General features: G+C 44.2%; 2 protein-coding genes across 5 annotated transcripts; one reads left to right on the top strand and one right to left on the bottom strand.

The window, feature by feature from the left end:
* Window positions 1-17,798: 17,798 nt before the first annotated feature.
* Window positions 17,799-44,002, top strand: vrk2 (VRK serine/threonine kinase 2; the record flags this gene model as incomplete). Of its 3 annotated transcripts, XM_084153395.1 has the most annotated exons (16): window positions 17,799-17,879; window positions 18,297-18,448; window positions 18,768-18,823; window positions 19,152-19,221; window positions 20,544-20,631; window positions 20,804-20,912; window positions 21,193-21,285; window positions 21,470-21,602; window positions 25,606-25,726; window positions 34,419-34,477; window positions 35,031-35,230; window positions 41,475-41,648; window positions 41,871-42,044; window positions 42,161-42,310; window positions 42,628-42,862; window positions 43,153-44,002. In XM_084153395.1, the coding sequence occupies exons 2-16, from the start codon at window positions 18,319-18,321 to the stop codon at window positions 43,197-43,199; spliced, it is 1,839 nt and encodes a 612-aa protein (XP_084009521.1). In that variant the 5' UTR covers window positions 17,799-17,879; window positions 18,297-18,318. The 3 variants fall into 3 exon arrangements, with proteins under 3 accessions (XP_084009521.1, XP_084009520.1, XP_084009519.1); XM_084153394.1 differs by lacking the exon at window positions 43,153-44,002 and having other exon boundaries at window positions 41,475-41,642; window positions 42,628-43,092; XM_084153393.1 differs by lacking the exon at window positions 43,153-44,002 and having other exon boundaries at window positions 42,628-43,092.
* On the bottom strand, window positions 40,583-58,863 carry fancl (FA complementation group L). Of its 2 annotated transcripts, XM_084153402.1 has the most exons (15): window positions 58,732-58,863; window positions 58,533-58,654; window positions 58,217-58,275; window positions 57,832-57,892; window positions 57,313-57,369; window positions 57,082-57,179; window positions 53,132-53,228; window positions 52,042-52,110; window positions 47,811-47,961; window positions 46,004-46,087; window positions 45,071-45,116; window positions 44,715-44,796; window positions 44,083-44,199; window positions 43,736-43,807; window positions 40,583-43,341 (listed from the first exon to the last, which is right to left on the bottom strand). In XM_084153402.1, exons 1-15 carry the CDS (start codon window positions 58,748-58,750, stop codon window positions 43,306-43,308), a joined length of 1,170 nt encoding a protein of 389 aa, XP_084009528.1. In that variant the 5' UTR covers window positions 58,751-58,863; the 3' UTR covers window positions 40,583-43,305. The 2 variants fall into 2 exon arrangements, with proteins under 2 accessions (XP_084009528.1, XP_084009527.1); XM_084153401.1 differs by having other exon boundaries at window positions 58,533-58,863.
* Between the last annotated feature and the right edge of the window lie 13,226 nt (window positions 58,864-72,089).

Below are 72,089 nucleotides of genomic sequence, written 5' to 3'. Positions count from 1 at the left end.
GAGAGTGCTCTGAAATGGGAGTAGATAGCCAGAGTTAATTTACAAACACACCCTTGGTATTTTAAGACTTCAAAAAAGTTTATTTTTCTTCCTCTCTTTCTGTTCCTCTTCTTTCCGTAGGGCCAGAGCCTGAATTGGCCAAGCTCTCTGTGTGTGTTGTGGGTATGTTGTTTGTGTGTGTGGAGAGTCAGAGATACTTGAGAAAAGAGACAAACCAATGCTAACCCATGACCATTATCTGCATCGCTGATTAGACAATTGATTTTCTCTTTGTCAAACTTCTCGAAAATATGTATTTCTTATGCTCTGTGCAACTTCTCAGTCTTGAATTTCCTCCTTGCTCGTGCTGTTTGATTGAAAATATAATAAGTTATTATATTGATCAGTATTTGACAAAGGAAACTGACATTGAATGGTAGTTACTAAATTCATACAGTGGGGAAAAAAAGTATTTAGTCAGCCACCAATTGTGCAAGTTCTCCCACTTAAAAAGATGAGAGAGGCCTGTAATTTTCATCATAGGTACACATCAACTATGAAAGACAAATTGAGAAAATAAAATCCAGAAAATCACATTGTAGGATTTTTAATGAATTTATTTGCAAATTATGGTGGAAAATAAGTATTTGGTCACCTACAAACAAGCAAGATTTCTGGCTCTCACAGACCTGTAACTTCTTCTTTAAGAGGCTCCTCTGTCCTCCACTCGTTACCTGTATTAATGGCACCTGTTTGAACTTGAAGTATAAAAGACACCTGTCCACAACCTCAAACAGTCACACTCCAAACTCCACTATGGCCAAGACCAAAGAGCTGTCAAAGGACACCAGAAACAAAATTGTAGACCTGCACCAGGCTGGGAAGACTGAATCTGCAATTGGTAAGCAGCTTGGTTTGAAGAAATCAACTGTGGGAGCAATTATTAGGAAATGGAAGACATACAAGACCACTGATAATCTCCCTCGATCTGGGGCTCCACGCAAGATCTCACCCCGTGGGGTCAAAATGATCACAAGAACGGTGAGCAAAAATCCCAGAACCACACCTAGTGAATGACCTGCAGAGAGCTGGGACCAAAGTAACAAAGCCTACCATCAGTAACACACTACGCCACCAGGGACTCAAATCCTGCAGTGCCAGACGTGTCCCCCTGCTTAAGCCAGTACATGTCCAGGCCCGTCTGAAGTTTGCTAGAGTGCATTTGGATGATCCAGAAGAGGATTGGGAGAATGTCATATGGTCAGATGAAACCAAAATATAACTTTTTGGTAAAAACTCAACTTGTCGTGTTTGGAGGACAAAGAATGCTGAGTTGCATCCAAAGAACACCATACCTACTGTGAAGCATGGAGGTGGAAACATCATGCTTTGGGGCTGTTTTTCTGCAAAGGGACCAGGACGACTGATCCGTGTAAAGGAAAGAATGAATGGGGCCATGTATTGTGAGATTTTGAGTGAAAACCTCCTTCCATCAGCAAGGGCATTGAAGATGAAACGTGGCTGGGTCTTTCAGCATGACAATGATCCCAAACACACCGCCCGGGCAACGAAGGAGTGGCTTCGTAAGAAGCATTTCAAGGTCCTGGAGTGGCCTAGCCAGTCTCCAGATCTCAACCCCATAGAAAATCTTTGGAGGGAGTTGAAAGTCTGTGTTGCCCAGCGACAGCCCCAAAACATCACTGCTCTAGAGGAGATCTGCATGGAGGAATGGGCCAAAATACCAGCAACAGTGTGTGAAAACCTTGTGAAGACTTACAGAAAACGTTTGACCTGTGTCATTGCCAACAAAGGGTACAGTGGGGGAAAAAAGTATTTAGTCAGCCACCAATTGTGCAAGTTCTCCCACTTAAAAAGATGAGAGAGGCCTGTAATTTTCATCATAGGTACACGTCAACTATGACAGACAAATTGAGAAAAAAAAATCCAGAAAATCACATTGTATGATTTTTAATGAATTTATTTGCAAATTATGGTGGAAAATAAGTATTTGGTCACCTACAAACAAGCAAGATTTCTGGCTCTCACAGACCTGTAACTTCTTATTTAAGAGGCTCCTCTGTCCTCCACTCGTTACCTGTATTAATGGCACCTGTTTGAACTTGTTATCAGTATAAAAGACACCTGTCCACAACCTCAAACAGTCACACTCCAAACTCCACTATGGCCAAGACCAAAGAGCTGTCAAAGGACACCAGAAACAGAATTGTAGACCTGCACCAGGCTGGGAAGACTGAATCTGCAATAGGTAAGCAGCTTGGTTTGAAGAAATCAACTGTGGGAGCAATTATTAGGAAATGGAAGACATACAAGACCACTGATAATCTCCCTCGATCTGGGGCTCCACGCAAGATCTCACCCCGTGGGGTCAAAATGATCACAAGAACGGTGAGCAAAAATCCCAGAACCACACGGGGGGACCTAGTGAATGACCTGCAGAGAGCTGGGATCAAAGTAACAAAGCCTACCATCAGTAACACACTACGCCGCCAGGGACTCAAATCCTGCAGTGGAAGACGTGTCCCCCTGCTTAAGCCAGTACATGTCCAGGCCCGTCTGAAGTTTGCTAGAGTGCATTTGGATGATCCAGAAGAGGATTGGGAGAATGTCATATGGTCAGATGAAACCAAAATAGAACGTTTTGGTAAAAACTCAACTCGTCGTGTTTGGAGGACAAAGAATGCTGAGTTCCATCCAAAGAACACCATACCTACTGTGAAGCATGGGGGTGGAAACATCATGCTTTGGGGCTGTTTTTCTGCAAAGGGACCAGGACGACTGATCCGTGTAAAGGAAAGAATGAATGGGGCCATGTTTTGTGAGATTTTGAGTGAAAACCTCCTTCCATCAGCAAGGGCATTGATGATGAAACGTGGCTGGGTCTTTCAGCATGACAATGATCCCAAATACACCGCCTGGGCAACGAAGGAGTGGCTTAGTAAGAAGCATTTCAAGGTCCTGGAGTGGCCTAGCCAGTCTCCAGATCTCAACCCCATAGAAAATCTTTGGAGGGAGTTGAAAGTCCGTGTTGCCCAGCGACAGCCCCAAAACATCACTGCTCTAGAGGAGATCTGCATGAAAGAATGGGCCAAAATACCAGCAACAGTGTGTGAAAACCTTGTGAAGAGTTACAGAAAATGTTTGACCTATGTCATTGCCAACAAAGGGTATATAACAAAGTATTGAGAAACTTTTGTTATTGACCAAATACTTATTTTCCACCATAATTTGCAAATAAATTCATTAAAAATCCTACAATGTGATTTTTTGGAAAAAAAAATCTCATTTTGTCTGTCATAGTTGACGTGTACCTATGATGAAAATTACAGGCCTCTCTCATCTTTTTAAGTGGGAGAACTTGCACAATTGGTGGCTGACTAAATACTTTTTTTCCCCACTGTATATAACAAAGTATTTAGAAACGTTTGTTATTGACCAAATACTTATTTTCCACCATAATTTGCAAATAAATTCATAAAAAATCCTACAATGTGATTTTCTGTATTTCTTTCCTCATTTTGTCTGTCATAGTTGACGTGTACCTATGATGAAAATTACAGGCCTCTCTCATCTTTTTAAGTGGGAGAACTTACACAATTGGTGGCTGACTAAATACTTTTTTCCCCCACTGTATAGAGGTACTTTATTTGATTTTATACACCATGGCCTGACAGTTAGCAGCACTCCTTTTGTCCTCTCTTTCATTCTTAAGAAAAAGTCTATGCAATCATTAACAATACAGTAATGGAAGTGTGCACAATCATTCGTGTCAAAATATATGGCATCACCTGAACATACATTCACATAGGCCTAACTAACTAATTTCATTCTCATAGTTCTCCAGGAGATAACCAATGAGTTGAGTGGCTCTTTAGAACAAAGTCAATTACAGTCCAACAAATTAGTCCAACAACTCCAACAGCGTCGCCAATATCCACATGCAGGGCCACAACAACAGGGCAGACGAATACGGCTAAATTATGTTTGGTTTGGGGTTTTACATTTTAATTTAGCCCCAGGCCTAAGAGCCATTATGGCCTAATCTGAATCCTGGTCAGTGCCTGCACCCTGGAGCAGAACGCAGGCTATATTAGCCTCACATCAAACACATAGACCTGCACGCCCACAGGGCCACTGTCCATAATGGAGAAACTGCTTCACATTACTGGCCATTAGATTTATATGTTCATTTGAAATGGCAATACATCTCATATTCAGAAAACAGAGAGAGCCACAAAGCAGAAAAGTTACATCTGATGCATGATGGAATTACAAGGAAAAAGAAAAATGCACATGCACACACACAGTCTCAGAAACATATGAATGTTGATTAAATATTGTGAGACTTCTAGAGAGTTGAAGAGTTATAGGTAGATGACTACAATTCAAACCTCACCGTCACATGGTGGCAGCGATGCTCACTCTAAAGTACAAACTCATACCACAACAGACGAAGAAAAGGAACAGAAAACTCTCCAGCCAGACTGATGGCCGGGGTTCCATATTGAGTATCTCTTCCTGATGGACACAGCACATTAACTGGCTCATTATCTATTTCCCACCATATGGACTTGGGCTGGGGTGGGTCACCACAGCGCCACACTGCTCTGCTCTGCCTAATTATAACAATTATGCCATCTCCATCACGAGGGCCAGTTACACAAAATGGTGTCATGGCCTTCCCGAGATTGGTGTCACTGTGCCCAGACTATGAGAGCCGGGGAGAGGTGCCCGGTGGCACTCGGAAGGCCCCTTGGAGCTCACAGAGCAATTACCCTGGGTGAGGGGAGAGGAGACAGAGAGAGGGCAGAGGAGGGAGACAGCTACACCAGGCTAGCCAGAGATTAGGGGATCCTCTGTGTTAATGTAGGTGACTTTTTGAGATGAATCGCCTTTTCTACATCTCTACAAAGTCAGAACCAAAGTGATGTTACTGTGAACTCCACTGTTCCGCATGAATAAGGTGACCTAGATAGAATAACATTATAGAAATGGCAGGCCATCAGAGATGAGAGTGCAGATGCGTAGGCTGTGGATGTTTTCTGTAGTTTCACATTAGAGAATATAGTAAAAACGTAACTTCCTTTGCAATAACACAACAGAGACTTACTTGGAATTGAAGATGGGTGAATGCAAAATATGTGAGAGATTATGCAACACCAAGGGCTATGTGCCAGTTATATAGAACCTAATCATTAGCTGGTCATTCATATACAGTAGGCCTACACGCAATTAGGCCAATTCATTATGTTCTCGTTGGATATAAACCCACTTTTATCCATTGATCTTTCATATGCAGCAGCACATGCATTGGTTAGACTTCCCTTTTTTCTCTAAATTAACATTCTTCCTCTTTTTTCCTTCCCCTCTCTTTGTGCTCAGCCCTTAATGTACTTTAGCAGAGTCCTTGAGTCTTAAATTAGGCCCTACGGGTGCCCACCGATCAATAGCCTCGCTGCAGGTGCGTGCCGACGGGAAAAAACAGCAGTTTTGCTCTGCTCTAAATAAAACAACCTAGGCTGAGAGCAGAGAGCGTGTTTGCCATCAGTTGGAGTGCTCCGTTCGTTAAACCACTCTGGGTACATTATGGAAGCATAATATTGACCAATACATGCTGTAAAGCAACACTAGGATCAAACTGTGCTACATCTCAGAGACCACCAGACTGCTGTCCAAAAATCAACTGCCTATTGATCTGTGTGTGAACTAAACTAGCAAGACCTGGGGGTCGTTATTCTGGTAAATAATTGTTGTTTGTGTCTCTCTGCTGTGGTTTCTTCAATCTCTTTATAAATAGACTGAAATGGAAGTTTCACTGTATCAATAACTGCTATAATAAAAAAGTGTTGTGTTGGCTGTTACACAAACCATGCTGGAGCAACATCAAGGTCTCTAAGATAAAGCCTGGGGCATTATGGGGGCTGACAGGTTTGGAGCAAGGTTAGAGCCAGTGTCATGACAGAAAGGTTTTAGCTGATAAAAACTGATTGAGCTTATTTTTCTTCCAATGGGTCATCTTGACTAGGACAGAGACAACTGGCAGCTCTACGTTTTACACATCTTTGTGCATCTTTTACGTGTCAAAAGTTGAGCTTGTGTTCATGGTCTCTGCCCTCCTGCAGCAAAGCACCCCCACAGCATGATGATGCCACCCCCGTGCTTCAAGGTTGGGATGGTGTTCTTCGGCTTGCAAGCTACCCCTTTTTTCCTCCAAAAATAACGATGGTCATTATGGCCAAACAGTTCTATTTTTGTTTAATCAGACCAGAGGACATTTCTCCAAAAAGTACGATCTTTGTCCCCATGTGCAGTTGCAAACTGTAGTCTGGCTTTTTTATGGCAGTTTTGGAGCCTTATTCCTTGCTGTGCGGCCTTTCAGGTTATGTCGATATAGGACTCGTTTTACTGTGGATATAGATACATTTACATTTACGTCATTTAGCAGACGCTCTTATCCAGAGCGACTTACAAATTGGTGCATTCACCTAACCACTTTACAATGTATTTATGATGATTATAATTTTTTTTTTGGGGGGGGTGGGGTGGGGTAAGGGGGGGGGTAGAAGGATTACTTTATACTATTCCAGGTATTCCTTAAAGAGGTGGGGTTTCAAGTGTCTCCGGAAGGTGGTGAGTGACTCCGCTGTCCTGGCGTCGTGAGGGAGCTTGTTCCACCATTGGGGTGCCAGAGCAGCGAACAGTTTTGACTGGGCTGAGCGGGAACTGTGCTTCCGCAGAGGTAGGGGGGCCAGCAGGCCAGAGGTGGATGAACGCAATGCCCTCGTTTGGGTGTAGGGACTGATCAGAGCCTGAAGGTATGGAGGTGCCGTTCCCCTCACAGCTCCGTAGGCAAGCACCATGGTCTTGCAGCAGATGCGAGCTTCAACTGGAAGCCAGTGGAGTGTGCGGAGGAGCGGGGTGACGTGAGAGAACTTGGGAAGGTTGAACACCAGACGGGCTGCGACATTCTGGATGAGTTGTAGGGGTTTAATGGCCCAGCCAACAGCGAGTTGCAGTAATCCAGACGGGAAATGACAAGTGCCTGGATTAGGACCTGTGCCGCTTCCTGTGTAAGGCAGGGTCGTACTCTCCGAATGTTGTAGAGCATGAACCTACAGGATCGGGTCACCGCCTTGATGTTAGCGGAGAACGACAGGGTGTTGTCCAGGGTCACGCCAAGGCTCTTCGCACTCTGGGAGGAGGACACAACGGAGTTGTCAACCGTGATGGCGAGATCATGGAACGGGCAGTCCTTCCCCGGGAGGAAGAGCAGCTCCGTCTTGCCGAGGTTCAGCTTGAGGTGGTGATCCGTCATCCACACTGATATGTCTGCCAGACATGCAGAGATGCGATTCGCCACCTGGTTATCAGAAGGGGGAAAGGAGAAGATTAGTTGTGTGTCATCTGCGTAGCAATGATAGGAGAGGCCATGTGAGGATATGACAGAGCCAAGTGAATTGGTGTATAGCGAGAATAGGAGAGGGCCTAGAACTGAGCCCTGGGGGACACCAGTGGTGAGAGCACGTGGTGCGGAGACAGCTTCTCGCCACGCCACTTGGTAGGAGCGACCGGTCAGGTAGGACGCAATCCAAGAGTGTGCCGCGCCGGAGATGCCCAGCTCGGAGAGGGTGGAGAGGAGGATCTGACGGTTCACAGTATCAAAGGCAGCAGACAGGTCTAGAAGGACAAGAGCAGAGGAGAGAGAGTTAGCTTTAGCAGTGCGGAGAGCCTACGTGACACAGAGAAGAGCAGTCTCAGTTGAATGACCAGTCTTGAAACCTGACTGGTTTGGATCAAGAAGGTCATTCTGAGAGAGATAGCAGGAGAGTTGGCTAGAGACGGCACGCTCAAGAGTTTTGGAGAGAAAAGAAAGAAAGGATACTGGTCTGTAGTTGTTGACATCGGAAGGATCGAGTGTAGGTTTTTTGAGGAGGGGTGCAACTCTCGCTCTCTTGAAGACGGAAGGGACATGGCCAGCGGTCAAGGATGAGTTGATGAGCGAGGTGAGGTAAGGGAGAAGGTCTCCGGAAATGGTCTGGAGAAGAGAGGAGGGGATAGGGTCAAGCGGGCAGGTTGTTGGGCGGCCGACCGTCACAAGTCGCAAGATTTCATCTGGAGAGAGAGGGGAGAAAGAAGTCAAAGCATAGGGTAGGGCAGTGTGAGCAGGACCAGCGGTGTCATTTGACTTAATAAATGAGGATCGGATGTCGTCAACCTTCTTTTCAAAATGGTTGATGAAGTCATCAACAGAGAGGGAGGAGGGAGGGGGAGGAGGAGTAGGATTCAGCAGGGAGGAGAAGGTGACAAAGAGCTTCCTAGGGTTAGAGGCAGAGGCTTGAAATTTAGTGGTAGAAAGTGGCTTTAGCAGTGGAAACAGAGGAAGAGAATGTAGAGAGGAGGGAGTGAAAAGATGACAGGTCCGCAGGGAGTCTAGTTTTCTTCCATTTCCGCTCGGCTGCCCGGAGCCCTCTTCTGTGAGCTCGCAATGAGTCGTCAAGCCACGGAGCAGGAGGGGAGGACCGAGCCGGCCGGGAGGATAGGGGACATAGAGAGTCAAAAGATGCAGAAAGGGAGGAGAGGAGGGTTGAGGAGGCAGAATCAGGAGATCGGAGGGAGAAAGATTTAGCAGAGGGAAGAGATGATAGGATGGAAGAGGAGAGAGTAGCGGGAGAGAGAGAGCGAAGGTTGCGACGGCACATTACCATCTGAGTAGGGATAGAGTGAGTAGTGTTGGAGGAGAGCGAGAGAGAAAAGGATACAAAGTAGTGGTCGGAGACTTGGAGGGGAGTTGCAGTGAGATTAGTAGAAGAACAGCATCTAGTAAAGATGAGGTCAAGCGTATTGCCTGCCTTGTGAGTAGGGGGGGACGGTGAGAGGGTGAGGTCAAAAGAGGAAAGGAGTGGAAAGAAGGAGGCAGAGAGAAATGAGTCAAAGGCAGACGTAGGGAAGTTAAAGTCACCCAGAACTGTGAGGGGTGAGCCATCCTCAGGAAAGGAACTTATCAAGGCGTCAAGCTCATTGATGAACTCTCCATGGGAACCTGGAGGGCGATAAATGACAAGGATGTTAAGCTTGAATGGGCTAGTGACTGTGACAGCATGGAATTCAAATGAGGAGATAGACAGATGGGTCAGGGGAAAAAGAGAGAATGTCCACTTTGGAGAGATGAGGATTCCTGTGCCACCGCCGTGCTGACCAGATACTCTCGGGGTATGCGAGAACACATGGTTAGACGAGGAAAGAGCAGTAGGAGTAGCAGTGTTTTCTGTGGTAATCCATGTTTCCGTCAGCGCCAAGAAGTCGAGGGACTGGAGGGTAGCATAGGCTGAGATGAACTCTGCCTTGTTGGCCGCAGAACGGCAGTTCCAGAGGCTGCCAGAGACCTGGAACTCCACGTGGGTCGTGCACGCAGGGACCACCAGATTAGAGTGGCAACAGCCACGTGTTGTGAAGCGTTTGTATGGCCTGTGCAGAGAGGAGAGAACAGGGATAGACACATAGTTGACAGGCTACAGAGAAAGGCTACAATAATGCAAAGGAGATCGGAATGAAATGAACTAAACATCTGGGAAAGCGAGAGAGCGGGGCCTCCCTCACTTACGTTTCACTGAAACACTCAAATATAACTCTCCCAACTTCACTTCAGAAATTATAATTGTTGTAAACTACAGCGGTTCAATGTTTCTAGGAATAGACTCTAACTTAGTTTATTCAGCTAGCTAACTTGGTACACCGAATCATATGACACCAAAGCCAACTAGCATGCCAGCCTCCAATAACACGGTTTAGCACCAATACTCGGTTACAACAAACCACCAGTGTGTTAACATGCCAAGCAGATCATTCGTGTCCATGTCTAACGTTGTGTAAAGTTTTGGGGTAGTTTTGACAGTTTGAGTGAGTACGTCGTCAATTTATTCAGCCAGTTAGTTAGCTAGAATAGTTAGCATACTAGCTAGCCATTGCTCTCTGCCAACGAACTAACCCCTCCTCCCACAGCACGAACACACAGAGAGCCAAGCTAACGTTAGCTAGTCACCCATGTCCCGAATTCCCTTGAACGACTCTGGATACCAGTATGTAAAAACAAAACAAAAATAAATGTAGGTTATAGCTTACCCTTAGTAGTTACTGTTAGCCAGTTAAGTGCAAAGCTAGCCACTGAATCGATTCAGCCAGTTCGCGTCTGTCCCAACGGAGAGAAAGCATCTCCAAATATTAACGCTAGGTCGTTCCAGCTATTGTTTAGTTAGCTATCCAGGTAGCTACATTTCAAGTACAGTAGCTACTAACTACCTAACGTTAACGCTTCAGATAATGAGGTTAGAAAAACAGCTGAATGGTAGGTAGCTAGCATAATTACAGGTACTCTTAAGCGTGGAATAACATTGGAAACAACTATCCACAGTTGCCAATAGTTACCAGTAGCTAGCTTTATTGGTCCAGGTAGTGAGTTAGCTAGCCTCGTGCTTCACCGGGCTCAGCCGAATACAATACTTACCTACAATAATTACCTACAATAACCTACAATAACTACCTAGATAAACTACCTACAATACCCACCTACAATACCTAACTACAATACCTAACTACAATACCTAACTACAATACCTACCTACCTACAATCTATGATGTCAAGCAAAGAGGCACTGAGTTTGAAGGTAGGCCTTGAAATTAGGGGTGTAACGATCCATCTACTACATCGATGTATCGATTTATATTCCTATGATCCAACTACATCGATCTGTGCTCGGCGAGTTGTGTCACACTCTGGTTCTAGGACTTTTTGTGTTTAGTCAGGGTGTGTAGATTTCCGTGTGTTGTGTACTGTGGGTAGTGTCTAGGTGTTCGCGTTCTATGTTTGGTCAGTGACTCCCAATCGGAGGTAACGAGTGTCAGCTGTCGGCTCGTTATCTCTGATTGGGAGCCATATTTAAATGTCTGTGTTCACCTTGTGGTTGTGGGTTTTTGTTCTTTATTCAGTCGGTGTAACTGAGGACGTCACGGATCGTGTTTTGTTTTGTCGTGTGTTTCAAAATTAAAATCATCATGTTCACTCCCAACGCTGCGCTTTGGTCATACTTCATGGGCGATCGTGACAAGTTGGCCTTTTGGACAACATATATCAATCTAACATCGTTTTAAAATGTAATAAATCGATTGTATCGATACTAGGAAATAACCCATTGGATTTAAGCACGTCAGACTTTATATGGATGTTTTTTCTTAGCACTTTTAATGATAAAGGCTTTAAACATTACTCGATTCAGTCTGCCTATCCGCCAGCAGCAGCGCAAAGGCGCAAAGACAACAAAACATAGCATGGCGGACGACAGAGGAGAAGCCGACGAGCGAGAAATTATCAAGCCACCATTGCGGTCCTTACAAGAAACAGGAATCTAGGAAACTTCACCTGCACTGTCCAGTATCCAGGTATTTATTTCAGTCACACTGGTTGAATTTTTGGCTAAAAGGTTACTGAATCGATTTCAAGTCACTGAATCGTTTCGGATCGTATCGTTCTAAATGAACCAATATCGTCCTTGAATCGTATCGACAACCACGAATCGTGATACAAATCGAATCGTTGTTAAAACGAATCGTTACACCCCTACTTGAAATACATCCACAGGTACACCTCCAACTGATTCAAATTATGTCAATTAGCCTATCAGAAGCTTCTAAAGCCATGACATCATTTTCTGGAATTTCCCAAGCTGTTTAAAGGCACAGTCAACTTAGTGTATGTAAACTTCTGACCCACTGGAATTGTGATACAGTGAATTATAAGTGAAATAATCTGTCTGTAAACAATTGTTGGAAAAATTACTTGTGTCATGCACAAAGTAGATGTCCTAACCGACTTGCCAAAACTATAGTTTGTTAACAAGAAATGTGTGGAGTGGTTGAAAAACAAGTTTTAATGACTCCAACCTAAGTGTATGTAAACTTCCGACTTCAACTGTACATGCACATGATACATGCATTGTAACCGAAGTCTTGCAGGTGTTTTATTTACATGGTTTTGCGCATGTGCCAGGTGATAGAATCTTCAATGACAGTACTGACACTCCAAAAAGTTGGGTAAACAATACTTTCCTATGGGTATTTTGTCTCAAAATACATTTTGGCTTGTAAGGAAACTTTCTGGTATCATAGTCTGATTCATCAGCCTACCTGTATAGCTGCTTCATATAGCCTATTCTTCAGGCAAAATATATTAATAGTATTGTGGAGAAAAGCGCTAATTCCACTGACTCTACACATTTCACGTTTGATTGTTCCATTAGCACTAGCCGCTAATTCCACTGACTCTACACATTTCACGTTTGATTGTTCGATTAGCACTAGCTGCTAATTCCACTGACTCTACACATTTCACGTTTGATTGTTCCATTACCACTAGCCGCTAATTCCACTGACTCTACACATTTCACGTTTGATTGTTCCATTAGCACTAGCCGCTAATTCCACTGACTTTACACATTTCACATTTGATTGTTCCATTAGCACTAGCCGCTAATTCCACTGACTCTACACATTTCACATTGGATTGTTCCATTAGCACTAGCCACTGATTCCACTGACTCTACACATTTCACATTTGATTGTTCCATTAGCACTAGCCGTGGTATAGGCCAGTGAACTCCATGCAGCAATGTTTAGTTTATTTGGTCAAAAGTTGAAAACATCATATCAGTAAATGAAATACACAGAGCTTGATCATCTCTTGTCTAACATTAGCATTAACTTGTATCTTGTCTTTGTTATTTTAGTTTCTCTCTCCAGGACAGAGTGGTGGGGAGTAGCGAGCTGCAGGTAGTGTGCCCAAGAAAGATTGTGCGCACGCTGATCGAGCGTTCAAAAGCACTTGAACACAATCATGTCAGACTTCCCAGTTGACCATTTCCCATGAGCATGTGAAGCCACATTTACGGCCCGTGCTAATATAGTGCGGCATTGTACGATGAAACATCCGAAGCCATTCAAATTCAAGTGGAGTGGGCGGGGACCGTTGAGTGAAGCGAGCATGTGCGAGGGTGCTGAACAGGGCAGGACTAAAGTTTGAGAATGCAAAACTTTATGGAAATCCTCTGCGATATTGTGACGAAAGTGACCAATCGAAGCTCACCATAGCTTCAAGGCCCTAATGAATTGTCTGACAATGGCTGTTGATACCTAGCACTACCTAGCTTGCTTGCTAGCTTGTTAGCACCCACATGAGGGCGAAGCTAGTGTGGCTAGGCGAGTGCCGCTTGTATAGTCAAAATCTCCCATGAGCCTACCTTCCTTTGATATCTTCCAGGTTTAGGCGTAACATTTAAAGCAGCTTTTGTATCTGCCAAGCGTATGGATAATAGGCCTACTACTGCTTTATGGAGACTTCAGAATCAGACTGGGGCAGTGTGGCTGTGTGTAGCCCACAGGTGTAATGCTCACTCTCAGGTGAGGTAGCAGGGGCTTTTTGAAGCCTACAGCAGAACCAGGGTTTTTGCCGGGTTTATTGTCATCATTATTGAAAGCAGTAGTCAAGTTAGCTTCGCTTTTGATGAATCAACTTAATTTTGTTTTTAACTATTGCAGTTAAACAGGTAGGGAGAGAGCTTGTCCGAGGTGGTCTGCTTGGGAACCCTCAACCTTCTGGCCTGTAGAAAGCTAGGTCACACTTACCCCAATATTGGACTAAAGGAGCCTAACTGTCACGATCGTCGTAATGATTGGACCAAGGCGCAGCATGAAATGCGTACATCTTTTATTGAGTACTTACACACAGCAACAAAACAACAAGTCCTCGGTCATACATTTCATTTCAGTCAGTTAGCAGACGCTCTTATCCAGAGCGACTTACAGTTAGTGCATACATTATTAATTTATTTTCATACTGGCCCCCCGTGGGAATCAAACCCACAACCCTGGTGTTGCAAACGCCATGCTCTACCAACTAAGCTACATCCCTGCCAGCCATTCCCTCCCCTACCCTGGACGACTCCGGGCCAATTGTGCGCCGCCCCATGAGTCTCCCGGTCGCGGCCGGCTACGACAGAGCCTGGATTCGAACCAGGATCTCTAGTGGCACAGCTAGCACTGCGATGCAGTGCCTTAGACCACTGCGCCACTCGCACCACTGGTCATAAACACAAACCTACACAGAACAAGATCCCACAAAAGACAAGTGCACAACAGGCTGCCTAAGTATGGTGCCCAATCAGAGACAACGAGCCACAGCTGTCTCTAATTGGGAACCACCCCGGCCAACATAGAAACACATAAACTAGAACAAGAACATAGAAAACGAAACATAGAACCTAACACCCAGAAACTAACACAAAGAAACTAACACCCTGGCTCAACATATAAAAGTCCCCAGAGCCAGGACTTGACACTAACATTACTCCTTAGTCCAAGAACCTTATGTGTTCTGTTTAAAGGGCGAAATGGCTCTAAAAGCCAAAACAGCCAAATATTCCATCTAAATGTGAATTGATTCTCAATTGCTGTACGGATCTAGAAACATAAATCCCTCTACTTTCATATCACATCAGAATAGTTTTTGTCAGTGATAACACATTTGTGGTGTCTTCCATTTACACACAGGTGTTCGGTGAGGAAGAAAGGTAGTCCACTCTGTCTTCCATCTGTTTTCCGTAAACAAGCGCTGTAACATGGAAATATGGCCGTGTGGGAACCCTAACCCCATAAAGGTGTGTATCAATTTAACCTTTTATTTTTTGAAAATTATTTCTCACCGCTATGAAAGATCTTTATGCTTCCAAAACCGTACTGCAAGCGATGCGTGTTAATGTTCAGACCGAGCTTCGCGGTTCTTAACAAAACTCTCCCCTACAGGAGACGCCTTTCGTCCAATGACTTTTATGTGTAATGTAATGGAACTGAGAGTCATGATCAAGGGCTAGGTCACACTATTTTTGTACAAAGTTTCTGCAAGAATTTTGCCTTATAGGCCGTCCAAGAAAAGGAAATCCCTAGACTTGGATTCCTGGTGCCACGACTCCCTCCTTCCACTCCACCAGTGCCATCCATTAGAAAGACTGACACTAATGCTACGTTTAGACAGGCAGCCCAAATCTATTTAAATGTTGTTGTTTTTTTTTACCCCTTTTCCTCCCCAATTTCGTGATATCCAATTGGTGGTTACAGTCTTGTCCCATCGCTGCAAATCCTGTACGGACTCGGGAGAGGCGAAGGTCGAGAGCCGTGCGTCCTCCGAAACACGACCCCGCCAAGCCAGGCAGCCCAATTCTGATCGTTTTTTAAAAAACTAATTGGTCTTTTGACCAATCAGATCAACTGAAAAAGATCTGGGGAAAAAAATCAGAATAGCGGAGGTGCATAAATCCTTTGATCATGATGACTCTCAGTTCCATTACATTACACATAAGAGTCATCGGACGAAGGCGTCTTCTGTATGGGGTTTTGTTAAGATCCCCGATGCTCGGTCTGAACATTACTATGCATCACTTGCAGTACAGTTTTGGAAGCATTAGGACCTTATCTTTCATATCAATGAGAAATCATTTTCAAAAAACAAAAGGTTAAATTGATACTCACCTTTTATACGGTTAAGTTCAGTGTTCCCAGACGGCCATATCTCCATGTTACAGTGCGTGTTTATGGAAGACAGAGGGACCACCTGCGCTAGTTAGCTATCTAGCATGCTCCGAACACCTGTGTGTAATGGAAGAAGGACGGCAGAAATTGTTGTCACTGAAAAATACTGTTGGTTGCAACTGTGATAAAGCCGGTTACAACAGTGTACAATAAGTGAATATTTTAATTCGTTTAATTATTTTGATGTGACATGAAAGTAAAGGGCTTTATGTTTCTAGAACCGTATCGCAATTGAGATTCGATTCACGTTTAGATGGAGTATTTGGCTGTTTTGGCTGCCAGAGTCAGTCTACCTCTGAAAATAACATAAGATCCTTGGACCTTAAGGGGTGTAACCGTAGGCTCCTTAATAGGACATCTTGGGCTAGCGCCCCCCATGCACTTACCACATATTCCTCCTTTTGCTAAGTTCGCCATATTGTACATTGCTCTCCATTACTCTTTTTTTGTATGGTCATTAGCAGAGTATACATGATACCAATTTCAGCTTTAAGATGCTGTCAATTTCAAAAACAGAAAAAGTCGATTGTGCTGATTTATTCGGGCTCGTGTGGTGGAGGAGATCTTCGTGGGCTATACTCAGCCTTGTCTCAAGGTAGTAAGTTGGTGGTCTGTTGATATCCCTCTAGTGGTGTGGGGGCTGTGCTTTGGCAAAGTGGGTGGGGTTATATCCTGCCTGGTTGGCCCTGTCTGGGGGTATCGTTGGACGCAGTGTTGCCAATTTAGCGACTTTGTCGCTATATTTAGCGAGTTTTCAGACCCCTCTAGCGACACATTTTCAAAAAAGTGACTAGCGACAAATCTAGCGACTTTTTCTGGTGTTATTGGAGACTTTTGGAGACTCTGACATGAAAGCATGTATCGTTCTTACTCTTCTCAACGAGCAGCGGGTGCTGCCCCAGGCCCCACCCGGGCCCCACCCCCGTCCCAAAGCACTCACAGGCGGCCCAGTCCTCACGCAGCAGTCCCTCCCAGCTGCAGTCAGAGCAGGAGATGTTCACCCCTCCGCGTCCAGACTGCAAATGAATCGCGCATGCGGGAAGCCGCCGCTGGCTGATCCCACCCTGGCTTACATTCAGGGCAGGATGTAAATGTAGGGTGTTTTTTACTCACTTTTTGTCTCTCCCACGACATTATTCCTCTCTCCTACAGTGTCCATCACAATTACATGCACATGGCCAATTATGCAAATTAGGTGATGACGTCATTTAGCGACTTCTAGCGACTTTTAGACAGCCAATAGCTACTTTCCTTACTGAGGAGTTGGCAACAGTGGTCGGACGGGGCCACAGTGTCCCCCGACCCACCCCTGTCTCAGTCTCCAGTATCTATGCTGCAATAGTCTATGTGCCGGGGGGGCTAGGGTCAGTCTGTTATATCCAGTTTCAACTGTTCTGCCTGCGGCACGGAACCCTGACCTGTTCACCGGACGTGCTACCTGCTGTTTTCGACTCTTTCTCTCTACCGCACCTACTGTCTCGACCTCTGAATGCTCCGCTATGAAAAGCCAACTGACATTTACTCCTGAGGTACAGACCTGTTGCACCCTCTACAACCACTGTGATTATTATTTGACCCTGCTGGTCATCTATGAACGTTTGAACATCTTGAAGAACAATCTGGCCTTAAATGGCCATGTACTCTTATAATCTCCACCCGACAAAGCCAGAAGAGGACTGGGCACCTGCCTTTCTAGGGAGTTTTTCCTAGCCACCATGCTTCTACATCTGCATTGCTTGCTGTTTGTGGTTTTAGGCTGGGTTTCTGTATAGGACTTTGTGACATCTGCTAATGTATAAATGGCTTTATAAATAATTACATAAATTAGAATTTATTGGCACATTGAACCATATCGCAACCTGTAGTTTAAAAACTCAGTGGATAGTGCTAAAACGTTGACGTCATATCTGAATTCTGCCATCTTTATGCACGTTTGTCATTGGGCTGCCTGTCTAACACAGCATAAGTGTCTTACAAATATATCAATCAAATTGATACGATTCTCTGGACTAATCTAAATGACATAGCGTTTCTGTTCTACGTAGTTTTACCAGAACGTTCTGTAACATTGCACCCTACTGAACGCACCTCAGGTCAGAGGTTTTAAAATGACTGACAGCACTGTGAACCTGTATGGCACATGCCCTGTCAACGTTCCGCCTCTAGTTAGCAGTCATTGGCGGTTGAATATCCAGCGCCATCGCTTCCTAGGTCTCTGATACATTTCACGGAAAATCTGTTTAACTCTAATGGTAATGTATCGCTAGATGTTTCATTTTTGTAGTAGTTATCTAGCTAGGTATCTTGCTAAGAACAAATTGACACTGAACTGTGCAATGCCACCGAGCCAAATGAATCGAATATATTGTTTTGCTAGCTAACTAGCTCTTTGTAGGGAGAGCTAGCTAGTTTATTCGATATAGTCCGTTTGTTTGCAGTAGCTATAGGTAGCTAGCTAGCTAGCTAATCTGCTGGCCAGTTTCCAGATTTAACTGACTTTCAGTTTTGTTTCTGGATTTATTACGGGTCTATATACCCGCTCTCTACTTTGCAAGCTAACTAGGTGGCTATAGTTGCATTTGTTGACCACATGTCAATAGTCTGTCTGTAAATTACCATAAATGACTATTGCCAGCCAACTAACTTGATTCTCTGTAACCCCCAAATAGGTTCCTATTGCTAGCTAGCCCCATGGCCCCTCCAAGGAAACGAGCATTGCCTGCACCCCTACCAGACAGTTTGATACTGACTGACACCGAGAAGAAGCAATGGAGACTGGGCAGAATGATTGGTCAAGGAGGCTTTGGATTGATCTACCTAGGTAAGTAACCAGACTAGTATGTCAATCCATCAAGGTATCACTGATTCTCAAATAAACTTTGCCACACACACATATCCCTCTGAGTGACAAGAGTGGTGAGGCAAATTTTATTTTACCAGGAATCACTGATTTGTGTTTTTGGTGCAAACGCATTACCAACCGAGCATAAACACTGGAGTACATCTGATTGATGCCAAATTACTGTCATGTTTATCATGGTTTATTTATCTCTGTGTCCCTCAGTTTTCTTTTCTCTCTCCTCCCTCTTTTTTTCCATCTCCTACCTTTCTCTCTCACTCGCCCTTCTTCCTCCCTTCAGCTTCGCAGGACGTGGCCAAGCCTGTTGGGGAGGACTCTCATTTTGTGATTAAAGTGGTGAGTACAGGAATGGCTGTGTTGTGAGTCAGGGCATTTCCATCACTGTATACGCATTGCCATTTGTTCAGAGATAAACTCAAGAGGTGATTGACAGTTTGACTTAACCACAATAATTTACTGTAAAGCTCTCTTGCTCTTTGACTTTGTCTTTCTCTCTTGCTTGCTCTCTGCTTACTGGATTTGATTGGATATGGGGAGGTATAATAAGGAACTGCTGGGTTAATACACTTATAAATAAACCTATAATTTTACGGCAGTCACATGCAATAGTTCTCAGCATTTCTATTTCCTCTTATTTGACCCTCTTATTTAATTGTGTCTGCAGGAGTACTATGAGAATGGGCCTCTGTTTTCTGAGCTCAAGTTCTATCAGAGGGCAGCTAAACCTGAGAACAGTGAGTATCAACAAATTCAATCAGTCAACATCATGATGCAGCAGAAATATGGCCAAGAGTTCATAGCCTATATCCCACATAGGCTACATACTGTATGGTTACAACCAAACCTATTTTAGGCTACGTCTTAAATGAGTGGCCAGGCCCAGTGCAGCAGGAGTGTACTTGGCTGATGAAGTGCCCATAGACATGAAGACTGCTGCCTGGTGTAATTAATAAGCCAAAGCAAACATGCACCTCAGTGGCAGTTAGCCCCTTCCCTGCTTGTTTGAGCTCTAATTCATAGAGAGGGACCCAATCACACATAATGATGCCTGCTCCTCTGCTGGGCCCCTGACCACCTGCCAGTCTGGTTGAGAGCCAGCCACCACTCCAAGACAGGCCTCCTGTTCACTGTGTGCGTTTCTGTGTCTGTGATTTAGAAGTGCACGATTGTGTCTGGCTTAGACGTATCCACCTTATTTCCTCTGTCTTTAAGTGGTCATATGTGTTTTTGTGAACAGTTCAGACCGAGTCAACCTGAATCCACAGTAATTAAAACCACATCATGTCCTAATTTGTTGCACCACTTTTAAGACCAAAGGCTCAGGTCCTCTAGGATTGTATCTTGGGCACTTGGCCATATTTGCTCATCACCAGTTGTGCACCTGCTACTTTTCAGATGGAATACAACAAAATAGCATAAGGGTAAATAATGAGAGCAACAAGTAATTCATAAAGCAATAACGCAAATGAGCAAATGTCTGTTTTTGCACTCTTTTTTTGGTCACATTCACATATGTAGCATATGTTATTGCGGGTGACGGGTGTAGCGAAATGCTTGTGTTCCTAGCACCAACAGTGCAGTAGTGTCTAACAATTCACAGCAATACACATATCTAAAAGTAAAATAATGTAATTAAGAAATATATAAATATTAGGACGAGCAATTTCGGAGTGGCATTGACTAAATACAGTAGAAAAGAATACAGTATATACATATGAGATAAGTAAAGGAAGTATGTAAACATTATTAAAGTGGCCAGTGATTCTATGTCTATAGGGCAACAGCCTCTTAAGGTGCAGTGTTGGGGTACTCGGCTAGTGATGGCTATTTAACAGTCTGATGGCATTGAGATAGAAGCTGTTTTTCAGTCTCTCGGTCCCAGCTTTGATGCACCTGTACTGACCTCTCCTTCTGGATGATAGCGGGGCGAACAGGCCATGGCTCGGGTGGTTGATGGCCTTGATAATCTTTTTGGCCTTCCTGTGACATTGGGTGCTGTAAATATAGTATGTAAGATACCATTTTTGGCCCTTGTAATTCTGTCCTGTTGTTTCAGTGCAGAGCTGGAAGAGGAGCAATAAGCTGGATTTTCTGGGGATCCCTGCATACTGGGGATCAGGACTGGCAGAATACAACGGAACCAGGTACTACTGACATGAAATGGTGTAGTGATGGTCATGATGATGAAGAAGGCATCGATACTTAGTTAATAATCCCTCGCTTTGTGGTTGAGAAGTGTGTCAGAGATGATTTTACCCCTTATCCTTGACCTTTGCCCTGTACTCAATTAAGAACAAATTCTTATTTACAATTCAGGTACAGGTTCATGGTTATGGACCGCCTGGGCAGTGATCTGCAGAAGGTGTGTGAGAGAAACGGTGGCAGGCTGAAGAAACACACAGTGCTACAGCTAGGACGTGTCCTGGTGAGTCTCTCCCTCTGTTCAAATCAACATTTATTTGTCACATGTGCCGAATACAACAGGTGTAGACCTTACCGTGAAATGCTTACTTATAAGACCTTAACCAACAATGCAGTTTTAAGAAAATAGAGTTAAGAAAATATTTACTAAATAAACTAAAGTAAATCATATATAAAAAGTAACACAATAAAATAACTGTTATCCTCTTCATCATCCGTGGCTGCATATCCCAAGATAGAATGTAAAGATTTCACCTACTCTTTGTCTCCTGGTCCTCCTACAGCTGGATGTGCTTGAGTATATCCATGACAACGAGTATGTCCATGCAGACATAAAGGCTGCCAACCTGATGCTTGGTCACACAGACCCTGACAAGGTTAGCGCTAGCACTGTCTCAGAACAGTAGGCATGTGTATTCAGGGCATTTCTTGTACGGTGTATAAAACATACGTAGAAGACCGTTACTAACTGTATTAACATTGAGCAATGTGTATGTTGCTTTTACTTGTATGTGGGCTGACTTCTCTACACATACTGTCTGTTTATTTCCTGTATTGCAGGTGTACCTGGCTGACTACGGCCTGTCCTACAGGTACAGCCCAGACGGAGTACACAAAGAGTACAAAGAGAACCCAAAGAAGGGACACAATGGAACTGTAGAGTACACCAGCATAGATGCCCACAATGGAGTCGGTAAAGTGGGATTTCATTGATATGAACACTCATAGTTTCAGGTGCCAAAAAACAACAATTGTGTAGTGAAAGGGCAAGGTTTCTGGGTAAACATATAAGAATTGGTGGACAATAGAGCTCACTTGTATTGACTGTATGTCCAATGATCTCGCATGGATGTATCTTGCTGTGTATACTTACTGCGTTACAGTATCTTTCAGTTGGCAGTGTACTTGTTTATCAATGCATAATGCATAAAGTTAACCACCGTTCGTTCCTTGCTATAAAACCTCCCTCAGTAGATATCGGGAACACATTAGCTGGCAAATTGCGTACATGGTCCTTTTTTATTGGACATTGATTCTCCCGGCCCCGTATTCCCCGACACAGACTCCATAAAAAAATCCCCTAATTAGCTAAAGTCATAACCTGCATCGTGTATTCATCCCCCATTAATTAAAGCTTTGATGTTTGGTTAGAGAGGGACTGGCCACTGATAACCTCTGTTTGCTAAGGGCAGAGGACGGTGTCAGGGTTCGATATGCTGAACGAGTGTGGCTAAGACTCCCTAATCGCCATGCAACTGTTTCTATCGATGCTGTCCATATGAACGAAAACAGACAAGATGCTCAGTCAGCGATATTGATAAAGGGAAACGCGTTTAATGTTTTATAGCGCGAAGAGGGTGGTGTGGTAACAATGCTGAACTTGTGGTTTTTTGTTCGGTTCTCTGAATCAAGAGGTGTATGTTGGGCCCGATGTATTGTAATTCACAGTTGCATACAAGCTAAAATGTGGCAGGTGGAACATGCTTCAACATGTTCTGAGTCGTTGCTCTATGGCTGTGTATTTAATTTAACAAGAGGTTCGGATAGGAATGCCATTTAAATCACAGGACTGGTTTAAACACAGGTCTGCTCTTTTACAGACCTACATAGAAGTACACACACACTCTCATCTAGTGCAATTTGTTATCATGTCACATATACTGTATCATTCCAAGCCTTTGGTCTTCGCTTAACAGTAGAAGCATTTTCGGATGGACATCATGAAAATGATCGGAGAGGTTGAGAGTAGAAGGAGTTCAGGAGCAAAAAAAAAAAAAAAAAAAAAAAACAGAAGCTTCTATAGCCCAGGGGTCATGAATATTCTACAAACCAAAGTAGGTATAAGATGAAGATGTACACTCACTGGCCAGTTTATTACATGCACCCATCTAGTACCGGGTTGGACCCCCTTTGCCTCCAGAACAGCCTGAATTCTTCAGGGAATTCTACAAGGTGTCGGATACGTTCCACAGGGATGTTGATCCATGCTGACACGATGGCATCATGCAGTTGCTGCAGATTGGATGACGGTACATTCATGCTGCTAACAGCCTGTTCCATCTCATCCCAAAGATGCTCTATTGGGTTGAGGTCTGGAGACTGTGCAGGCCATTCAAGTAAACTGAACTCGCTGTCATGTTCCAGGCAACGTTTTTCCACTCCTCAATTGTCCGGTGTTGGTGATTGTGTGCCAACTGGAGCTGCTTCTTCTTGTTTTTAGCTGATTGGAGTGGAATCCAGTGTGGTCGTCTGCTGCAATAGCCCATCCGTGACAAGGACCGATGAGTTGTGCGTTCTGAGATGCCATTCTGCACATCACTGTTGTACTGCGCCGTTATTTGTCTGTTTGTGGCCCACCTGTTAACTTGCACGATTCTTGCCATTCTCCTTCGACCGCTCTCATCAACGAGCTGTTTTCGCCCACAGGACTGCCGATGACTGGATGTTTGTTTGTCGCACCATTCTTGGTAAACCCTAGACACTGTTGTGCGTGAAAAGCCCAGGAGGGCGGCCGTTTCTGAGATACTTGATTCGGCGCACCTGGCACCGAAGATCATACCACGCTCAAAGGCGCTTGGGTCACTAGTTTCGCCCATTCTAACGTTCAATCGAACAGTAACTTAATGCCTGTCTGCATGCTTTATATAGCAAGCCATGGCCATGTGACTCACTGTCTGTAGGAGCGATCTATTTTTGTGAACGGGGTGGTGTACCTAATAAACTGTCCGGTGAGTATGCGCTTATGCACTGACCTTCTAACCACTGATAATCATCAGTCCTTTGATATAACTTCCGTTGGGCCTACAGTACTCTACTATTGAAAAGAGTCAATCAAGAGTACAATCAGGTAAAGTTTCTGTTTTTGTCTACAGTTTATAAACAAACCAGAAATTATATTCTAGGTGGCTAAATTTTATATGATGGCTGGTCTTACTTGACCTCTACGGTGTAAGGCAGTTTGAGTTTCTTTGGTTCAAATAGCAATAGAGATGCATGCAGATTTTGACGAGCAACAAGACTACTTTTTGCTCAAGATCCCGCCCTCCATCTCACCTCTCATCACCCTGGCTGGGTAGATGTTGACAGGTTGCCATGATGAGGGTGGAGATAGAACAGAGTGATGCATCACTTAACTCTGAGCTAATTATCACCTATTGGAGATGGATGCTTCGGAACACGGAGATTCCGAAGGAGAGGTTTAAGAGTGAAAATCTGAATAACAATAGTAGATAACTACCCACAACATCGTCACCTAACTCCTCTGTGACAAGCCTGGAGTGTGTGGGGGGCTCTGAGATTGACCTTCTGAAGTAAGTGTGTGTGTGTGCGCATATGCATGAATGCTTTTGTCTGTGTATCTAGTGTGTGTTTGCGCATGTGAGAGAGCTGTGTGTGTCCTGCCCTCTCATTAGGGAAAGATGCATAAATACACAACCAAACAGCAAAGGATAAGCTATTGTGAACAGGGACAATATGGTCAAAGCACGCCACTGGTGCTTAACGTAGTTGTTGATCTTTTTAATTGTTAATCTATTCTGTGGCTGTGGAAGTTGGCGCAGTTTGAGTGCTGGTGTTACTTGTGTTTTTCATCTTTATTCCCTCTTATCTGCCTCTCAGTATCAATAAGGCTTTATATAATTGTTTACAACAATGGCTTACTTAGAAGTGGCAGCAATACATTTACTGTAACGCTGACCTATACACTTTAAGTACTTTACAACTTCCACCCTTGAGAGAATTGATTCAGTAAATTATTTAAACAAACGGCTTAATCACAAAAATGTTGAAGGCAACAACAGAGGCAGCAGCAGTGGCAACCAACCAACAACATCTAACTACAACTTACCAACCAACAACAACCACAATCAACCAACCTCTATCGTCCGTCTCAAGGCTAGCCAGTAGTGCTGTCCTGCTGGGTTCCGCTGCCTGACGGCCACTGTGGCAGCAGCCTGTTTAATTGGGAACACTGTCTGGGATCAATGCTAGCCATGGCTCTTGCTTGAGATTTCTCACTCTGACGAAGCCAGTCGATGGGTAATTTCTCCGGAGACGCACGGCCGTTACAGTATTGAGCTGCTAAAACTCCTCGGGCTCGACCCCTCACATGGACTCAATCCAGACGTATTGATGAACTCACCACAGTTTTTCATAAAGACACTGGCTCAGTGCAGGGTTTGTTCACTTCCTTGTATTAAAACTAGATGGAAGGCATTGTTTACAACGATGCAAGTCTACAGGTTAATGTCTAGTCTAGCCATCATCAGTATTTAGTATTTAGGTATCTCCCCAGTGTACAGCACCCTGTCGACTTCTGTAACATGTGGTATTGATTTGGGTGTAGACATCTCTGTGTGTGTGTTTTACTGCCTGAGAGAGGGAGTGTTTGAGAGCGCGATCGAGTGTATAAGTGTGTGTGTTTAGGCCGTGCAGCGGGCGTCTGAATCATGACAGAGGCCACAAGGATCCAGTTTCCTGGAACAGGAAAGCCCTGTCTGTCTGCAGAGGATGGGAAAAGTTGAAAGACTAACACCAGCTGAGAAAACAAAACAGGCCTACACTCCCTCCATAATCGTCATCCTCTTTACTCTCTCTCTGCATACTGTTTTATATCTGAACACAGCCCCTCAATCGAAGCTGTTTTTATCCTGCCAGACCAGGTTCTGATCTTCTACTCTCTCTCCCTCTCTCTGTAGCGCCATCTAGACGTGGAGACCTGGAGGTGTTGGGCTTCTGTCTGCTCCACTGGTTGTGTGGGGCGCTGCCCTGGGACTCTGTGCTCAAGAACCCCATACAGGTCCAAGAGGCCAAGACCAGGTCAAGACCACCCTCCTCTCTCTGGGTCCCTCTCCATCTTCCTATTAATCCTTATTAGTCTACTGTGTCAATTTAAGTATCGTTAAAAAATCCCCATCAAAATCTGTCCGTTTAAGCTAGAGATGTTTTTTTTGCATGGGCCGCGTCTCAATCCACCATGTCGGCCTTGCGCATCTGCGGTGGAAGGTGGCTGAGCTACAGCGGTGTTTGTCAGACTGAGGCATCCCAAAAAATCAGTCTTCTCACTAAAACACCTGAACTGTTTGGGCTACAAACTATGGAAATGGGAGATTCTCACGAACACAATGGTGCTCTCTGTTTTGCTCTACGACACCCACAAATATCACGTGACTTGTCTGAAGGTAACCCGGCACCGGTTAATGAATGGACGTATGGAGGTAGTTTTGTGCCAACAAAAAAAGGGGTTAAAAATGTGTCCAAAACTTTTCCTGAGCTTTCTTATACACTATACATACATACAGTGAGGGGAAAAATATATTTGATCCCCTGCTGATTTTGTACGTTTGTCCACTGACAAAGAAATGATAAGTCTATAATTTTAATGGTAGGTTTATTTGAACAGTGAGAGACAGAGTAACAACAACAAAGTCCAGAAAAATGCATGTCAAAAATGTTATAAATTGATTTGCATTTTAATGAGGAAAATAAGTATTTGACCCCCTCTCAATAAGAAAGATTTCTGGCTCCCAGGTGTGTTTTATACAGGTAACGAGCTGAGATTAGGAGCACACTCTTAAAGGGAGTGCTCCTAATCTCATCTTGTTACCTGTATAAAAGACACCTGTCCACAGAAGCAATCAATCAATCAGATTCCAAACTCTCCACCATGGCCAAGACCAAAGAGCTCTCCAAGGATGTCAGGGACAAGATTGTGGACCTACACAAGGCTGGAATGGGCTACAAGAACATCGCCAAGCAGCTTGGTGAGAAGGTGACAACAGTTGGTGCGATTATTCGCAAATGGAAGAAACACAAAATAACTGTCAATCTCCCTCGGCCTGGGGCTCCATGCAAGATCTCACCTCGTGGAGTTGCAATGATCATGAGAATGGTGAGGAATCTGCTCAGAACTACACGGTAGGATCATGTCAATGATCTCAAGGCAGCTGGGACCATAGTCACCAAGAAAACAATTGGTAACACACTACGCCGTTAAGGACTGAAATACTACAGCGCCCGCAAGGTCCCCCTGCTCAAGAAAGCACATATACAGGCCCGTCTGAAGTTTGCCAATGAACATCTGAATGATTCAGAGGAGAACTGGGTGAAAGTGTTGTGGTCAGATGAGACCAAAATGGAGCTCTTTGGCATCAACTCAACTCGCCGTGTTTGGAGGAGGAGGAATGCTGCCTATGACCCCAAGAACACCATCCCCACCGTCAAACATGGAGGTGGAAACATTATGCTTTGGGGGTGTTTTTCTGCTAAGGGGACAGGACAACTTCAACGCATCAAAGGGACGATGGACGGGGCCATGTACCGTCAAATCTTGGGTGAGAACCTCCTTCCCTCAGCCAGGGCATTGAAAAAGGGTCGTGGATGGGTGTTCCAGCATGACAATGACCCAAAACACACGGCCAAGGCAACAAAGGAATGGCTCAAGAAGAAGCACATTAAGATCCTGGAGTGGCCTAGCCAGTCTCCAGACCTTAATCCCATAGAAAATCTGTGGAGGGAGCTGAAGGTTCGAGTTGCCAAACGTCAGCCTCAACTTTAATGACTTGGAGAAGATCTGCAAAGAGGAGTGGGACAAAATCCCTCCTGAGATGTGTGCAAACCTGTTGGCCAACTACATTTACATTTACGTCATTTCGCAGACGCTCTTATCCAGAGCGACTTACAAGTTGGTGCATTCACCCTATAGCCAGTGGGATAACCACTTTACACTTTACCACTTTTTTTTTTTAGGGGGGGGGGGGGGGGGGGGTAGAAGGATTACTTTATCCTATCCCAGGTATTCCTTAAAGAGGTGGGGTTTCAAATGTCTCCGGAAGGTGGTGAGTGACTCCGCTGTCCTGGCGTCTTGAGGGAGCTTGTTCCACCATTGGGGTGCCAGAGCAGCGAACAGTTTTGACTGGGCTGAGCGGGAAATTACAAGAAATGTCTGACCTCTGATTGCCAACAAAGGTTTTGCCACCAAGTACTAAGTCATGTTTTGCAGAGGGGTCAAATACTTATTTCCCTCATTTAAAATGCATATCAATTCATAAAATTTTTGACATGCGTTTTTCTGGATTTTTTTGTTGTGATTCTGTCTCTTACTGTTCAAATAAACCTACCATTAAAATTATAGACTGATCATGTCTTTGTCAGTGGGCAAACGTACAAAATCAGCGGGGGATCAAATACTTTTTTCCCCTCATACAGTTGAAGTCGGAAGTTTACATACTTAGGTTGGTGTCATTAAAACTCGTTTTTCAACGACTCCACACATTTCTTGTTAACAAACTATAGTTTTGGCAAGTCGGTTAGGACATCTACTTTGTGCATGACACAAGTAATTTTTCCAACAATTGTTTACAGACAGATTATTTCACTTATAATTAACTGTATCACAATTCCAGTGGGTCAGAAGTTTACATACACTAAGTTGACTGTGCCTTTAAACAGCTTGGAAAATTCCAGAAAATAATGTCATGGCTTTAGAAGCTTCTGATAGGCTAATTGACATCATTTGAGTCAATTGGAGGTGTACCTGTGGATGTATTTCAAGGCCTACCTTCAAACTCAGTGCCTCTTTGCTTGACATCATGGGAAAATCAAAAGAAATCAGCCAAGACAGGAAAAAAATGGTAGACCTCCACAAGTCTGGTTCATCCTTGGGAGCAATTTCCAAATGCCTGAAGGTACCACGTTCATCTGTACAAACAATAGTACGCAAGTATAAACACCATGGGACCACGCAGCCGTCATACCGCTCAGGAAGGAAACGCGTTCTGTCTCCTAGAGAACGTACGTTGGTGCGAAAAGTGCAAATCAATCCCAGAACAACAGCAAAGGACCATGTGAAGATGCTGGAGGAAACAGGTACAAAAGTATCTATATCCACAGTAAAACAAGTCCTATATCGACAACCTGAAAGGCCGCTCAGCAAGGAAGAAGCCACTGCTCCAAAACCGCCATAAAAAAAGCCAGACTACGGTTTGCAACTGCACATGGGGACAAAGATTGTACTTTTTGGAGAAATGTCCTCTGGTCTGATGAAACAAAAATAGAACTGTTTGGCCATAATGACCATCGTTATGTTTGGAGGAAAAAGGGGGTTGCTTGCAAGTCGAAGAACACCATCCCAACCGTGAAGCACAGGGGTGGCAGCATCATGCTGTGGGTGTGCTTTGCTGCAGGAGGGACTGGTGCACTTCACAAAATAGATGGCATCATGAGGAAGGAAAATTATGTGGATATATTGAAGCAACATCTCAAGACATCAGTCAGGAAGTTAAAGCTTGGTCGCAAATGGGTCTTCCAAATGGACAATGACCCCAAGCATACTTCCAAAGTTGTGGCAAAATGGCTTAAGGACAACAAAGTCAAGGTATTGGAGTGGCCATCACAAAGCCCTGACCTCAATCCTATAGGACATTTTTGGGCAGAATTGAAAAAGCGTGTGCGAGCAAGGAGGCCTACAAACCTGACTCAGTTACACCAGCTCTGTCAGGAGGAATGGGCCAAAATTCACCCAACTTATTGTGGGAAGCTTGTGGAAGGCTACCCAAAACGTTTGACCCAAGTTAAACAATTTAAAGGCAATGTTACCAAATACTAATTGAGTGTATGTAAACTTCTGACCCACTGGGAATGTGATGAAAGAAATAAAAACAGAAATAAATCATTCTCTCTACTATTATTCTGACATTTCACATTCTTAAAATAAAGTGGTGATCCTAACTGACCTAAGACAGGGAATTTTTACTAGGATAAAATGTCAGGAGTTGTGAAAAACTGAGTTTTTAAATGTATTTGGCTAAGGTGAATGTGAACTTCCAACTGTAATACACTGCTCAAAAAAATAAAGGGAACACTTAAACAACACAATGTAACTCCAAGTCAATCACACTTCTGTGAAATCAAACTGTCCACTTAGGAAGCAACACTGACAAATTTTACATGCTGTTGTGCAAATGGAATAGACAACAGGTGGAAATTATAGGCAATTAGCAAGACACCCCCAATAAAGAAGTGGTTCTGCAGGTGGTGACCACAGACCACTTCTCAGTTCTATGCTTACTGGCTGATGTTTTGGTCACTTTTGAATGCTGGCGGTGCTTTCACTCTTGTGGTAGCATGAGACGGAGTCTACAACCCACACAAGTGGCTCAGGTAGTGCAGCTCATCCAGGATGGCACATCAATGCGAGCTGTGGCAAGAAGGTTTGCTGTGTCTGTCAGCGTAGTGTCCAGAGCATGGAGGCGCTACCAGGAGACAGGCCAGTACATCAGGAGACGTGGAGGAGGCCGTAGGAGGGCAACAACCCAGCAGCAGGACCGCTACCTCCGCCTTTGTGCAAGGAGGAGCAGGAGGAGCACTGCCAGAGCACTGCAAAATGACCTCCAGCAGGCCACAAATGTGCATGTGTCTGCTCAAACGGTCAGAAACAGACTCCATGAGGGTGGTATGAGGGCCCGACGTCCACAGGTGGGGGTTGTGCTTACAGCCCAACACCGTGCAGGACGTTTGGCATTTGCCAGAGAACACCAAGATTGGCAAATTCGCCACTGGCGCCCTGTGCTCTTCACAGATGAAAGCAGGTTCACACTGAGCACATGTGACAGACGTGACAGAGTCTGGAGATGCCGTGGAGAATGTTCTGCTGCCTGCAACATCCTCCAGCATGACCGGTTTGGCGGTGGGTCAGTCATGGTCTGGGGTGGCATTTCTTTAGGGGGCCACACAGCCCTCCATGTGCTCGCCAGAGGTAGCCTGACTGCCATTAGGTACCGAGATGAGATCCTCAGACCCCTTGTGAGACCATATGCTGGTGCGGTTGGCCCTGGGTTCCTCCTAATGCAAGACAATGCTAGACCTCATGTGGCTGGAGTGTCAGCAGTTCCTGCAAGAGGAAGGCATTGATGCTATGGACTGGCCCGCCCTTTCCCCAGACCTGAATCCAATTGAGCACATCATGTCTCGCTCCATCCACCAACGCCATGTTGCACCACAGACTGTCCAGGAGTTGGCGGATGCTTTAGTCCAGGTCTGGGAGGAGATCCCTCAGGAGACCATCCGCCACCTCATCAGGAGCATGCCCAGGCGTTGTAGGGAGGTCATACAGGCACGTGGAGGCCACACACACTACTGAGCCTCATTTTAACTTGTTGTAAGGACATTACATCAAAGTTGGATCAGCCTGTAGTGTGGTTTTCCACTTTAATTTTGAGGGTGACTCCAAATCCAGACCTCCATGGGTTGATACATTTGATTTCCATTGATAATTTTTTGTGTGATTTTGTTGTCAGCACATTCAACTATGTAAAAAAACAGTATTTAATAAGATTATTTCATTCATTCAAATCTAGGATGTGTTGTTTAAGTGTTCCCTTAATTCTTTTGAGCAGTGTGTGTGTGTATATATCTATTTATATATACACACACACACTGGGGAGAACAAGTATTTGATACACTGCTGATTTTGCAGGTTTTCCTACTTACAAAGCATGTAGAGGTCTGTAATTTTTATCATAGGTACACTTCAACTGTGAGAGACGGAATCTAAAACAAAAATCCAGAAAATCACATTGTATGATTTTTAAGTAATTAATTTGCATTTTATCGCATGACATAAGTATTTGATACATCAGAAAAGCAGAACATAATATTTGGTACAGAAACCTTTGTTTGCAATTACAGAGATCATACGTTTCCTGTAGGTCTTGACCAGGTTTGCACACACTGCAGCAGGGATTTTGGCTCACTCCTCCATACAGACCTTCTCCAGATCCTTCAGGTTTCGGGGCTGTCGCTGGGCAATACGGACATTCAGCTCCCTCCAAAGATTTTCTATTGGGTTCATGTCTGGAGACTGGCTAGGCCACTCCAGGACCTTGATGCTTCTTACGGAGCCACTCCTTAGTTGCCCTGGCTGTGTGTTTCGGGTCGTTGTCATGCTGGAAGACCCAGCCACGACCCATCTTCAATGCTCTTACTGAGGGAAGGAGGTTGTTGGCCAAGATCTCGCGATACATGGCCTAATCCATCCTCCCCTCAATACGGTGCAGTCGTCCTGTCCCCTTTGCAGAAAAGCATCCCCAAAGAATGATGTTTCCACCTCCATGCTTCACGGTTGGGATGGTGTTCTTGGGGTTGTAAAAAAAAAAGCTATATTTTTGTCTCATCAGACCACATGACCTTCTCCCATTCCTCCTCTGGATCATCCAGATGGTCATTGGCAAACTTCAGACGGGCCTGGACATGCGCTGGCTTGAGCAGGGGGACCTTGCGCGCGCTGCAGGATTTTAATCCATGACGGCGTAGTGTGTTACTAATGGTTTTCTTTGAGACTGTGGTCCTAGCTCTCTTCAGGTCATTGACCAGGTCCTGCCGTGTAGTTCTGGGCTGATCCCTCACCTTCCTCATGATCATTGATGCCCCACGAGGTGAGATCTTGCATGGAGCCCCAGACCGACAGTGATTGACCGTCATCTTGAACTTCTTCCATTTTCTAATAATTGCGCCAACAGTTGTTGCCTTCTCACCAAGCTGCTTGCCTATTGTCCTGTAGCCCATCCCAGCCTTGTGCAGGTCTACAATTTTATCCCTGATGTCCTTACACAGCTCTCTGGTCTTGGCCATTGTGAAGAGGTTGGAGTCTGTTTGAGTGTGTGGACAGGTGTCTTTTATACAGGTAACGAGTTCAAACAGGTGCAGTTAATACAGATAATGAGTGGAGAACAGGAGGGCTTCTTAAAGAAAAACTAACAGGTCTGTGAGAGCCGGAATTCTTACTGGTTGGTAGGTGATCAAATACTTATGTCATGCAATAAAATGCAAATTAATTACTTAAAAATCATACAATGTGATTTTCTGGATTTTTGTTTTAGATTCTGTCTCTCACAGTTGAAGTGTACCTATGACTTTTGTTATTGACCAAATACTTATTTTCCACCATAATTTGCAAATAAATTCATAAAAAATCCTACAATGTGATTTTCTGGATTTTTTTCTCTCAATTTGTCTGTCATAGTTGACGTGTACCTATGATGAAAATTACAGGCCTCTCTCATCTTTTTAAATTGGAGAACTTGCACAATTGGTGGCTGACTAAATACTTTTTTTCCCCACTGTATATGTGTGTGTGTGTGTGTGTGTATGTATGTATGTATGTATGTATGTATGTATGTATGTATGTATGTATGTATGTATGTATATATATATATATATATATATATACACACACACACACACACACACACACACACACACACACACACACACACACACACACACACACACACACACAAAGTATGTGGAAAGGTCTATCAAAATCGAGCACACAGCCATGCAATCTCCATAGACCGTGACTTTCAATGTGGCACCGTCATAGGATGCCACCTTTCCAACAAGTCAGTTCGTGAAATTTCTGCCCTGCTAGAGCTGCCCTGGTCAACTGTAAGTGCTGTTCTTGTTGAAGTAGCAACGTCTAGGACCAACAACGGCTCAGCCGCGAAGTGGTAGGCCACACAAGCTCACAGAATGGGACTGCCGAGTGCTGAAGCGCATAGCGCGTGAAAATGTTCTGTCCTTGGTTGCAACACTCACTACAGAGTTCCAAACTGCCTCTGGAAGCAACGTCAGCAGAATAACTGTTTGTCGGGAGCTTCATGAAATGGGTTTCCATGGCCGAGCAGCCGCACACAAGCCTAAGATCACCATGCACAATGCCAAGTTCGCGCCATTGGGCTCTGGAGCAGTGGAAACGCGTTCTCTGGGGTGATGAATCACGCTTCATCGTCTGTCAGTCTGGTGGACGAATATTGGTTTGGCGGATGCCAGGAAAACGCTACCTGCCCAAATGCATAGTGCCAACTGTAAAGTTTGGTGGAGGAAGAATAATGGTCTGGGGCTGTTTTTCAGGGTTCGGGCTAGGCCCCTTAGTTCCAGTGAAGGGAAATCTTAACTCTACAGCATACAATAACATTCTAGACGATTCTGTGCTTCCAACTTTGTGGCAACAGTTTGGGGAAGGCCAGTTTCTGTTTCAGCATGACCATGCCCCCATGCACAAAGCGAGATCCAGACAGAAATGGTTTGTCGAGATCGATAACCTCAACCCCATCTAACACCTTTGGGATGAATTGGAATGCAGACTGCAAGCCAGGCCTCATCGCCCAACATCAGTGCCCGACCTCACCTAATGCTCTTGTGGCTGAATGGAAGCAAGACCCCGCAGCAATGTTCCAACATCTAGTGGAAAGCCTTCCCAGAAGAGTGGAGGCTGTTATAGCAGCAAAGGGGGGACCATCTCCATATTAATGCCCATGATTTTAGAATGAGATGTTCGACAAGCAGCTGTCCACATACTTTTGGTCATGTACTGTATCTCTTAGATATAGGACAGACACTTCAAAACCATATTCCTTATGTCTGTTTTGCCCCAAAGGCTTAGACGTTAAGTTAAACCCTTGTTTCTCTCTCCCCCTCTATTTCATGCCTGTTTCGCTGTCTCTCTTTCCAGACTCATAGCTAATCTACCTGGCTCGGTGCAGCAGCTGTCTGTGGGTGGAGCTTGCACAGGTGAGTGAGAGGGCCTCAGTACCAGTCAGTACTTGTCCAGAGTCAGAGTCCAGTAGTCAGACTCCAGAGTCACACCACTTTGTCCCAGGTGGGAATGAAACATCTTTTTTTTTTTTTACTCCTAAAAATATGTTCCCACAACTCCAGCATCCATCCCAGAGAGGTCTTTGAGACTCGGGTGTTGTTATCGCTGGTCCTGTAAAGAGAGGTCACGTCTCTGTGAGGTGAGGGCTATGTGATGTATGGTGGTGACTGACTGGGCTGATTCTCTGCACCTCCTCCAGAGGCAGGGCCCGGCTGGCCGCCACAGATAAGGCCCAGGACATGCATCAACCCTATTGGATATGAGTGTGATACACACTCATATACAATGTGTGTGGGTACACTCTAGGTAGCAGGACATGTTAGTTGCAGTAAGGGGTGAAGGTCTCTGTGTACTGAAACACGCAGATCACATGGGACATAGCCAGTGTTTATAAAACATCACAGATAAGTCTGAGGGGGACTATTGCTCATTCTCTCGCTCTTGTCCCTCTTCCCCTCCCTCTCTCAGATGAGTTGGCCTTTTTCCTGCTCAGTGTCAAAGCTCTGGAGTATAAGGAACGTCCAGACTACAAGAGGCTGAGAGAGCTGCTCTCTGAAGGGGCACCAAGACCGCGCGGAGGCCAGGAAAGGCTGGACCTGTCTGGGCCACGAGGAGCGGTGTCAGGGGGTTCCTCCACCAGAGGGTCTGATTGTCCAGCCACGGGCAAGGTGAGAGTACCTAAGAGATTACCTTTCCCAGAAAACATGGGGAGCCAAATAAAATCACCCCGCGGGCAGCCTATTGGGGACCACTAATGTAGACCTATTAATCAATCCGTCAGTCAATCACACACAAAAATATCTACTCCCAAATGTAGGCTAAGTAGGCTGCGTTTACACAGGCAGCCCCAAAAAATGAGATTTTGTCTGCCTGTCTAAACGTAGCCGTAGTCTATGGTCAATAGACAATACGGCATAGTTAACTAAAATATTGAAAAACAGCTTGCAAACATACACGAAGTGAAGTATTAGGACCTAACAGAGATGGATACATTACGTGACCAAAGGTATGTGGACACCTGCTTGTCGAACATCTCATTCTAAAATCATGGGCATTAATATGGAGTTGGTCCCCCCTTTGCTGCTATAACAGCATCCACTCTTCTGGGAAGGCTTTCCACTAGATGTTGGAACATTGCTGCGGGGACTTGCTTCCATTCAGCCACAAGAGCATTACTGAGGTCAGGCACTGATGTTGGGCGATTAGGCCTGACTCGCAGTCGGCATTCCAATTCATCCCAAAGGTGTTTGACGGGGTTGAAGTCAGGGCTCTGTGCAGGCCAGTCAAGTTCTTCCACACTGATCTCGACAAGCCATTTCTGTATGGACCTCGCTTTGTGCACAGGGGCATTGTCATGCTGAAACAGGAAAGGGCCTTCCCCAAACTGTTGCCACAAAGTTGGAAGCACAGAATTGTCTAGAATGTCATTGTATGCTGTAGCATTAAGATTTCCCTTCACTGGGACTAAGGGGCATAGCATGAACCATGAAAAACAGCCCCAGACCATTATTCCTCCTCCACCAAACTTTACAGTTGGCAGTATGCATTCGGGCAGGTAGCGTTCTCCTGGCATCTGCCAAACCCAGATTTGTCCGTCGGACTGCCAGATGGTGAAGCATGATTCATCACTCCAGAGAATGCATTTCCACTGCCCCAGAATCCAATGGCTGCGAGCTTTACACCACTATAGCCGTCGCTTGGCATTGCGCATGGTGATCTTAGGCTTGTGTGCGGATGATCGGCCATGGAAACCCATTTCGTGAAGCTCCCGATGAACAGGTCTTGTGCTGACATTGCTTCCACAGGCAGTTTGGAACTCGGTAGTGAGTGTTGCAACCGAGGACAGACTATTGTTACGCGATACGCACTTTAGCACTCGGCGGTCCCGTTCTGTGAGCTTGTGTGTCCTACCATTTCGCTGCTGAGCCGTTGTTGCTCCTAGATGTTTCCACTTTACAATAACAGTACTTACGGTTGACGGTAGCAGGGCTGAAATGACAAACTTACTTGTTGGAAAGGTGGCATCCTATGACGGTGGCACGTTGAAAGTCACTGAGCTCTTAAGTAAGGCCATTCTACTGCCAATGTTTGTCTATGGAGATTGCATGGTTGTTTGCTCGATTTTTATATACATGTCAGCAACGGGTGTGGCTGAATTAGCTGAATCCACTAATCTGAAGGGGTGTCCACATACTTCTGTGTGTATATATAGTGTACAGTCGTGGTGAAAAGTTTTGAGAACGACACACATATTAATTTTCAAAGTCTGCTGCCTCAGTTTTTATGATGGCAATTTGCATATACTCCAGAATGTTATGAAGAGTGATCAGATGAATTGCAAAGTCCCTCTTTGCCATGAAAATGAACTTAATCCCCCCAAAAAATGTCCACTGCATTTCAGCCCTTCCACAAAAGTACCAGCTGACATCATGTCAGTGATTATCTCGTTAACACAGGTGAAAGTGTTGACGAGGACAAGGCTGGAGATCACTCTGTCATGCTGATTGAGTTAGAATAACAGACTGGAAGCTTTAAAAGGAGGGTGGTGCTTGAAATCATTGTTCTTCCTCTGTTAACCATGGTTACCTGCAAGGAAACACGTGCCGTCATCATTGCTTTGCACAAAAAGGGCTTCACAGGCAAGGATATTGCTGCTAGTAAGATTGCACCTAAATCAACCATTTATCGGATCATCAAGAACTTTAAGGAGCGAGGTTAAATTGTTGTGAAGAAGGCTTCAGGGCGCCCAAGAAAGTCCAGCAAGCACCAGGACCGTCTCCTAAAGTTGATTCAGCTGTGGGATCGGGGCACCACCAGTGCAGAGCTTTCTCAGGAATGGCAGCAGGCAGGTGTGAGTGCATCTGCACGCACAGTGAGGCGAAGACTTTGAGGATGGCCTGGTGTCAAGAAGGGCAGCAAGGAAGCCACTTCTCTCCAGGAAAAACATCAGGGACATACTGATATTCTTCAAAAGGTACAGGGATTGGACTGCTGAGGACTGGGGTAAAGTCATTTTCTCTGATGAATCCCCTTTCCGATTGTTTGGGGGCATCTGGAAAAAAGCTTGTCCGGAGAAGACAAGGGGAGCTCTACCATCAGTCCTGTGTCATGCCAACAGTAAAGCATCCTGAGACCATTCATGTGTGGGGTTGCTTCTCAGCCAAGGGAGTGGGCTCACTCACAATTTTGCCTAAGAACACAGCCATGAATAAAGAATGGTACCAACACATCCTCCGAGAGCAACTTCTCCCAACCATCCAAGAACAGTTTGGTGACGACCAATGCCTTTTCCAGCATGACGGAGCACCTTGCCATAAGGCAAAAGTGATAACTAAGTGGCTCGGGGAACAAAACATCGACATTTTGGGTCCATGGCCAGGAAACTCCCCAGATCTTAATCCCATTGAGAACTTGTGGTCAATCCTCAAGAGGTGGGAGGACAAACAAAAACCCACAAATTCTGACAAACTCCAAGCATTGATTATGCAAGAATGGGCTGCCATCAGTCAGGATGTTGCCCAGAAGTTAATTGACAGCATGCCAGGGCGGATTGCAGAGGTCTTGAAAAAGAAGGGTCAACACTGCAAATATTGACTCTTTGCATAAACTTAATGTAATTGTCAATAAAAGCCTTTGACACTTATGGAATGCTTGTAATTATACTTCAGTATACCATAGTAACATCTGACAAAAATATCTAAAAACACTGAAGCAGCAAACTTTGTGAAGACCAATACTTGTGTCATTCTCAAAACCTTTGACCACGACTGTATATATACACTGAACAAAAATATAAATGCAACAATTAAAGATTTTACTGAGTTACAGTTCATAGAAGGAAATCAGTCAATTGGAATAAATTCATAAGGCCCTAATCTATGGATTTCACATGACTGGGCAGGTGCGCAGCCATGGGTGGGCAATACCCTCCTTCCCCCAGACGATTTAATCACAATGTGCACCTGTGTCATCAGCTTCTTGATATGCCACACCTGTCAAGTGGATGGATTGTCTTGGCAAAGGAGAAATGCTCACTAACAGGGATGTAAACAAATGTGTGTACACAATTTGAGAGAAATAAGCTTTTTGTGCGTATGGAACATTTCTGGGATCTTTAATTTCAGCTCATGATACATGAGGCCAACACTTTACATGTTGCGTATATATATATATATATATATATATATACACACACACAGTGGGGGAAAAAAAGTATTTAGTCAGCCACCAATTGTGCAAGTTCTCCCACTTAAAAAGATGAGAGAGGCCTGTCATTTTCATCATAGGTACACGTCAACTATGACAGACAAATTGAGATTTTTTTTCTCCAGAAAATCACATTGTAGGATTTTTAATGAATTTATTTGCAAATTGTTGGAAAATAAGTATTTGGTCACCTACAAACAAGCAAGATTTCTGGCTCTCACAGACCTGTAACTTCTTCTTTAAGAGGCTCCTCTGTCCTCCACTCGTTACCTGTATTAATGGCACCTGTTTGAACTTGTTATCAGTATAAAAGACACCTGTCCACAACCTCAAACAGTCACACTCCAAACTCCACTATGGCCAAGACCAAAGAGCTGTCAAAGGACACCAGAAACAAAATTGTAGACCTGCACCAGGCTGGGAAGACTGAATCTGCAATAGGTAAGCAGCTTGGTTTGAAGAAATCAACTGTGGGAGCAATTATTAGGAAATGGAAGACATACAAGACCACTGATAATCTCCCTCGATCTGGGGCTCCACGCAAGATCTCACCCCGTGGGGTCAAAATGATCACAAGAACGGTGAGCAAAAATCCCAGAACCACACGGGGGGACCTAGTGAATGACCTGCAGAGAGCTGGGACCAAAGTAACAAAGCCTACCATCAGTAACACACTACTCCGCCAGGGACTCAAATCCTGCATTGCCAGACGTGTCCCCCTGCTTAAGCCAGTACATGTCCAGGCCCGTCTGAAGTTTGCTAGAGTGCATTTGGATGATCCAGAAGAGGATTGGGAGAATGTCATATGGTCAGATGAAACCAAAATATAACTTTTTGGTAAAAACTCAACTCATCGTGTTTGGAGGACAAAGAATGCTGAGTTGCATCCAAAGAACACCATACCTACTGTGAAGCATGGGGGTGGAAACTTCATGCTTTGGGGCTGTTTTTCTGCAAAGGGACCAGGACGACTGATCCGTGTAAAGGAAAGAATGAATGGGGCCATGTATCGTGATATTTTGAGTGAAAACCTCCTTCCATCAGCAAGGGCATTGAAGATGAAACGTGGCTGGGTCTTTTAGCATGACAATGATCCCAAACACACCTCCCGGGCAACGAAGGAGTGGCTTCGTAAGAAGCATTTCAAGGTCCTGGAGTGGCCTAGGCATTCTCCAGATCTCAACCCCATAGAAAATCTTTGGAGGGAGTTGAAAGTCCGTGTTGCCCAGCGACAGCCCCAAAACATCACTGCTCTAGAGATCTGCATGGAGGAATGGGCCAAAATACCAGCAACAGTGTGTGAAAACCTTGTGAAGACTTACAGAAAACGTTTGACCTGTGTCATTGCCAACAAAGGGTATATAACAAAGTTTTGAGAAACTTTTGTTATTGACCAAATACTTATTTTCCACCATAATTTGCAAATAAATTCATAAAAAATCCTACAAAATTTTCTGGATTTTTTTTTCTCATTTTGTCTGTCATAGTTGACATGTACCTATGATGAAAATTACAGGCCTCTCTCATCTTTTTAAGTGGGAGAACTTGCACAATTGGTGGCTGACTAAATACTTTTTTCCCCCACTGTATATATATATATATATATATAGTGCATCTAATATAGCTGGAGAGGGTAAAGTGCAGGTCAGAGAAGTGTAACGGAGACCAGATGGCTAGACTCACTTAATGTGCATTGTTTATACTCTGATTTATAACCCTCTGGGAGAGGAGTGAGGTGTTTGTGTGTGGGTCTGTCGGGAGCCCCAGTGCAGTGTGGGAGATTTACACACACTGATGACAGCCTCAGCCACAGATCCTATACAAATGCCGATCTTTATTTACAACACACACACACGAGCACACGAACACTGCAGAAAGTATTTCACATGAAATATGTGCATTTCAATTGGACATCTAACTGTACCAAATATGTCATCTCTCTCGCTCTGGCACTCTACATAGCGGTGTAGAGAGGAGAATCACATTTTCTTCTCTAAATGCCTGGCGGGGAATCTTGACCGCAGTAAAGGGGGTCAACTTGCCCCTGACCCCCACGGAGGCACACCTCGTCCCCCTCAAGAGGCTCTGGAGCGGAGAGGTGGTGATTTTCTGGAATTTATCGGAATCACTTGAGCTCCCAATGGCAACTAACTTGACCCGCAGATGGCCAAAACAGCCCAATTTGAGGTGATTGATGACACACACTTTACACACACTTTACTAGGGCAGAGGATCAGCAGCCATAATTATACTATTTTTCTCCCTCTCTTTCTCTCTCCTCTCTTATCTCCATGCTGAACTGCTGGGCTGTAGTCAAACAGAAGTCCATTTTTGGAGGTTTGGAAAGAGATTAAATGACGGTCTATGGAAAGGCTGCTTTCAGTGTCTGTCCTACTCCTCGGTATCATCATTTATTTATTTTCCCCCACTTTCTCTCCTCAATTTCGTGATATCCAATTGGTAGTTACAGTCTTGTCCCATCGCTGCAACTCCCGTACGGACTCCGGAATCATCATTTAAAGACTGAAATTAATAATTCAGTGAGCAATGCTTAGTCTTCAACACAGTAGGTAGCCTTCTCCGGCCCAGATTCAGCCTACTCCTGGTCTAAAAGCATCTTCAATGGAGACTCAAGCAAGTTTCTACTACCAGAAACAGCCTCTTACTAAGTCCCTCACCCTGTCATCCTGTGTCCTTTCCCCACAGAAAGCAGGCCGAGCGAGAGGCTCCTCCAAACCAAAGCCTGTAGTTGTGGAGGATGAGGAGAGTGAGAAAGAAGAGGATGAGAAGATGGAGTTGGATGAAGAGAGGCCCAAACCTGTGCCGTCTCGCTACAGAGGACCACCTATATCCAAGCTCCAGTCTGAACAGGGGGTAAAGGTATTGGCTATAAACGGGATTCACTAAACTTTACTACTAAACTGGTTGCAACTGGTTTTAGTACAATATGACCCAAAATAAATGTATTAGAATGTACAGTTGTTGACACACATGGGGAAATGCCCTTTATTCTAAAGTGTTGACAACAGGAGGAAAAGTGTTTTCATACAGTTGTTCGTTAGCGTCACATGAAATACTTCCTCCTGTATCCTTTCCCCACAGAAAGCGGGCAGGGCTAAACCTGCAACTAGAGGGTCCTCTAAACCAAAGCCTGTATATGTGGAGGATGACAGTGACGAAGAAAAGATGGAGATTGATAAAGAGGGGAGACCCAAACCTGTACCATCTCGCTACATTAGGGGACCACCCACATCCATGCCCCAGTCAGAACAGGGGGTAAGGTGTTAGTGAAATGTCCAGATTGATGAGGAGTATGTTATTGTCATAAACTAGTGCATGCTAGCTTCACGTGAAATGTCTCAACCCGGTCTTCCTGTGTCCTTTCCCCACAGAAAGCAGGCCGAGCTAGAGGCTCCTCCAAACCAAAGCCTGTATATGAGGAGGATGAGGAGAACGAAGAAGAAGAAGAGATGGAGAGACCCAGACCTGTGCCATCTCAATACATCAGAGGACCACCCATTTCCAAGCCCCAGCCAGAACAGGTGGTTAGGCCAAGGCACTAAATCCTGCTTGTAGTGTAATATTGACAGGATTCACAGCATGTTACTATAATGCTGTTAAACTGGTTTTACAAGAATGGACAAAATGACCAGCAACTTTACTTTGACGCCCAAGTGATAATTAATATGTTTTATCTAAGCAAGGTCAAGTTCAAACCCTAAATAAATATCGCAACATAATATTTTTTATTGCCCTTTTTAGAAAATTATTTTCACATTATAAAAACATCTAATGGCTGTTACAAGAGTTCAGGTCAATGGCAGAAACCCGAGCAAATGTGTGAATTATCCCCTAACAGAAAACATCAACACAAACCAAACATCGCGTCAGGAAAATAGTTGCTGTGACCTCAAGACCACAAGTCAACCATAGACGGTCCTACCCCAGAGAAAGTACAACCCCTACAAAAAGCAAATTGGGTCAAACACATAATGACCATTGGGAGGACAACAGTCAGACAGACTGGGAAAAACATCTGTACAAAGAGGATGGTTCGGAGAACTTCAACCACGACCATGATCACCAGTGTGGGGGTAAGAGTCAGAAGCACGATCCCCCAGAATCTGACCACTGGGAAAATCCCAACCTCATATATGACCGTGGTGAGTGGGAGGAATATGGCTACAAAGACCACAACCAGAGAGCAGAGCCTTCTCCCAAACAGAAGAGTGGCTGTGATGTCACACTGTACTGCAGTGCCTTAGTGGTCATCTTATTCCTGTCCCTGGCCTTTCTATTCACTCTGACTGATGGTCCTGAATGATGACTTGGTGCTCTGTTTCCCTGCTACTCTCTTTGAGCTGTTTTTTGTTTCCTATTTTAGGTTTGTATCATCCCCAACTCTTACTACAGTTCGCTCTAGTGTCATGACATGAGTGACACGCAACACATTAGATGTATTGTACATGAGATGTGAGTGGATTTGCTGAGGCTCATGTTAAACCATAGAGCTCTATGCCCAGGCTCCAGTCAGCTCTCAGGGTTTCTGGGTGGACATCTTCACTGTGATGGGCTGTAAACAACAAAACAAGTGTCACTTTTAACATGGACTATATTGTTATTTGCAAATGTCAAAACAGGCTCGCTGTATCAATTACCAAAAACTAACAAAACTTGATTGTGACTTAATTGTGATTTGCAACTGAACCTTTGGGGATTTTCTATAGGCTTACAGTGTGTGGATTATATGCGTGACTGTTGTATAATACTATACCAACCAAGGACATGGTACCTCCACTCTAATAAATTTGACCTGCTGTATTCAATGTACTCATTGTGCATGAACAGGGCTCTATATTACCTTTTTTAACTTTATGAATGACGCATTCTATGAAGACTATATGACCTTACGAAGGACATGGACTGTAGAGTGAGTATTAATAATGCTATATGGCGGCTTGAAATACCTTGCTGCAGTAGGGACACTCTCCAAACACTATGTTGAAGCTCTGGCGACTGGAAGGTAGTCCACGCAACCACTGGAGAGACCGAACAAGAACTAGTAAAACTAAACACTACATTGAAATGGACCGATTCTTGTGCCTGTAGTGGCAAGATTTGAGAAATGCAAAGAATCCAAACACCCTAATCGAATTTTTGATGCTTTTTTACTTTCGCATCCTATTTTTGTATGAATTTATTACAAATTATTTTAAATTCATGCATGTCTCATCGTGGATATTGTGTGTAGTGTTCTTTTGTAAAACAGACATGCCTACTGATTTGGTAGGATAGTTGTGTGCGTGTCCCTTACCTCGTACAGACAGGCCTGGTGGAAGGGTTGTCCGCAGCGAGGGTCGTTGCACACCTGATCAGGAATGGCCGACTCCAGACGGTAGGCGTAACAGATCCCACACTCCACACTGAAACTCTACAAGACAAACAATTAATAGTACCTCTCCTCTATCCCGCTACACCTCCCTCTCTTTCTACCAGTGTCCCCCTTCCTCTCTGTTTGCATATTGCTTTTCATGTAACGAGAAGCCCTTTTCCTCTCCAAGCGATCCATTAAAAAGAGGATGGCAGGTACAATTTCAACATCTGGTAAAGTAAACTTTGCTCTTCGGAATGTTAATGATGCTGAGGCATTAATCACCGTGGCGACAGTGGATAAACACGGCGCCCTTTCAACCCATCCGGCGGCAAAAAAAAAGATAAATGGGGTGTGATTAAAGCGATCTCGATAGTGCCGAGGATTCTGCCATCTTTGTTATTCTAATGATCTTATCTGTAAACAACCCAATTAAAGGGGCTGCATACCCACCTCCAGCAAACATAAGAAAGAATAACAGAAATAAAAAGATATATCTACACCCTCACACACACGATTGCTCGGCAGAGGTAATTGTGAGGGCTTGGTGTTTGAAACAGGGAAATGCAACATACAGATTTTTCGTGGGTGGCAGGTGATGGGAATTCTATCTCCAAAACATCCCGGAGGTTCTGCAAGATGCTGCAGTCCAGGTTCCTGAAAGACACAAAACAGCTCCTTCACACACTAATTAAACACATGCAAATGAGGGAGAGACGGAGGGAAGAGGAGTTTACAATTATGACCAATATGTCCGTTATTTCTCTCCCTGCTAGGAAATGTTGACGACCGAGGCTATCACATTGAAATGGCATAAAATACTGTTCATTTAGAATGTTACAAACACAATATACTGTATATCAGGAAATCACATTATATGGAACATATACCGATAAATAGACTGTTTATCCTAACTGACTACCTAACTTACCATAAATGCATGTTGGCATTCAGTTTGTTCCTCAAAGGTGTTACCGCTGCAGGGGAAAATAACCAACACAATTAAGTAGTGAATTCAAAATGGACATTGTAAAAAGAGAGGTTTAGAGATAAATCCCCCTGCAAGTGTTGTGTAATATATGTTTGGTGCATTTCAGAAAACATCACCCCAAATCTAATTGGGGGTGATGTCAATTGTTTTCCTGGATGCAGCACACAGGCTCTTACAAACAGCTCTTCATATTTGATGACAGAGTCAGGCAAAGAGGAAATATTCCAATAACTTCGACATAAACGCTCTGCTCTTGTCCGTTCCACCCCATGAGCCTCGTCTTTGTGTACAGCCATCATTGCATTCTGTTGTTTGTTATTCTTAAATGCAAAAAGCAATATTTCTGCGTGACCCCATCTATTTGAGGGTCGCTGCCTGCCTCAGTCTTGGCGACAGGAGTGTGTGTGTTTAATAGCATTGCTAGGCAACCGACAATGAGTTCTGTGTGGCACTGTTGACCAAGCATGACCTTGGATTTAAAGAAACAATTGGCAACAATTGTTGGGACTTAAATAGAACAAACTCGACCTTGGTTGGTCCGCTCCTACTTGTACCAAATCAAAAGCCTGATTATGTTGTAAAAACTTTATGTTGGGTAGTCAACATTCCCCAGAATGCGCCCCAAAAAATAATACATATTTCCTTTGTCTGTGATCACAGATATGATAGAATAAGGGAAGGTGGAAACCAGGTTTCCTCAATACTGCGTTATCAAATTGAGTCTGATCAGTTAATAGACTGAAAGGAGGATGCATAAAAAAGAACAATTCTACACGGCAAGTGTGCCATCATTTAATCCAGGGTACACATTTCATATTTATAATCCATTATTTATTTTTTATGAACACACCATAAGTATAGTATTTTACCTACCATGCTCTGCTCCGAGCAGGCAGCACTCTGGCAACATCTTTGGGTGTCGCGTGTCAACTTCCACTTTTATGGACACGTTATTTGCTAGAGACATAGTCAATCAGTGTTTGGGGACAAGGAATAGATGACCACAACACAGAGGAAACAATGATAGAAGTGAATGTTTATACAGTACCAGTCAAAAGTTTGGGCACGCCTACTCATTCAAGGGTTTTTCCTTATTTTTACTATTTTCTACATTGTAGAATAATAGTGAAGACATCAAAACTATGAAATAACATATATGGAATCATTTAGTAACCAAAAATCAAAATATATAGGCAACCTTTGCCTTGATGACAGCTTTGCACACTCTTGGCATTCTCTCAACCAGCTTCATGAGGTAGTCACCTGGAATGCATTTCAATTAACAGGTGTGCCTTCTTAAAAGTTAATTTGTGGAATTTCTTTCCTTCTTAATGCATTTGAGCCAATCAGTTGTGCTGTGACAAGGTAGGGGGGGTATACAGAAGATAGCTATATTTGGTAAAAGACCAAGTCCATATTATGGCATTACTTTAAGACATGAAGGTCAGTTAATACGGAACATTTCAAGAACTTCGAAAGTTTCTACAAGTCCAGTCGCAAAAACCATCAAGCGCTATGATGAAACTGGCACTCATGAGGATCGCCACAGGAATGGAAACCCAGAGTTTCCTCTGCTGCAGAGGTAAGTTCATTAGAGTTACTAGCCTCAGAAATTGCAGCCCAAATAAATGCTTCACAGAGTTCAAGTCACAGACACAGCTCAACATCAACTGTTCAGAGGGGACTGTGTGAATCAGGCCTTCATGGTCAAATTGTTGCAAAGAAACCACTACTAAAGGACACCAATAAGAAGAATAGACCTGCATGGGCCAAGAAACACGAGCAATGGACATTAGATCGGTGGAAATTTGTCCTTTGGTCTGGAGTCCAAATGGGAGATTTTTGAACGGATGATCTCCGCATGTATAGTTCCCACCGTAAAGCATGGAGGAGGAGGTGTTATGGTGTGGGGGTGCTTTGCTGGTGACACTGTCTGTGATTTATTTAGAATTAAAGGCACACTTAACCAGCATGGCTACAACAGCATTCTGCAGCGATACGCCATCCCATTTGGTTTGGGCTTAGTGGGACTATCATTTGTTTTTCAACAGGACAATGACCCAACACACCTCCAGGCTGTGTAAGGGCTATTTTACCAAGAAGGAGAGTAATGGAGTGCTGCATCAGATGACCTGGCCTCCACAATCCCCCGACCTCAACCCAATTGAGATGGTTTGGGATGAGTCGGACGGCAGAGTGAAGGAAAAGCAGCCAAAAAGTGCTCAGCATATGTGGGACCTCCTTCAAGACTGTTGGAAAAGCATTCCAGGTGAAGCTGGTAGAGAGAATGCCAAGAGTGTGCAAAGCTGTCATCAAGGCAAAGGGTGGCTATTTGAAGAATCTCAAATATAAAATACATTTTGATTTGTTTAACACTTTTTTGGTTACTACATGTACATTTAAGTCATTTAGCAGACGCTCTTATCCAGACTACATGATTCCATATGTGTTATTTGATAGTTTTGATATCTTCACTATTATTCTACAATGTAGAAAATAGTACAAATAAAGAAAAACCCTTGAATGAGTAGGTGTGTCCAAACTTTTGACTGGTACTGTAGGTAATAGTAGTAGAGGTCTGTTTAGTTCAGTGTGCATGAGGATTAATTATGGCCTATAGAGGTCTCTATTTAGTGAGTTTGTGTATCTGCCTGAGTGTGAGCATGTCTGTGTGTGTTACCGATGGCGATCCTCCTCATGGTGTCGGCTCTGCTGGGTTTCTCTGGCTCTAGAACCCAGGTCTTTTCATCGATCTCATCTAGAACCGCCCAAAACTCGGCCAGAGACTCTAGAAGCAGCAGGAACTGAGTGTGAACATGGCCCAGAGAACTCTGTGGGGAACAGAACACAACAGGTATGACAACCTAAACCAGAGTTCAAATGTGTTGGTGGATACTTTTGAATAAAGAAAGTCTTAATTGAGAAAAACAAGAATGAATTAATACAGTGCCTTCAGAAAGTATTCACACCACTTTTTCCAGATTTTGTTGTTACAAAGTGGGATTAAAATAGATTATTTTTTTTATTTTATTTTTTTATTGACATAGAATACTCTAAATGTCAAAGTGGAAGAAAAATTCTAACATTTGTAAAATATTTATGAAAAATAAAAACTAATATATCTTGATTAGATAAGTATTCAACCCCCTGAGTCAATACATGTTAAAATCTCCTTTGTCAGCAATTATAGCTCAGTCTTTAAAATGTTTAGTCCTGAACTTATTTAGGCTTGCCATAACAAAGGGGTTGAATACTCACTGACTCAAGACATTTCATCTTTAATTAATTTGTAAAAATTAAAAAAAACAAAATTCCACTTTGATATTGTGTGTAGGCCAGTGACAAACATCTCAGTTTAATCAATCTTAAATTCATGCTGTAACACAAAATGTGGAAAAAGTAAAGGGATGTGAATACTTTCTGAAGGCACTGTATCATTATGCCTATGTAAATTAAATGGTAATGATTTGCAGAAAAATTGGCATCTATAGGTCTGACCTTGGAGAGACCATGTAGCCTTTATAATGTTCTCTGTATTAAAACTACCACAATTATAACTTAAACCAACTAAGCCATCTAACGGTTAGGGAAATATTTTTGCCTAGATTAGTGAGGTGAAGATGAAATACCGGATTATAGACTACCATGAGATAGTATCACATTATATATTCTACTCTTTATTTAGCATTTAATGCAGGCACAGGCTCAACAAATCAAATTCCCTTCAAAAAAATAATTTTATTAGACTAGCTCTGTCCCGCACCACCACAACACACCAAAGGGAAATCCGACATAAGTGAGAGAGAAAAAAAAAGAAGAGCGAAATGAACCAAAAATTATGGGTCATTGTGCCAGCACAGTGCACACAATTTAGCATCGCACAGGTGCAGAGACTCCGCAATTACTGGCCAATTAATGCCAGTGGCGTGATTATGGTTATGGCTCCATAGAAATACAGTGGACCCAGTAAAAGGGGGCTTGGTAATTGAATTCCTGCTGGATTTGAGTGGCAGGATGTAAGAGTGTGTGTCTGTGGAAAGCTAAGATCCGCTCAGTGCTCCTTGAGTGCCTCAATTAGGCCTCTTCATCTAGCACTGAGTAAAAACAGATCTATCCTCACTACATGCTTAACTCCTGAGGAAATGGGAGTCTAACTGTACATACTTAAACACTGCTAATAAAAGCAATCATCTAGCGGGGTTCAAATGGAGTAACGGCGTATGAATGGATACACCTAAAGACTTTATAATGGTGACTTGTGTAGACATTGAGGGAACTGTGATACATCTGCCTGGGCTCTCTTCTCCTGGCTGATGACAGATAGGATTCTAACCCCGTGCTCTAATCATTTATTACTGTAGGTCCGGTACATACGGGTGTACACGCACGGACTCACAAACACACAGACTGCTGGCAGAGGTTGTTCATGCTGTGCCACACCTGCAGTGGTGGGTCTGGTGCCCACCAATGGTCCTGCCCAGCCACAATCTCATACAGACATCAATCACCACACACTGCTTTTAAACGACACAAAACAGGTATGTATTACTGCATGTTTATTAGGTACACCCATCTAGTGCCGGGTCGGACCCCCTTTGCCTCCACAACAGCCTGAATTCTTCGGGTCAGGAATACGTCGCTCAATTGGTATCAAGGGACCTAACGTGTCCCAGGAAAACATTGCCCACACCATTACACCACTGCCACCAAACTGTACTGTTGACACCAGGCAGGATGGGGCCATGTACTCATGCTGCTTACGCCAATTCCTGACTGCCATCAGCATGACGCAACAGGAACCGGGATTCGTCGGACAAGGCGATGTTTTTCCAATCCTCAAATGTCCAGTGTTGGTGCTCGCGTGCCCCCTGGAGCCCGGTGTGGTCGTCTGCTGCAATAGCCCATCCGTGACAAGGACCGACGAGTTGTTCGTTCCGAGATGCCATTCTGCACACCACTGTTGTACTGCGCCGTTATTTGCCCGTTTGTGGCCCGCCTGTTAGCTTGCACGATTCTTGCCATTGTCCTTCGGCCTCTCATCAAAGAGCTGTTTTCGCCCACAGTACTGCCACTGACTGGATGTTTTTTTGTATGTCGCACCATTCTCTGTAAACCCTAGACACTATCATGAGTGAAAAGCCCAGGAGGCCGTCCGTTTCTGAGATACTGGAACCGGCACGCCTGGCACCGACGATCATACCACGCACAAAGTCACTCGTTTTGCCCATTCTAACGTTCAATCGAACAGTAACTGAATGCCTCGATGCCCGTCTGCCTGCTTTAAATAGCAAGCCACGGCCACGTGACTCACTGTCTGTAGGAGTGAACTATTCGAACGGGAATGGGTGTACCTAATAAACTGAGAATATATTACGCATTGTCTTGTTCTTCCTCTCTAATGTGCACACAAACTACAGTGTCTCTCTGTCCCTCTCATTCTTTCACACAAACACAGTGTGGCACATCTTGGCCCTGCAACAGAGCAGGCAATAATTACTCATTCAAATGAACATGTCAGGACAGCCGACAGACAAGCCCTTCCCCCACAACACACACACACACACAGTCCTCTGGCAGCACAGGAGAGATCCATCAGCTGCCCAGCAGGCAGACAGGCTCCATACGGCAGCCCTGTACTTAGCTCGTCTTCTCTGTAAGGCTGCCATGTACCACACACACACACACACACACGTAGAGAGACACACCCAGCACATAGAAAGAGAACAGCTGTCAGTATCTAAGGCTCAATATTACCGACTGTGATAAAATAGGAGTTAAAAGGGAATCCTTTAAAGGTTGTACTGAGAAATACAGCAAGTGTGTGAATAGCGACAAAGTGTTTGTTAGTGTATATAAGTAGTGAAGAAAAAATTAATTTAAAAAATCAATAGTTACATATCGCAATATTATTTTTGACTATGTGTTTGTTGTTAGGTTGCGTCAGCTAGTGCTAGTCGGCTGTACTTGTGCTAAAACTCCGGTATTTTTCATCCTATAGCTTGTTCTCAATCTTCTTTTTAAACAGTGAGCCAAAATGTTTTCAGCACTTTTATTCTGATCAACACTTGTTTTCTCATGGCTCTCTTGTCTCTCTGCAGCAGACATAGTGAGCAATATGTTTGGAATATCAAATCGCAATAAAATCCCAGTACCGAATCACAATACATATAGAATCGGCACTTAAGTATCGTGATAATATCGTATCAAATCAACTTATTTGTCACATGCGCCGAATACAACAGGTGTAGACCTTACAGTGAAATGCTTACTTACAAGCCCTTAACCAACAATGCTAGAACAATGTTCTATCCTGCCGATACAGTGTATAACCTGCCAGCTGTATGTTATTCATGTCGTCGTTCAGCCACGACTCAGTGAAACATAAGATATTAGTTTTTAATGTCCAGTTGGTAGGATATACGTGCTTGTAGTTCATCCACTTTATTTTCCAGCGATTGTACATTGGCCAATAGTACCGATGGCAAAGGCAGATTAGCCACTGGTCGCCGGCTCCTTGCCAGGCACCCCGATCTCCTTCCGCGATATCTCCGTCTCTTTCTCTTGCGAATGACGGGGATGAGGGCCCTGTCGGGTGTCTGGAGCAAATCCCTCTCGTCTGACTCATTTAAGAAAAATGATTAGTCCAGTTCAAGGTGAGTAATTGCTGTTCTGATGTCCAGAAGCTCTTTTCATTCATAAGAGACAGTAGCAGTAACATTATGTACAAAATAAGTTACAAACAATGCGAAAAAACTAACAAAATAGCATGGTTGGTTAAGAGCCCATAAAAACGGCAGCCATCCCCTCCGGCGCCATTATTATATGCCGGAGGTCCCTGGAAATTCCCAGCCCCATGTATGAATGTGAGACAGTTGGACTGAAGCAGTTTGTTGTGTTTGTGTGTACAGTACCTGTGGTGTCCAGGTCATGGCCAGTGGAACAGGTAGGTCTGCGGAGCACTCTGGGGCCTCTACAGGGTGCTGTGAATAGGAGGGAAACTTGCCTTTACACCCTAGAGTTGGCCAACATACATATGAATGTCCCTGGGTACTTGACTTTTACCAATACTTATTGTACACTAAATAGGCTATTGCCTACTGGTAAAGTAGTTTTTGCCATTTTCTGTTTATTTCACATCTCAAGTCATTAAAGTTAACCCACACCCTTTCCTTAACATCTCTTTCTTAATTTCTCTCCCCATATCACTCTTTCCCTGCCCCCCTATCTCTGCATGCCAACCCCTACCTTCCACCCTCTGACTGTGTCTGTGTGTGGTGACCTGGGTAGGGGAGAGGGGCGGGCGAGGCAGCTGGGTCACAGGGGGAATCCAGGCTATTTTTACCCAGCGATGGGGGCAGACAGGTGGGCACACAGGCAGGTGTGCACAGGGTGAAACCAACCACCTCCTCTGGATATCATCTGGGCCAGCTACCACCAACCTGCCATGTGGCCACCCTGCTCAGCACTCCCTAACCCAGCACTGCCACCCTGCTACACCCAGAGATAAGTGGGGGCAGGAAGGCATGGAAAGAGTGATATGCCGGCTATCGACAACCAAGATGTAGGCACGGTCTGTGCTCAAACTGATCTAGATGTTCTACCTCCTCCATGCCCTTCTTAATAATTTTAAGAGGACCAATGAGATGCATTTCTACTAGTTATGCCCACATGGTCTTATCTCACTCCTCTCCTCCGGTTCTGGAGGGTTGATTCATGCAACTGTGTATCTAAAGTGGATATCTCTACACTCCCATCTCACAGCATGTTGGAACCTCTCACACAGACTTCACCAAACTATGTTTGCCCTAGATATGGGACTGCTCAGAGAAGTACTGTCTTTTAACACAAGATGGATATTTGAACGTACTGTATAAGAGTATGACTTGGGTTTTTTCATTGACTGTTACAATGTATGTGTTCTCACTTCAGGCTTTAGTTAGTTAGGTGTAAGTGTACATGTGTGTGAATATTAGCCTGCATAGTGTGTGCGTGTTCTCTTACCTTGGGCTTCAATTTGACGGTGACGACGTGCTGTCGTCCTGAGGAGTCCTCAGCCCTCAGTCTCAGTGTGCGGAACTCTGTGTCAATGGACACCAGCCTGGGAACACAGACATTGGTCAGTCTGGTCAGACACATACTGCATAAAGAGGTGATGCATCCTCACACACAGACAGAGTCAGAGGTGTTTAGAAGAGGGAAAGCAGGTTGCTCCCATCATAGCCCATTAATCATACCCACAGAGAGGCAGTAAGACGTCTACATTAGCACAGTCCCTGTTCTGCCTCAGACCTCCCCTGATTTACAGCACCAGGTAGAAATCCCCCGTAGGTACAGCTCTAGGACCAGCTTACCTTTCCCAAATTCTAACGTTAACCATTAGCGGAGGAAATGTCAAACTGACCCTAGATCAGTTTCTAGACTCGGGGGGCAACTTCCTCCTAGTTTTCCAGTGCAGTAACGGCACTCTGCTGTGGCTGACATGGTCATATTTCTGCTGGGGATTTATGTGATGTGTCAGGGGGGAGTGGTGGTCAGTGTGTTCACTGCAACTTCTGAAGGCATGGAGCAGGGCAGCGATCTGACGGACGCAACTAGGATGATCGTAAAACTGACAAAAACAAACACAGAAATGAGTGCCAACATTCTCAAACACACACACCGGGATCCAACACAGCACCCCACTCTCCTTTAATCTAGTAACATACACACACATTTTTCACTCACTCAATTCATCTCCCTCTTTTCCCCCTTCCCTCATTCCATTTCATTGCAGTGACAATCTATCCAAATAAATATCTGCATATCAGTATCACAGCTCCATTCTTGCATCACAGTCCTATCTCCTCTACTCTGCATTCACGCGGGGCCTCCGGCCCCACAATAGCAGGGGCTGGCTGGCACTTGGCGTGATGGACACAGCGTGACAGTGTGATGCCCCACTGTGAAGACTGATGATAGCAGTACAATTGCAACTACAGGAACAGAGCTGCTTAGAAAACAGGAACAGATGATACGTGTGTCTGAGTGAGCAGTATATGGATTGAGCTAGCTGTACACAGTGGTGAAATAGTAATTTGTTAAAGTAATGATGAGAACTGTGGTGCTCCAGCTATCGGTATGAAAAGTATGAGATCTGTGTAGAAAGCCAGAGAGTCATGTAAAATTCTACTCTCACAATTACAGTGCCTATTCAGACCCCTTCACTTTTTTCACATTGTTACGTTACAGTCTATTTCTAAAATTGATTAAATTGTTTTTTCCCCTCATTAAATCTACACACAATACCCCATAATGACGAAGCAAAAACAGGTTTGTATACATTTTTGCTAATTTATAATTTTAAATAAAATTGAAATATTACATTTACATAAGTATTCAGACCCTTTACTCAGTATTTTGTTGAAGCACCTTTGGCAGCGATTACAGCATTGAGTCTTCTTGGGTGTGATGCTACAAGCTTGGTACACCTGTATTTGGGGAGTTTCTCATTCTTCGCTGCAGATCCTCTCAAGCTCTGTCAGGTTGGATGGGGAGCGTAGCTGCACAGCTATTTTCAGGTCTCTCCAGAAATGTTCGATCGGGTTCAAGTCCGGGCTCTGGCTGTGCCACTCAAGGACATTCAGAGACTTGTCCCGAAGCCACTCCTGCATTGTCTTGGCTGTGTGCTGAGGGTCGTTGTCCTGTTGGAAGGTGAACCTTCGACCCAGTCTGAGGTCCTGAGCGCTCTGGAGCAGGTTTTCATCAAGGATCTCTCTGTACTTTGCTCTGTTCATCTTTGCCTCAATCCTGACTAGTCTCCCAGTCCCTGCCGCTGAAAAACATCCACACAGCATGATGCTGCCACCACCATGCTTCACCGTAGGGATGATGCCAGGTTTCTTCCAGTCGTGACGCTTGGCATTCAGGCCAAAGAGTTCAATCTTGGTTTCATCAGACCAGAGAATCTTGTTTCTCATGGTCTGACAGTCTTTAGGTCCCTTTTGGCAAACTCCAAGCGGGCTGTCATGTGCCTTTTACTGAGGAGTGGCTTCCGTCTGGCCACTCTACCATAAAGGCCTGATTGCTGGAGTGATGCAGAGATGGTTGTCCTTCTGGAAGGTTCTCCCATCTCCACAGAGGAACTCTAGAGGTCTGTCAGAGTGACTATCAGGTTCTTTGTCACCTCCCTGACCAAGGCCCTTCGCTGATTGCTCAGTTTGGCCGGGCGGCCAGCTCTAGGAAGAGTCTTGGTGGTTCCAAACTTCTTCCATTTAAGAATGATGGTGGCCACTGTGTTCTTGGGGACATTCAGTGCTGCAGAATTTTTTTGGTACCCTTCCCCAGATCTGTGCCTCGACACAATCCTGTCTCGGAGCTCTACGGACAATGCCTTCGACCTCATGGCTTGGTTTTTGCTCTGACATGCACTGTCAACTGTGGGACCTTATATAGACAGGTGTGTGACTCTCCAAATCATGTCCAATCAATTGAATTTACCACAGGTGGACTCCAATCAAGTTTTATTTAATCCATTTTAGAGTAAGGCTGTAACGTAACAAAACGTGGAAAAAAATCTAGCGGTCTGAATACTTTCCGAAGGCACTGTAAGTCCACTTGCAGGCTATTTCACCAGTAAGTAGGCAACTTTATGTTTGGATAGACTATGGAGGTATAGGACACGTCTCTGGTGTAGCTATCCTGGAGGGAGGCTGGAGATTGAATGAAGCCATAGCAGACTACTCCAAGTTAGGAAGATGTGACACCTATATCGATTACAATGGATGAATGGCCATTTGGGGTAAAGGCAAAGTATACGGCTGGGGTGTCAAACTCCTTCCATGGAGGGCCTAGTGTCTGTGGGTTTTAGATTTTTTCCCTTTCAATTAAGACCTATACAACCAGGTGAGGGGAGTTCTTTACTAATTAGCGACCTTAATTCATCAATCAAGAACAAGGGAGCAGCGAAAACCCGCAGACACTCGGCCCTCCGTGGAATGAGATTGACACGTGGTATACGGTTTTAGGGAAACCTAAAGGCAGATTGAAGAGCAATACACAAAGGTGAACGCAACAACACATTCACACACCTCTTACTTCAAACAGACACAGACAAAAAAAAAAGTTGATATGCCCCAAAGAGTGGTGAATATGGAATAAAGTTGTGTCTATTTAATGATGCCCAACAAAGAATGTGTTTTGGCCATAGAGGGGGCTGGAGTGGAGATACTTGACTCTGTATTCTCATTCACTAACTCATGACTTCTCAAGGCAGTCTCAAGCCCATTCAAATGACCAGGCTCAACGCAAGCCTCTCTTACCTGCACCAATCAGCGGACAAAATGAGTGAACAAGTGAAAATCCCAGGCTATTAATGCCACTGCCAATTAAGACGCTAAACGAATCTCGAGTGCATTGAGATAGGCCTGCTGCGTAATGCCTCTAAAGGTAATACAGCATTGAAATGACGTTCACCTCATTTCCACATAACTTCAACATCCCCCCCATTAAACCTAAGAGTAGGGTCTTCAATTAGACCAATTTGCATTTGCTAATATCATAATTGCAGCTGTGGTCATTAATAGGGAAAGTGGAAAATGAGTAGCCGAGCTAAATGGTAGCTGAGATGCATCACTAGTCACAAAGAGAAGATGGTATTGGCCCTGGCTGACACATAGCTAGGCAGTGTCATTAAATGGGATCTGGCTTTAACTATAACTCAATAACAAAAAATAAGGATGTAATTATCAGTCAGTTATTAATGTGGTATAATATTGTCCTAAGCCTTTATTTTATGGGGTTAGCCTGATGGTAGGGTAGCTACAGGGTAATAGTTAGTCACTGGCTGGTATAATAGAACTCAACAGGAAATACTGCAGGTCATAGTTGTAGGTTATACTCTATGACCAGAGTTTTTCCAAGTCAGGTCAAGTGGTAAAGCTCCTGGCCCTATCCCTACTTGCTCCAGTACATACTTATCCCATCCCAGGTCCTCCATCTCCATGATGAGCTGAGAGTAGTACTGTGGAGGGGGGATGGAGCGACAATCCGGCCTGCTCTTGAGGGCCACTTCCTGGAACACAGAACACTTTCTGTTTACATTCAATCGCCAGCATTTTAGTACAGTATTATTTTACTGTATGTATTATTATGGCATCAAGGAATATGCCAAAATCAATCTGAGAGGTAAAAACTGATGCTCTTACCAGGATAGTCTTCAGCTCCAGAACAAAGCTGACTAGATCAGGAGAGTGATGTAATCTCTGTGAAAAGACAAAACAATGAGAGATATCTCTGATTAGCTGGAAAATGAAGTGTTACTGTAGTGTCTTCTTTCAAACCAACTTAGTAGCTGTTCAAATCAAGGCCAATGTTTTGATTAATGGAGCCTGCCACTAGGTTTAATAATTAATGATAGCTTAAAGCCTGTGAAAATAATGAACTTTACAGCCTGGGGTAAAATATAAATCTAATCCCAATAACCCAGAGGTGACCACATAACAAATAGGGACATTTCCAAGGCAATGTTAATTATGCAGTGGAAAATATTTTTTTAAACAAGCGAGTCAAACACAGCAAGTGATGGAATGCATAAGTGAACATACAGTCCACTAAGCAGTCCAGTCTACCTATCCTTGAAAACATCTTCATCTGAAATTATTTGGCCTCTCAATTGATTAGAGTTATTAAAGTGTTGGTGTGGATTGCCCCATTTTTTTTCTTACCTGTTTTACTATGTGCCCATATGCACACAATAGCTGTTTCAGCTGCCAGCAGCAGTGAAGCCTGCAATGCAGAATGATATGTAATAAATCATTGATTCCATTTGATCCAGGGGACTAGAGTGATATATAATTCATTCAGGGTATCTAAGAGGGCAAGCAACATGTATCATTAAGTTTGACACCACCATTCCTCTGCGTAAGTCTGTCTCTGTGCATGTAGAGAGAGAAAGCAAGAAACAGATGGACAAACAGAGAGACAGATTGACAGACAATTCCTTGTGTCTGTCTTTCTCTGACACACACACACACACACACACACACACACACACACACACACACACACACACACACACACACACACAAATAGAATACAGGGGACTTGTACTTAGCCAGTTTAAGTTGATGATCTGGTGGAAGCAGTATTCTTATTCTGAAGTCTCTCTCCTAAAATAAAATAGCAACAAAAGTAGATAAAGTAGGCCATCTGATCATGTTCAAACCATACATATTACCATGAGATCTGTCAAGAAAGTGGTTTGTTCTTCTGGCAACTTCTACATAAACAGTTGACTGTCCAAGAATCGACACATGCGCGCGACTACTACACAGCCAACAACACTACAATTGATGTCAAAGATACAACATTATCTTGGCTTGACTGTAGCGCAAGTACCTAGCGAAACCATAAATATTTGTCCCACCTGAACCGTGATAAATCCATCATAGACAGTTTTCTCCTTGTTGAGTGGTAACAACAGTGGACTCTCTTTGACAAGTAAACTCTCCATCTTTGACAGTTCGAAGTCAGCTGTGTGGTATTGGGCTAACATAACAACATGGTTAGCTGACCATGCTAGCATGTAAACAACTTTCAAGCGTGCAGCTACATACAGTACTCACGTTCGTGCCACTTGAACATTAACTAAGAGTGCGTTTGAGAAAAAGGTATTTCAGAAATACAAGCATTGCCTTTGTACCCAAACCGATAACTTTCTTTTTGGTTGAGTAGCTAGCCAGCTAACTGTTTTTCCCGCAAAAGAAAAGTCTAAAATACGTCACACAGGTTTCGGTTTGAATTACAAAACTTTATTAGCCAGTAGCCAACTAAGCAGTGTTTCTGGTAGGCTACTATTATTTTAAGTATTTATGCAACTTTCACTGCAAAAGTAAATTGATTGAGAAAATGTTTTTTTATAAGTTATTACACATGATCAATTGCCATTCTCCGTGTGAATTATTGTTGTAGCCTGTTTATAAAATATTGAATGGTTCATGAATGTTGCTGACTAGACATAACCCTGTATTAGGTTGGCCTCAAATTAAATACATGATTCAATCATGGAAATAGGCTTAACCTTACTTCTAGGATTTTCTGTTAACTGGTCCTTTATATGAATAGCACACAGGTAATGGACAACTTTTGATGTACAGTATAAAGAATGAAATGGCATGGTCGAATAATGTATAAAAGCAGTAGCTAAAGGGTCTCTGGAAGGCATAGGCCTGGTCAATGTGTTGAAATGTAGGCTAAGCAAAATGTGTGGAGGTATTTACAGTGGGTATTCCTTTTTTATTAATTATAAAGACAATATGTAAGGGACAGGGATATGTTAAGAAATACAAGTATTGCTGATAATTTAGTAATAGGATTCTCAGTTTATTCTATTATGTTCTATTCTATTCTACAGGTGACATTGCCAACCTCAGATAACGTGTTCTCCTTTGAGGTAGGTATTGACGTTACAGCTACATCTATTTTTAGACTAGATTACCTTGACCATAAAACAACAAAACAATCACACTGTCATGTAATTATTCTGCCAGTATCATTCATATTCCATATATTGTGAAATCCAATAAGACATCTGTCTCTGTATCAATTTACATACGCATTGTCACTAACGTATGCCGAATATGTCATTACAATTCCTATTCAAATCCAATCAAACCATGATTACTACAAAAGCCACCGTATTGCCGTGCTCCTATATGCAGGTTTGAGGCTTAACTCCCTTTAAGCAAATATTTATCCCTCAAACCAGGATGACTGTATTGCAGTTTGTGATTATATATGGGCTTGTGAGAGGAGTGTGTCAACTGTGCATGCTCCACAATGTGCCTGGAGAGATTGATGTTTTGTCATCCACCTGCTTCAAAGCTGTAAAATCCGGCAAGCAGCAGCAAACGGAGAGACTTACCCAGCCCGGAAAAAACAAACAAAGAGAGACCTTACTGGTGCTGTTTACACATCTGTGTGGAGGACTATCTGGGCTTGTGTATTTTGACATCGCGCTCAAATGGCTGCACGGCTCCTGTCTCAGTGAAACGGGTGAGTGTTAAATGTTTTTTTGTTTGTTTGTGGGAATGCGAGGGAACAATTTAAGGCTTTTTGAGCGGAGGCTTTCAGGTGAAGCTCTGGCACCCACACTTGGTGCAGAAGGAAGCGATATTCTCCTTCTCTCTCTTTCTCTGTCTCTCTTCATGTGCAAAGTGCAGCAGTCATGCAACACAGCTGGCTTAATAGCATTCAAAAAGAAAAAAGGCTTAAAGAATTGAGCGTTGGAGAATAGCCCAAGCCGGTGCATAGATTGTGCTCTCTCTCTCTCCCTCTCTCTGTCCTTCCTTCCGCAGCCTCCAGCGCTGGGCTCCAGCTCTGAGAGAAATGATCTATTGTGCTTTGTTTATCGCTAGCCATGGTCACTTCTCTGAAATGCAATTGGCTGGAACTACAGCGTGTGGGTCCTGCACCCAGCGTTTTTCCTCCTCCTCTCTCTCTCTCTTCATTTTCTCTCTCACACTCGCTCTGTCTCTCGCTCGTTCGTACAGATCCCTTTGAGACAAGACATGAGCAGGGGTGTCTGATCCAACGCACATTTTTCTCTCTCGCTCTGTGTTCTGCATTCATCGGAATGATAATATATAGGACATAGTGTTGTGCAAGAGCTGAAATGGGCATAACGACTAAATAGTAAAATAATAATGACATACCGGTAAATATTGTTTTTATTGTCAAATATGTAGGTTGCGTTTAGGTTACTCTATTTTAGCTATCTTTTGAATGCTGGTGAGATTGCTGATATGACCTGTTAATATTTTATGTTACCACCTACCACAGAGTTATACTTAATTTACACTTTTATCTCACATGTAAAATGTGTGTTGCCATTCTATGTCAGCTGTTTAGAAATAATTGAAGGTATATACTGTATATTATATTATGGGAACCCCCTGCCAGTTACCCAGGTCTATATTCTATTATTGGAGCTAAGATGTGTTCTGCTCGAATGGCTCTTTAGACATGCATGCTAGACAATGTTTTATCATTTTTTATTTTATTTACATAATTATGGTCAGAGTTACTCAATATTTGCAGTGTGCACCTGTTATTTTCAAGAGAGAATATATGATAGACATAATGAAAGACAAAAGAAGACTATGAGGAGTTACCTATCAAGTGGGAAAGACAGTGTTTTAGTACCTTACCCCAGAAAAAAGAGACTGGATGTGAGTGGTCCCACACATGTGCATTAGTTCCAGATTAGGGAAGGCTGGGTGCCCTATGAAGGTTTGAAATAATGATGGGAATCAGACCCAGCCTCAGTACTGACCTGACCTGGCCAGCCCACCGTGCCAGAGTCTGGCCCCGGTCCGGATGTCTTATTTAGCCCCATTAAATAGACTCACACAGACAAACAGACAGACACAAACACACAGCGCTTGTTAAAAAAAACATCTAATCAAAATCAAATGTTATTTCTCACATTCTTCGTAAACAACAGGTGAAGACTAACAGTGAAATGCTTACTTACGGGTTATTTTTCAACAATGCAGAGTTAAAGACAAAAAAGGAAATTACAAATAGAAATAGTGACACCAGGAATAAATACACAGTGAATAACAAATAACAATGCAGAGTAAAACATAACATGGTTATACAGGGAGTACCAGTACTGAGTCGATGTGCAGGGGTACGAGGTAATTGAGGTGGCCATGTACATATAGGCAGTGCTTGAATTGGGATGAAAGAAGTGCTGGAGCTGTCTTTTTCCAAGTCGGTCCATTAGAACTATGTTAATGGAAATTCACAAATGACATTATGCTATAGAGACCTCTGATTATTCACTGTTATGGGTTCAAACACATTTCCCATGACTTTTAACCACATTTTCATGACTATTATTATAGCCTACATGAAGAAGTAAGTATTATTGACACTGGATGGCTGCTATGTCTGATCCCATGTAGGCCTACCATCTCCTGCCATTGTACCCTTGATCATGGCACTTAATCCCCCAGAAAGTAGAACTGCACAGTTAGTCACATGTTGTCAACATTTGGTCAACCTTCCATCTGGAGAGCTCCTGGCTGTGCAGGCTTGGCTTTAATTAATGCTTAGTTAGCTATAGTTAACTAGCGAGATAACTGCTACAAGTTATGTTTTTAATTTGCCATCTAGTTAGTCTGTCATATTCTTATACCTGCTGCTGATTTGTCGCGGTCTCTCTCCTCGGGCAACGGCCCACTGGCACAGGCACACATGCAACACACAAAGAAGGGTCATTCCGATAATGGCTGATATGTAGATTTTGAAGTAATTTATCATATTTAAAAGTGTGCCTTCATGAATGACATTAACAAAAATTATGAAACGAATTACTTTTCATGACCTTACAAACCCTCATTTGACAATTTGGAACAGCGCATTCAGGTTGGTGTATTTTCAGTCTGCACAATCTCGAACAGCCTACTGTCACGCACAGATTCACAGACTAGCTGCAAATACATTTGAACAAAGCGGAATCAGGAAATGAATGCCCACTCACCATTGCTATTCAATGCAGATCCCGCCTTCATTCCGCATTGATCGACCTTTTTTGCCTCCTATGTGAATCTGGGCCGGCGATAGGCTACTTTGTTTTATAGAAGAGCTGGTACACAATTCCCCAAAGATTAGAAGTGCCGGTATGGCGCTCTGGTCAGCTCCGGTCCAATTCAAGCACTACAAATACAGTGCATTCGGAAAGTATTCAGACTTTTTAAAAATGTTGTTAAATTACAGCCTTATTCTAAAATGGATTAAATGGTTGTTTATCCTTTTTAAATGGTTGTTTACCCGTTTTTAAATAAAATATACAACTGAAATATAACATTTACTCAAACCCTTTACTCAGTACTTTGTTGAAGCACCTTTGGCAGCGATTACAGCCACTCAAGGACATTCAGAGACTTGTCCCGAAGCCACTCCTGCGTTGTCTTGGCTGTGTGCTTAGGGTCGTTGTCCGGTTGGAAGGTGAACCTTCGCCCCAGTCTGAGGTCCTGAGCACTCTGGAGCAGGTTTTCATCAAGGATCTCTCTGTATTTTTCTCTGTTCATCTTTCCCTCGATCCTGACTAGTCTCCCAATCCCTGCCGCTGAAAAACATCCCCATAGCATGATGCTGCCACCACCATGCTTCCTCCATACATGACGCTTGGCATTCAGGCCAAAGAGTTCAATCTTGGTTTCATCAGACCAGAGAATCTTGTTTCTCATGGTCTGAGAGTCCTTTAGGTGCCTTTTGGCAAACTCCAAGCCGGCTGTCATGTGCCTTTTACTGAGGATTGACTTCCGTCTGGCCACTCTAGCAGAAAGGCCTGATTGGTGGAGTGCTGCAGAGATGGTTGTTCTTCTGGAATGTTCTCCCATCTCCACAGAGGAACTCTGGAGCTCTGTCAGAGTGACCATCAGATTCTTTGTCACCTCCCTGACCAAGGCCCTTCTCCCCCGATTGCTCAGTTTGGCCGGGCGGCCAGCTTTAGGAAGAGTCTTGATTTGTTCCAAACTTCTTCCATTTAAGAATGATGGAGGCCACTGTGTTCTTGGGGACCTTCAATGCTGCAGAAATGTTTTGGTACCCTTCCCCAGATCTGTGCCTCAACACAATCCTGTTTCGGAGCTCTACGGACAAATCCTTCAACCTCAAGGCTTGGTTTTTGCTTTGACATGCACTGTCAACTGTGTGACCTTATATAGACAGGTGTGTGCCTCTCCAAATCATGTCCAATCAATTGAATTTACCACAGGTGGACTCCAATGAAGTTGTAAAAACATCTCAAGGATGATCAATGGAAACAGGATGCACCTGAGCTCAATTTCGAGTCTCATAGCAAAGGGTCTGAATACTAATGTAAATAATGTAATTCTGTTTTTTATTTTGTATAAATTTGCAAAAATGTCAAACAACCTGTCTTCGCTTTGTCATTATGGGGTATTGTGTGTAGATTGATCAGAATAAAATTAATTTAATCAATTTTAGAATAAGGCTGTAACGTAACAAAATGTGGAATAAAGTGAAGGGGTCTGAATACTTTCCGAAGGCACTGTAGGTAGGGTTAATGTGACTAGGCAACAGGATAGATAATAGACAGTAGCAGCAGTGGGTAGCCATTTGATTATCTAGCTTGTTTAGCAGTCTTATGGCTTGGGGGTAGAAGCTGTTCAGGGTCCTGTTGGTTCCAGACTTGGTGCACTGGTACCGCTTGCCGTGCGGTAGCAGAGAGAACAGTCTGTGGCTTGGGTGGCTGGAGTATTGCACAATTTTTTAAGCCTTCCTCTAACACCGCCTGGTATAGAGGTCCTGGATGGCAGGGAGCTTGGCCCAAGTGATGTACTGGGCCATACTCACCACCCTCTGTAATGCCTTTTCAGGTCAAGATGCTCTCAGTGGTGCAGCTGTATAACTTTTTGAGGATCTGAGGGCCAATGCCAAATATTTTCAGCCTCCTGAGGGGAAGAGGCCTTGTTGTGCCCTCTTCACAACTGTGTGGGTGTGTGTGCACCATGTTCATTTCTTAGTGATGTGGACACCGAGGAACTTAAAGCTCTCGACCCGCTCCACTACAGCCCCACCGTTTCCTGCAGTTCACGATCAGCTGCTTTGTCTTGCTGATGTTGAGCGAGAGGTTGTTATCCTGGCACCACACTGCCAGGTCTCTGACCTCCTCCCTCTAGGCTGTCTCATCGTTGTCGGTGATCACTGTTGGTGATCACTGTCACTGATGGTGTTGGAGTTGTGTGAACAGGGATTGCAGGATGGGACTAAGCACACACCCCTGTGGGGCCCCTGTGTTGATGGTCAGCGTGGTGGATGTGTTGTTGCCTACCCTCACCGCCTGGGGGCGGCCTGTCAGGAAGTCCAGGATCCAAGGAGGTGTTCAGTCCCAGGGTCCTGAGCTTGGTGATGAGCTTGAAAGGGACTATAGTGTTGAATGCTGAGCTGAAGTCAATGAACAGTGTTCTTACATAGGTATTCCTTTTGTCCAGGTGGGTGACGGCAGTCTGGAATGCAATAGAGATTGCGTAATCTGTGGATCTGTTGGGGCGGTATGCGAATTGGAGTAGGTCCATGGTGTCTGGGATGATGTTGATGTGATCCATGACCAGCCGTTCAAAGCATTTCATGGCTATAAATCAAATCAAATCAAATCAAATTTTATTGCCCACATGCGCCGAGTACAACAGGTGCAGACATTACAGTGAAATGCTTACTTACAGCCCTTAACCAACAGTGCATTTATTTTTAATAAAAAAAAGTAAAATAAAACAACAACAAAAAAGTGTTGAGAAAAAAAGAGCAGAAGTAAAATAAAATAACAGTAGGGAGGCTATATATATACAGGGGGGTACCGGTGCAGAGTCAATGTGCGGGGGCACCGACTAGTTGAGGTAGTTTAAGTAATATGTACATGTGGGTAGAGTTAAAGTGACTATGCATAAATAATTAACAGAGTAGCAGCAGCGTAAAACGATGGGGTGGGGGGTGGAGGTGGGGGGCAGTGCAAATAGTCCGGGTAGCCATGATTAGCTGTTCAGGAGTTTTATGGCTTGGGGGTAGAAGCTGTTGAGAATTATTATGGACCTAGACTTAGCACTCCGGTTCCGCTTGCCGTGCGGTAGCAGAGAGAACAGTCTATGACTAGGGTGGCTGGAGTCTTTGACAATTTTGAGGGCCTTTCTCTGACACCGCCTGGTATAGAGGTCCTGGATGGCAGGAAGCTTGGCCCCAGTGATGTACTGGGCCGTACGCACTACCCTCTGTAGTGCCTTGCGGTCGGAGGCTAAGCAGTTGCCATACCAGGCGATGATGCAACCAGTCAGGATGCTCTCGATGGTGCAGCTGTATAATTTTTTGAGGATCTGAGGACCCATGCTAAATCTTTTCAGTCTCCTGAGGGGGAATAGGCTTTGTCGTGCCCTCTTCACGACTGTCTTGGTGTATTTGGACCATGATAGTTTGTTGGTGATGTGGACATAGGAACTTGAAGCTCTCAACCTGTTCCACTACAGCCCCGTCGATGAGAATGGGGGCGTGCTCAGTCCTCTTTTTTTTTCCTGTAGTCCACAATCATCTCCTTTGTCTTGGTCACGTTGAGGGAGAGGTTGTTATCCTGGCACCACACGGCCAGGTCTCTGACCTCCTCCCTATAGGCTGTCTCATCGTTGTCGGTGATCAGGCCTACCACTGTTGTGTCGTCGGCAAACTTAATGATGGTGTTGGAGTCGTGCCTGGCCATGCAGTCATGGGTGAACAGGGAGTACAGGAGGGGACTGAGCACGCACCCCTGAGGAGCCCCCGTGTTGAGGATCAGTGTGGCAGATGTGTTGTTACCTACCCTTACCACCTGGGGGCGGCCCGTCAGGAAGTCCAGGATCCAGTTGCAGAGGGAGGTGTTTAGTCCCAGGATCCTTAGCTTAGTGATGAGCTTTGAGGGCACTATGGTGTTGAATGCTGAGCTGTAGTCAATGAATAGCATTCTCACGTAGGTATTCCTCTTGTCCAGGTGGGAAAGGGCAGTGTGGAGTGCAATAGAGATTGCATCATCTGTGGATCTGTTGGGGCGGTATGCAAATTGGAGTGGGTCTAGGGTTTCTGGGATAATGGTGTTGATGTGAGCCATGACCAGCCTTTCAAAGCACTTCATGGCTACAGACGTCAGTGCTACGGGTCGGTAGTCATTTAGGCAGGTTATCTTAGTGTCCTTGGGCACGGGGACTATGGTGGTCTGCTTGAAACATGTTAGTATTACAGACTCAGTCAGGGACATGTTGAAAATGTCAGTGAAGACACTTGCCAGTTGGTCAGCACATGCTCGGAGTACACGTCCTGGTAATCCGTCTGGCCCTGCGGCCTTGTGTATGTTGACCTGCTTAAAAGTCTTACTCACATCAGCTACGGAGAGCGTGATCACATAGTCATCCGGAACAGCTGGTGCTCTCATGCATGCTTCAGTGTTGCTTGCCTCGAAGCGAGCATAGAAGTGGTTTAGCTTGTTTGGATGTCTTGTGTCACTGGGCAGCTCGCGGCTGTGCTTCCCTTTGTAGTCTGTAATAGTTTTCAAGCCCTGCCACATCCGACGAGCGTCAGAGCCGGTGTAGTACGATTCAACCTTAGTCCTGTATTGACTCTTTGCCTGTTTGATGGTTCGTCGGAGGGCATAGCGGGATTTCTTATAAGCGTCCGGGTTAGAGTCCCGCTCCTTGAAAGCAGCAGCTCTACCCTTTAGCTCAGTGCGGATGTTTCCTGTAATCCATGGCTTCTGGTTGGGGTATGTACGTACGGTCACTGTGGGGACGACATCATTGATGCACTTATTGATGAAGCCAGTGACTGATGTGGTGTACTCCTCAATGCTATCTGAAGAATCCCGGAACATGTTCCAGTCTGTGCTAGCAAAACAGTCCTGTAGCTTAGCATCTGCGTCATCTGACCACTTTTCTATTAACCGAGTCACTGGTGCTTCCTGCTTTAGTTTTTGCTTATAAGCAGGAATCAGGAGGATAGAGTTATGGTCAGATTTGCCAAATGAAGGGCGAGGGAGAGCTTTGTATGCGTCTCTGTGTGTGGAGTAAAGGTGGTCTAGAGTTTTTTTTCCCTCTGGTTGCACATTTAAACATGCTGGTAGAAATGACGTAGAACGGATATAGATGTGAGTGCTATGGGGCGATAGTCATTTTGGCAGGAAACCTTGACGCTCTTGTGCATGGAAACTATGGTGATCTGCTTGAAACAAGTTGGTATTACACACTAGGTCAGGGATAGGTTGAAAATGTCAGTGAAGACACTTGCCAGTTGGTCAACGCATGTTCTGAGTATGCGTCCTGGTATTACGTCTGGCCCCGTGGACTTGCAAATGTTAACCTGTTTAAAGGTCTTACTCACATCGGCTACGGAGAGTGAGATCACACAGTCGTCCAGAACAGCTGGTGCACTCATGCATGGTTCAGTGTTGCTTGCCTCAAAGCGAGCTTAGAAGGCATTTAGCTCCTCTGGGAGGCTTGCGTTGCTGGGCAGCTTACGGCTCGGTTTCCCTTTGCAATCCGGGATAGTTTGCAAGCCCTGCCACATCCGTCGAGTGTCAGAGCTGGCATAGTAGGATTCAATCTTAGTCCTGTATTGACGCTTTGCCTGTTTGATGGCTCGTCGGAGGCCGTAGTGGGATTTCTTATAAGCATTCAAATTAGTGTCCTGCTCCTTGAAAGCGGCGGCTCTAGACTTTAGCTCAGTGAGGGCGTTGCCTGTAATCCATGGCTTCTGTTTGGGGTATGTACAGTGAGGGAAAAAAGTATTTGATCCCCTGCTGATTTTGTACGTTTGCCCACTGATAAAGACATGATCAGTCTATAATTTTAATGGTAGGTTTATTTGAACAGTGGGAGACAGAATAACAACAACAAAATCCAGAAAAATGCATGTCAAAAATGTTATAAATTGATTTGCATTTTAATGAGGGAAATAAGTATTTGACCCCTCTGCAAAACATGACTTAGTACTTGGTGGCAAAACCCTTGTTGGCAATCACAGAGGTCAGATGGTTCTTGTAGTTGGCCACCAGGTTTGCACACATCTCAGGAGGGATTTTGTCCCACTCCTCTTTGCAGATCTTCTCCAAGTCATTAAGGTTTCGTGCCTGACGTTTGGCAACTCGAACCTTCAGCTCCCTCCACAGATTTTCTATGGGATTAAGGTCTGGAGACTGGCTAGGCCACTCCAGGACCTTAATGTGCTTCTTCTTGAGCCACTCCTTTGTTGCCTTGGCCGTGTGTTTTGGGTCATTGTCATGCTGGAATACCCATCTACGACCCATTTTCAATGCCCTGGCTGAGGGAAGGAGGTTCTCACCCAAGATTTGACGGTACATGGCCCCGTCCATTGTCCCTTTGATGCGGGGAAGTTGTCCTGTCCCCTTAGCAGAAAAACACCCCCACCATGTTTGACGGTGGGGATGGTGTTCTTGGGGTCATAGGCAGCATTCCTCCTCCTCCAAACACGGCGAGTTGAGTTGATGCCAAAGAGCTCGATTTTGGTCTCATCTGATGACAACACTTTCACCCAGTTCTCCTCTGAATCATTCAGATGTTCATTGGCAAACTTCAGACGGGCCTGTATATGTGCTTTCTTGAGCAGGGGGACCTTGCGGGCGCTGCAGGATTTCAGTCCTTCACGGCGTAGTGTGTTACCAATTGTTTTCTTGGTGACTATGGTCCCAGCTGCCTTGAGATCATTGACAAGATCCTCCCGTGTAGTTCTGGGCTGGTTCCTCACCGTTCTCATGATCATTGCAACTCCACGAGGTAAGATCTTGCATGGAGCCCCAGGCTGAGGGAGATTGACAGTTCTTTTGTGTTTCTTCCATTTTCGAATAATCACACCAACTGTTGTCACCGTCTCACCAAGCTGCTTGGCGATGGTCTTGTAGCCCATTCCAGCCTTGTGTAGGTCTACAATCTTGTCCCTGACATCCTTGGAGAGCTCTTTGGTCTTGGCCATGGTGGAGAGTTTGGAATCTGATTGATTGATTGCTTCTGTGGACAGGTGTCTTTTATACAGGTAACAAGCTGAAATTAGGAGCACTCCCTTTAAGAGTGTGCTCCTAATCTCAGCTCGTTACCTGTATAAAAGACTCATGGGAGCCAGAAATCTTTCTGATTAAGAGGGGGTCAAATACTTATTTCCCTCATTAAAATGCAAATCAATTCATAACATTTTTGACGTGCGTTTTTCTGGATTTTTTTGTTGTTATTCTGTCTCTCACTGTTCAAATAATCTTACCATTACAATCATAGACTGATCATTTCTTTGTTAGTGGGCAAACGTACAAAGTCAGCAGGGGATCAAATACTTTTTTCCCTCACTGTACGTACGGTCACTTTGGGGACGACGTCGTCGATGCACTTATTGAAGAAGCCGGTGACTGATGTGGTAAAATCCTCAATGTTATCGGATGAATCCCAGATCATATTCCATGTAACCGTCATGTAGCTTAGCATCTGCTTAATCAGACTATTTCTGTATTGAGTGTGTCACTGGTGCTTCCAGTTTTGAGTTTTGGCTTGTAAGCAGGAAGCAGGAGGATAAAGTTATGGTCTGATTTGCCAAAGGGAGGGTGAGGGAGGGCCTTGTATGCGTTTCTGTGGGTGGAGTAAAGGTGATCTAGAATTTTGTCGCCTCTAGTTGCACAGGTGACATGCTGGTAAAATAAAGGTAAACGGATCTCAGTTTCCCTGCATTAAAATCACCGGCCACGAGAAACGCTACCTCTGAATGTGCATTTTCTTGTTTGCTTATATCTCATTGAGTGCGGTCTTAGTGCCAGCATCGGTTTGTGGTGGTAAATAGACAGCCACGAAAAATATAGATGAAAACACTCTTGGTAAATAGTATGGTCTGCAGCTTGTCATGAGGTATTCTAACTCAGTCGAGCAAAAACTTGAGACTTCCTTAACAGTAGAGATCTCGCACCAGCTGCTGTTAACAAAGAGACACACCCATCCTCCCTTCGTCTTACCCGAGTCTGCCGTCCAGTCTTGACGATCTTTCACTGCCGCTTCCTCTATCGAGTCACGGGGAATAGGGCCTGGTCCGTATTAAGCAGAATGTCCAGAGCTGCCGACTCGTTGAAGTAGACATTTTCATCCATATCGAGGTTCATGATCGCTGTTCTGATGTCCAGAAGCTGTTTTCGGTCATAGGAAATGATGGCGGAGACATTATGTACAAAGAAAATTAAGATCTGCTTTAAGATCCCCCACAAAATAGCAGAATTGTTCAGGAGCTTTTAAGACGGCTGCTATCCACTGAGGCGCCATCTTCATCTTCAATCCTCTTGATTCACTGTGAGCACTGACAGGACTGGGCAACAGTCTGAGAGATGTGTTGAGTAGCACTAAACTGCTCTCAGGACCCAACTCTGAGCCAAAGAGTCAGATGTAATTTGCTGCAGGAGGGAGGGCTGCCAAGGACTATAATATGAGCTCTGATGATCTGACTTATCAAATGACATGGCTGTTTTTAAAAGTGCTGTTTTAGTTCTTACCTGTCAAGCTTCTTGATAAATAATTATAAATAGTTTCTGTGTGGTTTCATGCTTTTTCTGTTGCTTGTTCTAGCTTATATCGTGGCATTCACCATGAAGTTTAGGAACTGAGTAAATGTATGGTTTTGTTTGTGTGTTTGTTTGACTATGCATATATATATGTCTGTTTGTGTGGGTGTGTCTACTCATTATCACGGATGCGTGGTAATCTGAGGTGGAGCGGCACAGAGTGTGAAGTCTTAGCCTGGATTACAGAGCTCAGAGATAGGGCTGAATCCAGCCAGCTGTCTGACATGAATTGATCGGATTAGAAAGTGTGGGTTCCTTTCCCCCACGGGGAGACCAAGCAGGTTGTGTATAATTGACTTTACTCCCTGGATGTCTTATGGGCTAGGGAGGTCTGCCTGGCTGCTGAATGGCTGGGAGGGGGTTATCCCTAGGAGCCTGGTGGAGGTTTAGGAACAGATCGATATCACCAGTGTTGAGTTGCAGCAGGGAACCTACCTAAGGAACAGTAGGGGGGTCGTTCCACCTCAGAAAGCACAATAAAAGAGGATTTCGACACGCAGCATCTCAGATTGTTCTGAAATTGTTTCTGTAGTTAGAGACAGGTAAGATTGGCATTCCTGAAACATTATTTTGTTCAAATTATATTTTATCTCAGAGAAATCAAGATTATTGATTGCACCCAAATTGGCCATTTTAATTTATAGGATTCAGATAATATTCAATAAATATAGTACCCAACAAACTTTTTCCTACCAATGTGTAAGACATGAGAAATCCCCCCAAAAATCTAAAGCCACCCATGTACCTCCCATATCCCATGCCAATCCCACCCCAACAACCAGTGTACAGGATTAGTTCTCTATGTTTGACAAGTAGTATGAAGCTGTGGCTTGGAAT

This window comes from Coregonus lavaretus (assembly GCF_964263955.1).
Source record: "Coregonus lavaretus genome assembly, chromosome: 36".
Lineage (NCBI taxonomy): Eukaryota > Metazoa > Chordata > Actinopteri > Salmoniformes > Salmonidae > Coregonus > Coregonus lavaretus.
Note: the sequence above shows the minus strand (reverse complement) of the source record. Positions and strands in the feature narration are given on the sequence as shown.

Bases quoted from the DNA above. Each gene is read 5' to 3' on its own strand.
- fancl (XM_084153401.1), bottom strand. From the start codon at position 58,691: ATGCTAGCATGGTCAGCTAACCATGTTGTTATGTTAGCCCAATACCAC. The intron at 45,117-46,003 runs GTAGGTAAAATA...TTTCCCCTGCAG, and splicing joins CCTGCTCGGAGCAGAGCATG to CGGTAACACCTTTGAGGAAC. The intron at 44,200-44,714 runs GTATGTTGCATT...TTTGTCTTGTAG, and splicing joins CTGCCACCCACGAAAAATCT to AGTTTCAGTGTGGAGTGTGG.